Source organism: Heterodontus francisci, unplaced genomic scaffold, assembly GCF_036365525.1.
Source record: "Heterodontus francisci isolate sHetFra1 unplaced genomic scaffold, sHetFra1.hap1 HAP1_SCAFFOLD_515, whole genome shotgun sequence".
Classification (NCBI taxonomy): domain Eukaryota; kingdom Metazoa; phylum Chordata; class Chondrichthyes; order Heterodontiformes; family Heterodontidae; genus Heterodontus; species Heterodontus francisci.
The window spans coordinates 491,148-563,236 of NW_027140266.1; the positions used below are offsets into that span (position 1 = coordinate 491,148).

Sequence of the window (72,089 nt, forward strand, 5' to 3'; positions counted from 1 at the left end):
TCATTCATTAAACAAACAGAAAATCCAAAGTTTCCAGCAAAACCCACTGAGTTTTAACCTGAGAATTAAAACGTGTTACAGCCAGCAGATCAGTATACAGATTGGACAGATCTTAACCAGGTTCCAGTCTGTCTGTCCCAACTCCCACTTTTTATATCTTTTCCTTCACCCTCTACATCACAATTTGTCTCTGTAACCTCCTCCAGCCCCTACAACCCTCCCTATCTCTGTAACCTCCTCCGTCCCCTCCAACCCTCCCTATCTCTGTAACCTCCTCCGTCCCCGACAACCCTCCCGATCTCTGTAACCTCCTCCGTCCCCGAAAACCCTCCCTATCTCTGTAACCTCCTCCGTCCCCGACAACCCTCCCTATCTCTGTAACCTCCTCCGTCCCCGACAACCCTCCCTATCTCTGTAACCTCCTCCGTCCCCGAGAACCCTCCCTATCTCTGTAACCTCCTCCGTCCCCGACAACCCTCCCTATCTCTGTAACCTCCTCCGTCCCCTGGAACCATCCCTATCTCTGTAACTTCCTCCGTCCCCGAGAACCCTCCCTATCTCTGTAACCTCCTCCGTCCCCTACAACCCTCCCTATCTCTGTAACCTCCTCCGTCCCCGAGAAGCCTCCCTATCTCTGTAACCTCCTCCAGCCCCTACAACCCTCCCTATCTCTGCAACCTCCTCCGTCCCCTACAACCCTCCCTATCTCTGTAACCTCCTCCGTCCCGTAGAACCCTCCCTATCTCTGTAACCTCCTCCAGCCCCTTGAACCCTCCCTATCTCTGTAACCTCCTCCGTCCCCTACAACTCTGCCCATCTCTGTAACCTCCTCCAACCCCTTCAACCCTCCCTATCTCTGTAACCTCCTCCAGCCCCAACAACCCTCCCTATCTCTGTAACCTCCTCCGTCCCCTTCAACCCTCACTATCTCTGTAACCTCCTCCGTCCCCTACAACCCTCCCTATCTCTGTAACCTCCTCCAGCCCCAACAACCCTCCCTATCTCTGTAACCTCCTCCGTCCCCTTCAACCCTCACTATCTCTGTAACCTCCTCCGTCCCCGACAACCCTCTCTATCTCTGTAACCTCCCCCGTCCCCTACAACTCTCCCTATCTCTGTAACCTCCTCCGTCCCCGACAACCCTCCCTATCTCTGTAACCTCCCCCGTCCCCGACAACCCTCCCGAACTCTGTAACCTCCTCCGTCCCCTAGAACCCTCCCTGTCTCTGTAACCTCCTCCAGCCCCTTCAACCCTCCATATCTCTGTAACCTCCTCCATCCACTGCAATCCTCCCTATCTCTGGAACCTCCTCCGTCCCCTACGACCCTCCCTACCTCAGTAACCCCCTCCGGCCTTACAACCCTCCAATAACTGTACTCCTTCAATTTGAAAAAAAGCTCTGTTTAAACCGCTATTTAAATCCCCCTTTACAACCCCTTACAAATAAAATCTGAGCAGTAAATCAATACACCCTGTTAAAACAGTTACTAAACACCTTCGAAATCTTTTAATAAACCGACTTTTATACACCTTTAAAACCGGTTATCAGTCCTTCCAAAACTCTTAAAAATCCCTAAACAAAGCACTTTAAACTATTTCAAAACAACATCATAAACCATTTAAACAGCTTTAAGAGAAGAAAATAAACCATTTTAAACCTCTTCGGAACTCGATTACAAACCTTTTCTAATCAGCTGTGAAACCCCTTTATAAACTCATTTAAAAATATCTTTAAAAGCACGATAGAAACTACTTTTAAACACCTTTAATATCCCTTTGGAAACCCATTTCAATAATTTTTGAAGCCCGTTATAAATGTCTTTAAAAACATCTTACAAAACTCATTTTGAACACACACACAAACACAGACAAACACACAGACAAACACAGACACAAACAGATAAACACACACGAACACACACACAAACACACAGACACAAACACACAGAAACACATCAGCCCAGATCGGGTTGTAATCCACCCGCTGACAATCCCGGATCGTCCGGCTCATTTCCTTTTCTTCTTCCCAACGTTATCCGGCTCCCCACCTCCAGACGTCAGCCGCACTTTCTTGCACGGGAGATGGTCTCTTCGCATGTCCTCTACCTGGGAATGGATGGGAATCACCCGGTGAGGAGTCAGCTACGATAGAGAGGGATCGCAGTTATACCGCAACTCACCGCGGGATCTCAGGAAACATCAGCGAGACCCTAACACCAGGGGGGAATCTCCTTCACACCAGGGGGAGTCTCCTCCCCTTAACACCAGGTTACTGGCTGCTCATTGAACATCTGAGGAATCCCTTTCCCAGCAGTTCAATCAAACATTTTCCATCGATTGAGGAAGAGAATGCCCATCACTGACCACTTCTCAATGCCAACTGCCGATGGGCAGTTAATGCCAATCAAAATGGGTAAGCAATGGGAACTAGGAATCCTGACTGGGGATGATTTCTGAATGCTAACTAGCGATGGTTATTCAATGCTAACTAGGAGTGGTTAATCAGTATTAACCAGGGATGATCTATTAAGGCTGACCAGGCCTGGTTACTCAATGCCAGCCTTGCCCAGCGATCCCGGCGCTCGGAGAATGACTGGGGAATAAATCCCCCACCTGCCGGAAATAGGCTTCCTTTTCCTCGGGAGTCTCCGGTTTCCTTTCCCCGACGTACATCACCTGGAAATCGACACTGAGCTTCTCACAGTCCTCCTCCGACAAGTCCAGCATCACTGCAACATGGAGAGGGGCAAAGTTTTCAGATGCCAACCGAACCCAAACACACATTCACCCCCCCGCCCCGAGCAGAGTTAGAGGCCAGAATGCCAACCAGGTATGGTTTGGTGTGTTGGGAGAGGGGAGAGGAGGGGGCAAGCTCGGGGGTAGCAGAGCAATCGAGGGGCTCTTAGACACTGGGAGCTGCACAATCCGAGGCAGACAGCCCATGGCCAATCGCTGTAACTGAATGCCCTCCCCCAGCAATCCACCCCCACCCCCTCACCCCGCCTCTGAGGTTCCAGGTGGCTGCTCCACTCCTTCAGCCTCACAGGGCAATGGGGAGGGGGCAAGAAATGGGTCATACCCTATGGTGATGGCACTCAAACACTGAGAGCCAATAGAAAGGCAGTTTAAGGGGAGTGGGTTTCCCAGTTCATGTTGGGGAGAGATTTTCAGGATTATAAAGCAGGATATTTGGGAGGTTCCCAACAGGAAATGATCCCGGAATAAGTCAGGGACTGAGGGTTCCGGGGCTGGGGCCCGAGAAGATCCCGATTGGATGTTTCCTACCACCAGTTGATGGATACCTGGCCTGGAATGTCCCGCCTTTGAGGGTTTGCAGTCAGCGCCTGGTGCTGGTCCAGGACTTGTCCTCCTCCCGGGACCTGCAATGAAAAATCAGTCTCATGGGAACTGGAGGTTGGAGGAACAGCCCTGGGGAATGAGTGGCTCATCCTGCTCTGTCTGGGCTCCTCACAGCACCGGGTCGGGCATTTAACTGCTGGGCACAGATGCAAGAGACAATGCAGGAGTGAAGAAGTGAGAGAGAGAGAGTGAGAGAGAGTGAGAGAGAGAAAGGGGAGAGGGAGAGAGATAGATGGAAACACAGAGACGGAAAGACGCTGACAGTGTGAGAGATAGGGAATCAGAGAGAGAATCAGGGAGGAAACAGAGCGAGGAAGAGGGAGAGAGATAGATGGAAACACAGAGACGGAAAGACGCTAACAGTGTGAGAGATAGGGAATCAGAGAGAGAGAGAAACAGGGAGAGAGGAAGAGGGAGAGAGAGAAAACAGAGAAAAACATAGAGATAAATTTAAAGAGAAATGGAGATAGTTTGGGAGAGAAAGTGAGAGAGAGAGAGAGAGAGAGGGATAGAGAGAGAGAGTGAGACAGAGACAGATAGAACAAGAGAGAGACAGAGACAGCGTTCAGTACAATCCATGAATCTTGTGATCAAAGACAGTTTTCATCAGACTCACAGTCTGTCTGGAGTCAGTCATTGTGAAACTGTCCCGTCAGATCGTAAAAGCATCCCGAAATTTTGATGTAGGTTTCCTGGAACACAGCTTAATGTAAATATCTTTTGTGTAATTTAAGGTGCTGTAAATCTCATTCCAAACAGAGCAATGGTCTTCATTTCGAGTGGAATTGAATTCTAAGGCAGAGACATTACATTAAACATCACTAGAATCTCGGTTCGAGCACACTGCACACAGTTCCAGTCTCCATATCCCTCAGTTAGACCACACTCGGAGCATTGCACACAGTTCCGGTCTCCATATCCCTCAGTTAGACCACACTGGGAGCACTGTACACAGTTCCAGTCTCCACATCCCTCAGTTAGACCACACTCGGAGCACTGTGCACAGTTCCAGTCTCCATATCCCTCAGTTAGACCACACTCGGAGCATTGCACACAGTTCCGGTCTCCATATCCCTCAGTTAGACCACACTGGGAGCACTGTACACAGTTCCAGTCTCCATATCCCTCAGTTAGACCACACTGGGAGCACTGTACACAGTTCCAGTCTCCATATCCCTCAGTTAGACCACACTCGGAGCACTGTGCACAGTTCCAGTCTCCATATCCCTCAGTTAGACCACACTCGGAGCACTGTACACAGTTCCAGTCTCCATATCCCTCAGTTAGACCACACTCGGAGCACTGTGCACAGTTCCAGTCTCCATATCCCTCAGTTAGACCACACTCGGAGCACTGTATACAGTTCCAGTCTCCATATCCCTCAGTTAGACCACACTCGGAGCACTGTACTCAGTTCCAGTCTCCATATCCCTCAGTTAGACAACACACGGAGCACTGTACACAGTTCCAGTCTCCATATCCCTCAGTTAGACCACACTGGGAGCACTGTACACAGTTCCGCTCTCCATATCCCTCAGTTAGACCACACTCGGAGCACTGTACTCAGTTCCGGTCTCCATATCCCTCAGTTAGACCACACTGGGAGCACTGTACTCAGTTCCAGTCTCCACATCCCTCAGTTAGACCACACTCGGAGCACTGTGCACAGTTCCAGTCTCCATATCCCTCAGTTAGACCACACTGGGAGCACTGTGCACAGTTCCAGTCTCCACATCCCTCAGTTAGACCACACTCGGAGCACTGCACACAGTTCCAGTCTCCATATCCCTCAGTTAGACCACACTGGGAGCACTGCACACAGTTCCAGTCTCCATATCCCTCAGTTAGACCACACTCGGAGCACTGCACACAGTTCCAGTCTCCACATCCCTCAGTTAGACCACACTGGGAGCACTGCACACAGTTCCAGTCTCCATATCCCTCAGTTAGACCACACTCGGAGCACTGTGCACAGTTCCAGTCTCCATATCCCTCAGTTAGACCACACTCGGAGCACTGTGCACCGTTCCAGTCTCCACATTCCTCAGTTAGACCACACTGGGAGCACTGCACACAGTTCCAGTCTCCATATCCCTCAGTTAGACCACACTCGGAGCCCTGCACACAGTTCCAGTCTCCATATCCCTCAGTTAGACCACACTCGGAGCACTGTGCACAGTTCCAGTCTCCACATTCCTCAGTTAGACCACACTCGGAGCACTGTGCACAGTTCCAGTCTCCACATCCCTCAGTTAGACCACACTCCGAGCACTGTGCACAGTTCCAGTCTCCATATCCCTCAGTTAGACCACACTGGGAGCACTGCACACAGTTCCAGTCTCCATATCCCTCAGTTAGACCACACTCGGAGCACTGTGCACAGTTCCAGTCTCCACATTCCTCAGTTAGACCACGCTCGGAGCACTGCACACAGTTCCAGTCTCCATATCCCTCAGTTAGACCACACTCGGAGCACTGAACACAGTTCCAGTCCCCATATCCCTCAGTTAGACCACACTCGGAGCACTGCAGACAGTTCCAGTCTCCATATCCCTCAGTTAGACCATGCTCGGAGCACTGCACACAGTTCCACTCTCCATATCCCTCAGTTAGACCACACTCGGAGCACTGAACACAGTTCCGCTCTCCATATCCCTCAGTTAGAACACACTGGGAGCATTGCACACAGTTCCGCTCTCCATATCCCTCAGTTAGACCACACTTGGGGAGGTGAATCAGGGTATCCCACTCCCTCAGTCTCTGTATCACATTCCCCTCAGTCACTGTCTCCCACTGACCTCAGTCACTGTATCACACTCCCCTCAGTCACTGTATCACACTCCACTCAGTCAATGTATCACACTCCCCTCAGTCACTACATCCCACTCCCTCAATAAGAGACTGGATGATCTCTCGGAATGATCTTTTATGGTATCACATTGTGTCGAGTATCTGTTTCGAATGGACCCCACAAGGGTGATACCTGATGTTCCAGACACCACTGGGGTAGACGATGATCCGCCGGTGGATTCTCGAGTTGATTCTTCCTCGGGTTCCTCAGTTACAGCTGTCTCTGGATCTGCAATAAAGGAAGAGGGCAGAGTGGAGAAAACCCGAAGAGATCGTACGTTTTGTACTGGAGTCCAGACAGTGTCAGACTCTCATCTTTATCAAACCCTCGACCATCCAATCCTACTCCCCGTGACACAGAACATCCCAGAATCACCCTCCTGGGTCATAGAGAAACAGCAATGTACCTGTATAATACGCAGTGTAACAGTGTAACGACTTCAACTCATAAACAAAGTAACTGTTGCAGTTTTTGATCTTTATCTCATGGACCCACCGACAGGGATTTCCAGCCCAGTGTAAACAAACTGTCCTGGTTACTTCCCCCTGTCCCACGGTGGGATGGGAACCTGAAATGAGAGTTTATAAATATTGAAGACTGTAACCCATGTGAACAGTGCTGGACAGTGAATGTAAATCTGATATTATAAAGGCTGAAATTACCCTGTAACCAGCCTGTGGCACGTGTGGAGCAGTGATACGGTGGGATAGCAGTCTCCGGAATCTTCCATCCACCAGAACTGAAACAACAATCACAGAGTCAGCCCCTGAACTGCAACCGTCCATACCAGCACTTCCGATATGTCTTCCTTTTCCCTCAAGCGAGTTTTGCCTTACCTCACACCCCACTCACAGTGTTGACAGGGCCTTCGTACCCTGCCAGTTTCATTTGCCCTACGTCTAGTCTCGCCCCCACCCCTCCCTCTCAGAAGCTCCGTTCTGATCCCCCTTGTCCGATTTTGGATCTAGTATTATTCAATGAGAAGGGGCCAACTAGTAATCTGGTTGAAAAAGAGCCTTTAGGGAAGAGTGATCATCATATGGACATTTAAATTATGCTTGAAAGTGATGTCGATCAGTCCAAAACCCGGAACTTAAATCTAAACAAAGGAAATTACAAAGGTATGCGGGGCAAATTGGCTGTGCTGGATTGGTAAATGACATCAAAATGTAAGAGGGTAGACAGACAATTGATAGCATTTAATGAATTAATAGGTTATTCACAACAAATTTACATTCTCACAAAACACAGCAGGAAAGGTGATCCAACCATGGCTAAGAAAAGTTAAAGATTGCATTAATCATAAAATCACAGAATTGTTACAGCACAGAAGGAGGCCATTCGGCCCATCATGTCCGCATCAGCTCTCTGAAAGAGTAATTCCCTCAGTTCCATTGTCCTGCCTTCTCCCCATATCCCTGATCATGCTTCCTTTTAAATAACTGTCTAATTCCCTTGTGAACGCTTCAATTGAACCTGCCTCCACCACGTTCTCAGGCAGCACATTCCAGACCTGAACCTCTCGCTTTGTTCAACAGTTTTTCCTCATGTCACTTTCGCTTCTCTTACCAAACACTTTAAATCTGTGCCCTCTCCTTCTCCATCCTTTCCCGAGTGAGAACAGTTTCTCTCGATCTACTCTGTCCAGACCCCTCATGATTTCAAACAGCTCGATCAAATCACCTCTCAGCCTTCTCATCTCCAAGGAAAACATTCCTAACATCTCCAATCTACCTCCAGAACTAAAATTCCTCATCACTGGAACCAGTCTTGTGAATATTTTCTGTGCTCTCTGCAATGCCCTCACAACTTTCCTCAAGTGCGGCTCTCAGAATTGGGCGCCATACTCCAGCTGAGGTCAAACTAATGTCTCCTTTAAGTTCAGGTTCAACTTGATCAAAGGAAGAGGCGTATAAAGTTGCCAAAAGAAGTAGCAAGCCTGAGGATTGGAAGCATTTTAGAATTCAGCAAAGGAGGATCAAGAAACTGATAAAGAAATGGAAAATCGAATATGAATATAAACTAGTGAGTAACATTAAAACAGTCTGTAAAAGCTTCTATAGGTATGTAAAAAGGAAAAGATTAGTAAAAACAAATATGGGCCCATTACAGGCAGAGACAGAAGAATTTAGAATGGGGAATAAGGAAATGGCAGAGAAATTAACAAATTCTTTGTGTCCATCTTCACAGACAAAGATACAAAGAACCTCCCAGGAACGCTAGAGAACCAAGGGACAAGCGAGAATGAAGAACTGGAAGAAATTGGTATTATAAAGAAAAGTAGTGCTGGAGAAAGTAATGGGACTGAAAGTTGGTAAATCCCCTGGACCTGATGATCTACATCCCAGAGTGTTGAAAGAGGTGGCTGTCGAGATAGTTGATGGATTGCTGATCAACTTCCAACATTCTTTCGATTCTGGAATGCTTCCTGCAGTTTGGAAGGTCGGAAATATAATCACACTAACTAAGGAAGGAGGGAGAAAGAAAACAGGGAACTTCAGACCCGTTCGCCTGACATCAGTACCAGGGAAAATGCTGGAATCTATTATAAAGAATGTGATAAGTGGGCACTTAGAAAATAATGATAGGTTTGGGAAGATTCAACATGGATTTATGAAAGGGAAATCATGTTTGACAAAACTGTGGACTGACACAGACACAATGGGCCGAAGGGCCTGTTTCTGTGCTGTGTCACTCTATGATTCTATGTAGAGATTCTTTGAGGATGTAACTAGCAGAATGGATAACGGGGAAGTGGTGGATGTGGTAGATTTATATTTACAGAAGGCTTTCGATAATTTCCCACACAGGAGGTTAGTTACCAAAATTAGGGCACATGGGATTGGGGTAATGTACTGGCATGGATTGAGAATTGGTTAACGGACAGAAAGCAGGGAGTCACTTAAAATAAACAGGTCATTTATATGTTGGCTGGCTGTGACTAGTGGGGTACCATAAGGATCCGTGCTTAGCCCCAGCTGGTCATAGTGTATATCAAAGATTCATATTCACCTCTAACGCTGGTATCTCCCTTTACACTCTGTCCCTATTCTATATTCCCCTCTGTCCCATGAAACTCCCTTTACTCTTTGTCCCTATTCTACATTCCCCTCTAAACCTGCTCAATCTCTTTACTCTCAATCCCTGTTCTCTATTCTCTGCCATACTATGTCCTTTGCTCCCTGTTTCTCTCTGCAGAGTCTAGTTCTTCTCCGTTCTCAGTCTCCCTGCAGTTCCTGTACCTACACTCACAATTTCTTTGCATTTGTTGCACTGACACCTCCCTCACTGAGTAGTTGAACTGAAATTGACCCTTTACATTACCTTTTAAATCTGTACCATCCATGCTGAAGATTCTCATCACACTTCACCTGACTGGAGCACTCAGTCCCAGTACAATCGATGCTCCTCCAGGGCTGGTCCAGGACTGTGTGTTTTACACACGGGTCAGTCAGTGCTGAGTCTGTGACTGAGTGCCAGAAAGATGTTTTATGTTAATATAAATTACAGTTAATGTTACACAGCGACTAGTACCCTCCCGAAATACCAATAATCTCAGTTTCACTCTCCGCCCTGGAAGAAAATCCCCCGGATTAAATCTGGAAAATTTCCTCCTTCTCTAAACCAGGTTTCCATCTGTCTCCCAGCTCAGCCTCCCCTTCTAACACACTGTTCACAGACAGTCCTCCCTATTCTAGATTAACCATCAGCTCTCAGGTAACAGAAAGCAGTAAATATCTCAACTTCACTTCATCCCAATAGAAAAGCTGCACATGTTCAGTGAGAGATATCATGGGGTATCTCAGGCCCCAGGTGAACACTGAATAAAGACCATCTTCCAGTCTCCATAAACATGGCCTCATTAAAATCTCTGCTGCTCCCCCCGTGTCCTAACTCGCACCGAGTCCCGTTCACTCATCACCCCTCCCAATGATCGCTGTCCTACACTGGCTCCAGGTCGAGCAATGCCTCAGTTCGAACATGCTCATCCCCCAGGTTCAAACCATTGATGGCCATGCCCCTCCATCACACTGTGACATCCTACAACCCTCAAAGGTCCCTTTGCCTCTTCAATTCCACACAGTTGCACATCCCTGAATTCCTTCAACCCAACATTGACGGACGGTGTTGCAGCTGCCTTGGCCTTAAGCTCAGGAATTCCATCCTTATGCCTCGAATCCTCTCTACCATTCCCTCCTCCTTTAAGACAGCCTTTGAAACCTACATCCTGGAGCAAGAGGTTTTCCACCTGTCCTACCATCACCTAATGTGATCCTGTATCAAATTATCTGTCTGTTAACACTACGGTGAAGTGCTTGTGATATTATAGGAGGTTAAAAGCACTATATCAATGCACGTTGTGGTTATTGTTGCCTCTGCATCCCAGTCCCCTCAGTCACTCTGTCCCACAACACATACTGGCCCCTGGAGAGAGAGTGTGTTGTGCCCAGGTCTACACTTGGGGTCTATCACCATCCATGGGCACTGCCAGGAAGGGAGTGACCGGTCAACACGGACAGCAGAGTCTGGTTCAGTTCCCTGGAGTTTCAGTGACGTTCACTTTGTGTTTCACATCCTTTATTCACTGTGTCCCTGACAATAAGGAGGGGAGCGAGGAAACTGTTGGGTGACACGGGACATCCCAGAATCACCCATCTGCACCATATACAAACAGCAATCTACCTGTACAATAAGTAGCGTTACAGACAGGTGGAGGCTTCAACTCATAAACAAAATAACTGCTGCAGTTTTTGATCTTTATTTCCTGGGTCCAGTGGCAGGGATTTCCAATCCAGTTAAAACAAACTGTCCTCGTTACTTCCCCCTGTCCCACACTGGGATGGGAACCTGAAATGAGAGTTTATAAATATTGAAGAATGTAACTGATGTGAACAGTGCTGGACAGTGAATGTAAATCTGATATTGTAAAGGCTGAAATTACCATTTAACCAGCCTGTGACATTTGCAGAGCAGTGATACGGTGGGACAGCAGTCTCCGGAATCTTCCATCCACCAGAACTGAAACAACAATCACAGAGTCAGACCCTGAACTGATGGTAATTATTAACAGTTAGAGAGACTGGGAACAGCAGAGAGTACCAGAAACTGGGGAAATCCCTAACTCACTCTGTCCCCATTCTATATTCCCCTCTTTTCCAAGGTATCTCCCTTTACTCTCTGTCCCCACTCTATATTCCCCTCTATCCCGGGTATCTCCCTTTACTCTCTGTCTCCATTCTATATTCCCCTCTATCCTGGGTATCTCCCTTTACTCTCTGTCTCCATTCTATATTCCCCTCTATCCCGGATATCTCCTTTTACTCTCTGTCTCCATTCTATATTCCCTTCTGTCCTGGGTATCCCCCTTTACTCTCTGTCCCCTATTCTATATTCCCCTCTATCCCAGGTATCTCCCCTTACTCTCTGTCCCCATTCAATATTCCCCTCTACCCCGGTTACCTCCCTTTATTCTCCCTTTACCTCTCTGTAGATGCCTGTTCTTGCCCTTTCCCTGCATCCACTCTCTGTCCCATTGTACTGACTGACAGTCCCAGTCTCCCAAAACTTCCTCTTCCTCCTGCTGTGACGGAGGTGGGAGGAGTGCACTGTTCATTCAGTCCCACTTCTCCAGAGGTTACAACATATATTTAAACTTTCCACAATCTCCAGATGAAGCCTTGACTAGAATTGATGTAAGATCTGTCAGTTTTAAAAATATAGATTCTCAAGTTATAACAAGCAATGGAAACCCAGGTAATACTACTCACACTTTGTTCTGTTTTGTACATCCACTCCTCCCTCATTTATTCGTTTATCTGAAATTGCCCCTTTACATTACCTGTTAAATCTGTACCAGCCTTGAGCAAGATTCCTATCACACATCCACTGACCGGAGCACACAGTCTCATTACAATCGATGCTCCTCCAGGGCTGTTCCAGGACTGTGTGATTCACACACGGGTCAGTGAGTGCAGAGACTGTGACTGAGTGACAGAAAGATGTTTAATGTTAATATAAAATACGGTTAATGTTACACAGCGGCTTGCAGCCTCCTGAAATACCAATGATCTCACTTTCACTCTCCGCCCTGGAAGAAAATCCCCTGGATTAAAGCTGGAAGTTTTCCTCCTTCTCTAAAGCAGGTTTCCATTAGTCTCCCAGCTCATCCTCTCCCTCTAACCCACGGCTCACAGACAGTCCTCCCTATTCTTGCTTAACCACCAGCTCTCAGGTAACAGAACGCAGTAAATATCTCAGCTTCACATTGTCCCAATAGAAAAGCTGCAAATGTTCAGTGAGAGATATCACGGGGTTTCTCAGTCCCCGGGTGAACACTGAGTACAGACAGTGAGAGACACTCGATGGTCAGTGTGAGATATCATGGGGTATCTCAGTCCCCGGGTGAACACTGAGCACAGACATTGAGAGACACTCGATGGTGAGTGTGAGATATCATGGGGTATCTCAGTTCCCAGGTGAACACTGAGTACAGACATTGAGAGACACTCGATGTTCAGTGTGAGATATCATGGGGTATCTCAGTCCCCGGGTGAACACTGAGTACAGACAGTGAGAGACACTCGATGGTCAGTGTGAGATATCATGGGGTATCTCAGTCCCCGGGTGAACACTGAGTACAGACAGTGAGAGACACTCGATGGTCAGTGTGAGATATCATGGGGTATCTCAGTCCCCGGGTGAACACTGAGTACAGATAGTGAGAGACACTCGATGGTCAGTGTGAGATATCAGGGGTATCTCAGTCCCCTGGTGAACACTGAGTACAGACAGTGAGAGACACTCGATGGTCAGTGTGAGATATCAGGGGTTATCACAGTCACTGGTGAAATTCGATTTGGAATAACATTCTGTTCTTGCACATTCATTGACAGAACAATAAATTAAATATTAAATGTAATAAATTGGATGCTTAATAAAGAAACTCATTTTAAGAATGCATCATGTAAATTGAGTGATAAATTCACCAATGTATTCGTTGTGTATACGGTTGGAAATATTACACTGCAGATATTATACAGGAACTGAATGGAAACTTAGTTTACTGGCAATGGGAAATATAAACTAACACATGACTATAAATTGTAATTTAACTGTACAAATCTCTAAATATCGGGATCACATTATAAACTTAAATATAGCTCGATAATGGAGGCAAACTTTAAATGGACCATTATTTTCAGAACCAGTGAATTTGTATAAATAAACGCAATGATTTTACAGTATCTGGGAGAGAGATCAGTAATATTAATCAATAATACAAGTAGTTAATACATGTAGGATTCACAGCAGAGAAACAGGCCATTCGGCCCCTCTGCTCCCTGCCTCCTCCCACCCTATCAGCAATACCTCGATCAGATTTCCACCCTCAGTCTGAACTTTCATGGAGAAATGAGCCCCAACTTGTTCAATATTTTCAGCTAAGTTAAAACCACTGAGATCTTCAATCTTGCTTGTGATACCTTCTGCACAGTCTCCAGTGTCTCTGTATCTTTTTTGTAATATAGAGACCAGAACTCTGCTCAGTATTTACACAATAACCATCACAGACACATACATTGTTCACTCTGATTAGTAATGATCAGTCTAAATAATAGGAAAGTAATTATTTAAATATAAACTCCATGTGTGAACCTCTCCAACCGGTTTTCAACCCTGAAACCGCCCTGATCGAAGTCACAAATAACAAGAAAATGTGGGAGGTTTTTGTCCCCAAAGACTTTAGGTAAACACGGTGGAGTTTGTCTGGAATGTAAATGACTCACTCAGGGAACACAGGATCAGCAGGAGAGTCCTCATCTCACAGGGTGATATTCTGGAAAGGGAAATGCAGAGTTAGTGTTAGAGAGAGTTAATGGAATGGGGAATCAGAGGGAAATTTAAATAGTGAGTGGGGGAGAGGGATCAGAGGGTTTATCTGTTTATACTCAGTCAACTCTCCCTCTCTCCCTCATTGAGACTGTTACAGACAGAGGTGAGCTCTCCCTCTCTCCCTCACTAGTCAGCTACACACAGAGGTGAGCTCTCTCTCTCTCTCCTTGCATGTCCTTTATAAACACCAATTTCTTGACTCCAATCCTTCCCTGTTTCTCTGTTCCATTTCCAACGCCTCCCACTCCAGTGATTAAACCGTGTTTGTTCCTGACCTGCCATCTCTCTCCTCCAGGTCCCTCTCCAGTCTCCATGTACAGACACCCTTCTAATGTTCCAACACAAGTCCATTACTGAGCCCTGTATGGGGACTGGACAAGCAGAACCCACACCCTGAGTCAACACCTAGCAAGTGACAATCTCCTGAGTTAATTCTAACAGTCTGCCCGTACCCAACTGCTTACCAGAGTATCCAAAGGAGGTGTCACTGGGTGGGAGATGCAGTGGGTTCAGTTCCAGTTGCTTCCTCCTCAGTCTCGGCTCCAATCTGCTGTGAACCGTGTCAGTTTCAGTGACAGCTCCAACTCCGACATCCACCACAGCGGATTGACCTATGTCCAACCGCAGTGCTGGTTGGCTGAAACACTTATCATTTCATCAATGATTTGCTATCTGGCATAATCCATGCAAATGAAAGGCGTTCAGTGACAGGACGAGTGAGGAACAAACAAGGAAACATCTCTCCTGGGTGCTTGGTAACCAGCTGGGTGTTGGTGCTGTAACATGACCTGTATTCAGCTGCCCAGTATGAAGGGTGTAGGGGAGATTGGAACTGGGGGAGGGTCTGAGCATGTTCTGGACAGTATTGGACAATGGGTTGTAATATGTGTGAAATTGCTCAGTGTTGATTCTCAGAGAGGTTCGGGTGCTCCTTGTACACAGAAAGCCAGCACACAGGTACAGTGGGTAATTAGGAAGGCCAATGGCCTGTTGGTCTTTATTGCAATGGGGCTGAAGTTCAAGAGACAGAAGCCTTGGAACAATTGCACAGGACTTTGGTGAGACCGCACCTTGCCCAGTTTCAGTCTCCTTATTGAATGGCACATATGGTTGACTTGGGGGATTGGTGCAGCCAAGATTCCCAACATTGGTTCCGGGGGATGAGAGGGGCATCTGGGGTAAGAGATTGAGTGGATCGGGCCTGTACTCTGTGGAGGTTGGAAGAGTGGGAGATGATCTCAGTAAAAGCTGTCAGATTCGAAGGGGGTTGTACAGGGTCAAAGATGTTTTTCCTGGCTGAAACATCTGGAACACAGCAGGGAAATATTCTCCCGATATTCCCCGAAAATTACAGGCCGAGTTGAGGAGCAGTTTCTTCACTCAGAGGGCTGTGAGTCTTTAGAATTCTCTAGCCCAGAGGGCTGTGGATGCCCAATCGCTGAGTATACTCAAGGCTGAGACCGATAGATCTTTGTTGAGTCCATAGCGTGGGAGAGTGGAACTGAAGCCAAAGACCAGCCATGATCTTGTTGAATGTCGGGGCAGGCTTGAGGGGCCCTCTGGCCTACTCCTGATTGCATTTCACTCTCAAATTGCCGATTCTAACACTGGGATACAAGGAAGTTCTTCCAACCCACTGTTCATCCATTGGCCATTCTGAGGCTGCCTGATGTGGGCGTGTCCCTGTGACCAACAGATTTGAAAGTTGCACACTGTGCATCAGAGGTGAGACAATGAGAGCCTTGACAAAGTCTGAGGTTGTCGTGTTTTGCAGTGACTGAGGACATTGCACTGCCCATATCGGAGGCACAGATCTCCCAATGACCATAAACTGAGCAATTTATGCAAACAAGACCTAGGAGACAGAGAGTTTGTGTAACATAGGGGCAGGAGCAGGAAATTCAGTCCCTCAAACCTGCTCCACCATTCAGCTCCACCCTGGCTCATCTGTACCTGAACTCCATTGAGCTGCCTTTGTATTGTAACACGCTTGTACATTTCAATCATACACAGTTAAACTGGTAGCTTTAGTCCCAGCCTGATGTATAATCACCCTCTTTATTTCCCATCCTCACAGTTAACTTAGTGACCATTGTGATCCTGTCTCGGGGAAAGTGCGGTCTCTCCAAATGTGTCACTGACTACCTGGTGACCATGGCAGCGGTGGATCTACTGGTCATTGTCATCGATCTGATACTGAGGCACATTCCGATTCACTATATAATGGAGTTTCTTACCTTGCTTTTGATCCCCGTGTGTAATATTCACACCGTCCTGCTTTACGCAGCCACAGGCTGTTCTGTCTGGTTCACCGTCACTTTCACCTTCGATCGATTTGCGGCCATTTGTTGCCAGAAATTGAAAATAAAATATCACACTGACAAAACGGCGGCTGTGGTTCTCAGAACAGTGACTGTGCTGAGTTTTCTAAAGAACATTTTCTGGTATTTTATATACACGGGTCATTATTGGGTTCAGAATTTCCCCTGGTTTTGTCTTGTAACAGTCGATGCTCAGAAGTCACCGCTGTGGGTGACAATCGAATTCCTTCATTATATTCTAACCCCAGGGGTCACATTTGTTCTGTGGTTACAAGGGCAGGTGAGAGGCTGGGAATCCTGAGGCGAGTAACTCACCTCCTGACTCCACAAAGGCTGTCCACCATCTCCAAGGCACAAGTCAGGAGTGTGATGGAATAATCTCCACTTGCCTGGATGGGTGCAGCTCCAACAACACTCAAGAAGCTTGACACCATCCAGGACAAAGCAGCCTGCTTGATTGGCACCCCATCCACAAACATTCACTCCCTCCACCACCGACACACAGTGGCAGCAGTGTGTACCATCTACAAGATGCACTGCAGCAACGCACCAAGGCTCCTTTGACAGCATCTTCCAAACCCGTGATCTCTACCACCTGGAAGGTCAAGGGCAGCAGACACAATGGGAACACCACCTGCAAATTCCCCTTCAGAATTTAAGATTGCATAGAGAGATGTGGGGTCAGGTGTACAGCCAGGTCGAGTAGTGAGGGACTGGATTCAGGTGTACACCCAGGTCGAGTAGTGAGGGACTGGATTCAGGTGTACACCCAGGTCGAGTAGTGAGGGACTGGATTCAGGTGTACACCCAGAGCGAGTAATGAGTGTGAGAATAAGAAATACTGAAATGTTGTTTCTACAGCTTGTGGAAAATTACCAAGAAGTCATTTTTACACAACAGAATGAAATCACTGAAAAAGAGAACTGATAAGGGTATGTAAGTAAAGACCTTGAGACAGTACAGCAGTTAAAAATTGTGCTTAGGCAGAGAAAAGAGAAACAGCAAGAGTTAGAACAAAGGATGTAGTGAATAAGAAACTGCCCCACTAAGATAAAGGCTGACAGCTGCAAGTTAAAACACACAATGGAGAGCCAAATAAGGTAAAACAACAACAAGAGTTAGGGGCTAGAAAGTTAGAGTAGGGGGAGAAGTAAACAGAGGAGGAGACTGTAGCAACCATAGGATAGGTTAGTGTCATAATATGTCATAACCAATAATGTAAAATTAAGGCGTGGAAAAATGGATTTGTATTGTATAAACATGAACTGAATATGTTGATGTGTGTGCCTGCTTGTAGGACACCCGATCTTGCAAGACCGTTAAATAAACTTACTTCTTCAGAGTTTGACTTGGTGTAAATTATTATTAAGTGGGCTACGTTTCTCATAATTGGGGGCTTGTCCGGGATCTCTTCATCATTGCCGGGACCGCGGCCGACGACAGACGAGAAGACGCGTCCCGTTAATTTGAAAACGGTCTCGTTTCTCTCATTGGCAGCGGACCCGAGTAATCGACTGAAAACGATCCTAGGGAAGTCACTCTGAACGAGTATTTAGTGCGGCAGGTACACACGTGAAGTCAGGCAACTCCGTGCAGGGACCAAGGTAAGAAAAACGACTTTTAAGTATTATCTTGGTGACTTATGGTTAACTGTAGGATAAGACCTTCTAAGTACTAAAAGTCCTTGAGGAGTGAATTTTACAGTCCTGCAGTATAAGACCCTTCAGTTAGGAGGTGAGTACTGTATGGTATAAGACCCTTCAGTTAGGAGGTGAATACCGTAAGGCATAAGACCCTTCAGCTAGGAGGTGAATACCGTAGGGTACAAGACCATTCAGTTAGGAGGTGAATACTGTGGGGCAGTATAAGACCCTTCAGCTAGGAGGTGAGTACTGTATGGTATAAGACCCTTCAGTTAGGAGGTGAATACCGTAAGGTATAAGACCCTTCAGCTGGGAGGTGAATACCGTAGGGTACAAGACCCTTCAGCTAGGAGGTGAGTACTGTATGGTATAAGACCCTTCAGTTAGGAGGTGAGTACTGTATGGTATAAGACCCTTCAGTTAGGAGGTGAGTACCGTAAGGTATAAGACCCTTCAGCTAGGAGGTGAGTACTGTATGGTATAAGACCCTTCAGTTAGGAGGTGAGTACCGTAAGGTATAAGACCCTTCAGCTAGGAGGTGAATACCGTAGGGTACAAGACCCTTCAGTTAGGAGGTGAGTACTGTGTGGTATAAGACCCTTCAGTTAGGAGGTGAATACGGTAAGGTATAAGACCCTTCAGCTAGGAGGTGAATACCGTAGGGTACAAGACCCTTCAGCTAGGAGGTGAATACTGTGGGGCAGTATAAGACCCTTCAGCTAGGAGGTGAGTACTGTATGGTATAAGACCCTTCAGTTAGGAGGTGAATGCTGTGGGGCAGTAGAAGACCCTTCAGCTAGGAGGTGAGTACTGTATGTTATAAGACCCTTCAGTTAGGAGGTGAGTACTGTATGGTACAAGACCCTTCAGTTAGGAGGTGAATGCTGTGGGGCAGTATAAGACCCTTCAGTTAGGAGGTGAATACCGTAAGGTATAAGACCCTTCAGCTAGGAGGTGAATACCGTAGGGTACAAGACCCTTCAGCTAGGAGGTGAGTACTGTATGGTATAAGACCCTTCAGTTAGGAGGTGAGTACCGTAAGGTATAAGACCCTTCAGCTAGGAGGTGAATACCGTAGGGTACAAGACCCTTCAGTTAGGAGGTGAGTACTGTGTGGTATAAGACCCTTCAGTTAGGAGGTGAATACGGTAAGGTATAAGACCCTTCAGCTAGGAGGTGAATACCGTAGGGTACAAGACCCTTCAGCTAGGAGGTGAATACTGTGGGGCAGTATAAGACCCTTCAGCTAGGAGGTGAGTACTGTATGGTATAAGACCCTTCAGTTAGGAGGTGAATGCTGTGGGGCAGTAGAAGACCCTTCAGCTAGGAGGTGAGTACTGTATGTTATAAGACCCTTCAGTTAGGAGGTGAGTACTGTATGGTACAAGACCCTTCAGTTAGGAGGTGAATGCTGTGGGGCAGTATAAGACCCTTCAGTTAGGAGGTGAATACCGTAAGGTATAAGACCCTTCAGCTAGGAGGTGAATACCGTAGGGTACAAGACCCTTCAGCTAGGAGGTGAGTACTGTATGGTATAAGACCCTTCAGTTAGGAGGTGAGTACCGTAAGGTATAAGACCCTTCAGCTAGGAGGTGAATACCGTAGGGTACAAGACCCTTCAGTTAGGAGGTGAGTACTGTGTGGTATAAGACCCTTCAGTTAGGAGGTGAATACGGTAAGGTATAAGACCCTTCAGCTAGGAGGTGAATACCGTAGGGTACAAGACCCTTCAGCTAGGAGGTGAATACTGTGGGGCAGTATAAGACCCTTCAGCTAGGAGGTGAGTACTGTATGGTATAAGACCCTTCAGTTAGGAGGTGAATGCTGTGGGGCAGTAGAAGACCCTTCAGCTAGGAGGTGAGTACTGTATGTTATAAGACCCTTCAGTTAGGAGGTGAGTACTGTATGGTACAAGACCCTTCAGTTAGGAGGTGAATGCTGTGGGGCAGTATAAGACCCTTCAGTTAGGAGGTGAATACCGTAAGGTATAAGACCCTTCAGCTAGGAGGTGAATACCGTAGGGTACAAGACCCTTCAGTTAGGAGGTGAATACTGTGGGGCAGTATAAGACCCTTCAGCTAGGAGGTGAGTACTGTATGGTATAAGACCCTTCAGTTCGGAGGTGAGTACCGTAAGGTTTTAGACCCTTCAGCTAGGAGGTGAATACCGTAGGGTACAAGACCCTTCAGTTAGGAGGTGCATGCTGTGGGGCAGTATAAGACCCTTCAGCTAGGAGGTGAGTACTGTGGGGCAGTATAAGACCCTTCAGTTAGGAGGTGAATACCGTAGGGTACAAGACCCTTCAGTTAGGAGGTGAATCCTGTGGGGCAGTATAAGACCCTTCAGCTAGGAGGTGAATACCGTAGGGTACAAGACCCTTCAGTTAGGAGGTGAATGCTGTGGGGCAGTATAAGACCCTTCAGCTAGGAGGTGAGTACTGTATGGTATAAGACCCTTCAGTTAGGAGGTGAATACTGTAAGGTATAAGACCCTTCAGCTAGGAGGTGAATACCGTAGGGTACAAGACCCTTCAGTTAGGAGGTGAATACTGTGGGGCAGTATCAGACCCTTCAGCTAGGAGGTGAGTACTGTATGGTATAAGACCCTTCAGTTAGGAGGTGAGTACTGTATGGTATAAGACCCTTCAGTTAGGAGGTAAATACCGTAGGGTACAAGACCCTTCAGTTAGGAGGTGAATGCTGTGGGGCAGTTTAAGACCCTTCAGCTAGGAGGTGAGTACTGTGTGGTGTAAGACCCTTCAGCTAGGAGGTGAATACCGTAGGGTACAAGACCCTTCAGCTAGGAGGTGAATACCGTAAGGTATAAGACCCTTCAGTTAGGAGGTGAAACAATTTAATCTACCAGGTGTGTCAGCTTTTGACAGCAAAGGCCCTCAAGGGACCTTTTGTGTCAAAATCATTGGGGGGGTGTACAAGGGAAGGAGCCAACAATCAAACCAGCATTCAAAATTTATCAAACCGACAACAAGCTCCAATCACCCCGATTACCCCCACATTTTAATTACTAATGAGTAAGGTTACGACCCAACAGCCACAAGTGACTGGTCTCCCTTGCCCAGCCTTGACTACAGAATGGACCTGCGATAATAAAAACTAATAAAATTGTATATGATAACATAAAACTTGTGTTGGTACCGGTAATATTGAATATCTCAGATATCCAGCTACCTGGCTGGTGCCCTAAGACCCGAGAGTTGTACAAGGTATTACTGTAACAATTGCTGAGACATAAACATAGCTTAGTGAATAACGCAGCCACAGTCCTTAATACGGGAACTTCAATTGTCAATACTATAGATTGGGAAAATGTGGACCAGAATGTTAGAACACTTAGTCAGCTAGTAAAGGATATTTTGAAAAAGGAACAAAAAGGACAGAGTGGTGTAGCTAAAGTAGGAAAGACTTGATGAATACGGTGACAGGAAGGGTGATGAGACTGCCAAGGTATGACGTAGCAGGTAGTGAGGAAATAGGACCCGCAAGAGAAAGAGTTAAAGATTTGTGAAGGAGCTGTGCAGACAACTGCATAAGGTGAGGCAGGAGGTTCTATAGAAACATGATAGAGGAACAGACAATGGTGCCTGTTGTGGGAGACAAAGTAATGGTAAAGGGAAGGGCCGATAGAAATCCATGGTCCCAACTGAAAAAATATAATCAAGGGAATAATGGTAGTATTGATCGGCATTTGGATTATTATTAGATGGGTTACTAACTGGGCAAGGATTGTGGGGAACAAAACCCGAGTACAACTGGACCATATAGATAATTTCAAAAGAGTAGAGATGATAAGAATATAAATTAACTCCTGGATTCCCCAGGACATGTTCGGTCCCCACAGGTAGACATGTATCCCTCATCGGGGGATACTCACAACATGGACAAGTACTAACACCTGGTGACCACCAGGGCAGTGTGTTTAAATTACAGATATAACCACTAGTGGCGAATGGGAAAGAACTGGACTGCAGTGGCTGTGGGGCCTGATGCTAATATCCGGAGAGGAAGAACAAAGACCCGGTAATGGATGCACGACGGATTAATGAAAGGAGTATTAATATGGACTATATAAACTACGGAGCATTGCACAACATGTTGGATGGGAAGTGTGTACGGTGTTCCACAGATGACCGTGCTAACTGCGTGACCAGACAGAAAGGGGAAGGGGTAACTGAGAGCTGTGTCTTTGGAGTTGTTTGTGCCCCTCCCATTGGGCAACAGATAATAAGGAAAGTTGAAAGGAACATGGATGTGTGTGGGTACATCGAGCCCAGGGGAAGCGTTGTCTGATAATGTTAAACATGAGATTGTGCCTGTCCTGGTCAATATCTCAGGGATGCAAATGCCAGGATATTGTGCAGAACAGGCAAGAAATATGTATAGTGTATTAAGTAAGATTGTAATGCAGCAGGCTGCCGATGCCATGGGTGCCACTAGATTTAGAGGCCAGGTTCAGCTTTATAGAACAAAGAGGGGGATAGTTAAAGACGTTGCTACCAGATTCAATACCGGTGCCTCCATAATAAACTCATTAGATATACAAGGTCTGAATGAAAAGATGGAACACCTTAAAGGAGTAATGAAGGGACTCTTAAAGAGAGCAGAGAAAAATCAGGAGGATCAGACCAATCTGGGAGAAGAGGGCACGGAGATACAATTGGACGGAATTACGATATTAGTGGCACATGTCAGAACCGTCAACCACCTCATCGATAGAGAAAAGGAAGATGCCGCAAAGCTAAGGCAGGGACAACTCGGTCACGCTTATGGCTTGTGGATGGTGGGACAGACACGACACAACCTCGATCAGATCCGAAGGGGGGAGGTGCCCGATTGGATAGATAGCCCACATCTGGCTCGGCTAGCCGAGAGAAAAGGGACACTGGACAATTGTACTCCGAAAGGACCCACCAGAGTATACCCAGTGACCCCAGATTGTGAAATGGGCAAAGCTTACCAGTTGGAAAATATTGGGGTTCTACGGGGTTCTCCGCTACTATTTAACTGAAACCTCTGCCATCCCTCATGGGATGCAAGCAGAGGGGAGACATTATCGAACCGACGGTTGTGACATAGAGATCATACCTGCCCCAAAGCATTTTGCAAGAACAGGCTACGGAGGTAAAGGGAAATACTGCGTTTCCACCACAGGAAGTTCCTCCCGCTACAATAATCTACAATACCCCATCCCATTTTCTAATTTTTGCTTTACACCTTTATGACCAGTCACTATAGGGCAAGCCCGAATTATCCAGGTTCGGTGTAGAGGTACCAAGATCATTAACGTCACTGATCATCTCCATGGCCACCTACAGGATTACAAGGAACCAGAACCAGTCCCCATCCCACACCTGGTCGAAGTGCTAAGGGAATTAAGGCTCAGGGTGAGCCAATCCGTAAAACTCAACCACCAACTGCAGACAAAAATCAACAAGCTAGAGAAAGATACGGACACAGAATTGCAGGACCGGAGTTGGTAGGAGAAGATTTGGGATTGGGGGATGAATGTGAATATCCACCCCTAGATTCGGATAGTTTCTCATGTGCTAGTCGGAGTACAGTTGATACTGGCCATAACATGGGGCATACTGGCCTGCCAATCATACAGGCGATATGTGCAGCGAAGGAGGGTGAAAACTAGAGCAAAAGCAAGACAGACAATTTGTCTATCCAGGGGAATAAGTCACATTAATTGGATTAATTTACCTGCAGTAAATATCATATTGTTTAAATATTATTTGAATAACCAGTAACATATAATATTAGTGAACAGTGACATTTCAAATAATGAGAGTGTTTGTAGTACATACAGTTTGTGAATGTTAGAACAAATTCGAGAAAATGCGAGGCAAATTGATGCAAGACAGGTGCCAGTTTGGATCAATGACACCCAGTTGGAATACTTAACTAGTCACACAAATGATAAAATTACCAGGTGCCAAATCAGAAAATTTAAAGTATGGAAAGATCAGGAATGTGTAAATACAGGATCTATGAGTATTGGAGTAGTGTTGGGAATACCTGTAATTCTGAGAGATAAGTTAGGGATGCAATTATACAAAGTAGAAAATACAGGAGTGATAAGGGGAAAAGATTACATAAAATACAATGATATTTTACCCTATGTCATGGAAATTGGAAAAGAGGTAATTGGAACAATATTGTCCATTGTCTGAGTGTAGTCTGGAAAACCAGGTGATCATACGTCCTCATCCTAAATATAAAACGGCAGAATCAAAATGTGGGTTTAATGCCACTGTAAATTACACCATGGAGACTAGGAAAGCATTGTCAGAGCTAACCCATGTGGCCTATATGGGAAAGGGGAGATATCGCTTAACCACCACAGCGAAGGAGTACCAGTATGGACATAAACGGACTTGTCCGGTGAGCAACAGTACATTTTGGTTCAAGCCACAAACACCAACCCGAGTAGGGAAGATGGAGTTGGTACAGATACATAAGCAAAAGACAGAAACAATAACTGTGACAGAAAGTATTAAGGAGGATTTGACTATTCAGCCATTGCCCACACGCTTGGGTAAAGAGAGACAGCAGCTAGAAGTCATTGCTGTAGTGTACTACAATTTGGAACAATAGTCGAAGATGCAACAAGATGAGATTGACGAGATAAATGATTCTACCTGGCAGGATGGCAGGAGGACTTATGGAACTGGGGGTCAAACGTGCAGATACACCCCTGGTTTAGAATTATCTCCCATGTCCTGATAATGGTTTTGGGTATCATGGTGTTAGATGTGACATACTTAATTTGGCAACTTTAGAAATTAATTAGGCAATGCAAGAGGATGTATGAACACAGGTTGGACAGCTACCCGAAAAGCAATTGTTCGAACTTGCTCTGTCAAAGGAGGGACAATTAGTTCTGCCATAAAAGGGTAATTGTATAACCTATTCATATATTGTTAAAATGAATTAGTGAATGATCAGTATACTCTAAGAATGAAATTGCGACTGTATTATGTTCGCACAATTGATTGATTATGTAATAGTGATGTTTAAATTGTGCTTTCTTCAATATTACACTGCTTATGCTTTTGCTTTGCAAATGAAATTGTAATTGTACAAGTGTACCACCTTTTATTTTGTAAGCAGATAGTTGAAGCCCCTGCAAAACTTATGCCTTTACAGAATTCCCGCAGGCCCCTATTATGGCACAAGCAGGCAACATATTGAGTGCGACCCCTCTGGGTGTTGAAGGCTGTTTCTAGACAAATAGAGACCATTAAAGGCACCTAGGTGGGATCAAGGGATTGACTTTTAAAAATGTTTTGAAAAATCGAAGGGGGGACTGTAAGAACAGAATTTAGATTTTAGAATTTTTAAGAACAGAATTACATGGGAACATTTAAGATGAAACAATTAATCAGTCATGTACTGCTAACAAGCTAGCTGACTTCATAACTTCAGGGCTGCAGAGGCAACTTGGCCTTGCAGCTGGTACAGCGAGAGAGCGAGACATTGTACTTCAACAGCACTCTTTTTATCACCCAGACATGACAATCCTAGGGGAAAGTTAGAATGAAAAACATACCGACCAGGCTAATACACGCCCCCTTGTTAGAGGGTGGCTCAGCCTACCGTTCTGATTCAGCAGTTGCTGAGTTTTTTATATTTGCTTTTATATTATACTGTTTAAATGTTATTTGAGTAAATAGATCCACATAATCCTAGTGAATATCAGTAGAGAGAAGGTTATCATAGAATGATAAAAGGGGGGAATGTGGAAGTGAGCAGAAAGGCATGGCACTGGTACTTGAAACAAGGTTACCCTGGACCAAATGTTTACCTATAGCGATACTCAGAATTCGGACAGCCCCTAGAAAAGATGTGGGACTGTCCCCCTATGAAATGCTATTCGGATTACCCTATATGGGAACCAGGGGCGAGATGCCAACCTTAGAAACTAAAGATTCGTTTCTAAAGAACTATATACTGGCGTTGTCTTCCTCATTGTCATTCCTCAGGAAGCAAGGCCTGTTAGCACAGGCTCCTCCTCTCGAATTTGCAGTGCACAAGATCCAACCAGGAGATTGGGTTCTGGTGAAATCGTGGAAAGAGACTAAACTACAACCGAACTGGGAAGGACCATACCAGACTCTCCTAACCACTGAAACAGCCATAAGAACGGCAGAAAGAGGTTGGACCCACTACACAAGAATCAAGGGGCCGGAACAACCCCCGGCCGAGGAAGGAACTTGGACAACCGAATTAACAGAAGAACCATTGAAAATAAAGCTAAAAAGACTTTGATTAACGAACTTTTTTTTTATATAGCGGCGCGAGCGCGGAAATACTGCCTGTAATATTGTGTGCCTTCTTTCTTTCTCTCTTTCTTTTCAAAAGTCGCCAGGAAATAAAATGGGTTGGATGTTTTTGTATTACCCACTTCCAATTAGACAACAAGGTGTTTGGAGTAACAGTTAGAGAAGGGAAAAAGAAAGGTGAATTAAAATGTTGTTTTCAGGTAACAATAGATAAGACTGGTAAACCATCTAACAAACTAAAAGGGACCTCTCATAACGATCCTAACAGAGTAAAAATAATAGAGGTAAAAGACTTGAGAAAGACAATTGAGATAGAAACCGGTTACGGGGACACAAATGCCTGGGTAGAATGGATAAAATTACCTGTAAAAAGTTTGAACAAAAACAATTGCTATGATTGTGCATCTGGTAGACCGATAGCTCAAGTAGTACCTTTCCCGCTGGGGTGGGAGCGTGACCGAAAGGGCATGGAATGCATGTTAGCCCGATATCAGGATAAGACGGCTTGGGGTATTCAAAACTTGCATATCCTTGTCAATAATGTTCCCTCCCCTAGAGAAAAAAGATTCAAGGACTCCCCCTTCATTTTTAGCCACCGGTGTGAATCACACATCATGCGTAAGTCGACACGGTGCGGAGCTAACCAGAAATATGGGAGAGTTGAAGTCATGCATAGAGACTGAGGACGTAACTGGAAGAGTCAGGGGAGGGAACTAATCATCACTGAATGTCCCCAGAGCGGATTTATGGTGGTATTGCGGAGGAAAAATCCTGAGACAGACCCTACCCTCCCAGTGGAAGGGGACGTGCGCAATTGTTCAATTGGCAATACCATTCACCTTGGCATTTGAGAAACAAAAGATAATAACGAGGGAAAGGGGTAAAAGGGAAGCGATAGCGAACTCATTTGGCGACCAGGTGTACTTGGATTCCATAGGGGTCCCAAGAAGGGTACCTGATGAATTCAAGGCCCGAAACCAAATGACAGAATGGATCGTATCAACGGGAGTACAGACATTGAGAAGGCGGCTGAAATACTGCTCAGAGTATTTGAGAGGACATATGAGACCCCTCCTCACCATGTAGAAAACAACAAGGATTAAGTAAAAGAAAAGGGGGAATTGTGAGAATAAGAAATACTGAAATGTTGTTTCTACAGCTTGTGGAAAATTACCGAGAAGTCATTTCTACACAACATAATGAAATCACTGAAAAAGAGAACTGATAAGGGTATGTAAGTAAAGACCTTGAGACAGTACAGCAGTTAAAAATTGTGCTTAGGCAGAGAAAAGAGAAACAGCAAGAGTTAGAACAAAGGAGGTAGTGAATAAGAACCCGCCCCACTAAGATAAAGGCTGACAGCTGCAAGTTAAAACACACAATGGAGAGCCAAATAAGGTAAAACAACAACAAGAGTTAGGGGCTAGAAAGTTAGAGTAGGGGGAGATGTAAACAGAGGAGGAGACTGTAGCAACCATAGGATAGGTTAGTGTCATAATATGTTATAACCAATAATGTAAACTAAAGGCGTGGAAAAATGGATTTGTATTGTATAAACATGAACTGAATATGTTGATGTGTGTGCCTGCTTGTAGGGCACCCGATCTTGCAAGAACGTTAAATAAACTTACTTCTTCAGAGTTTGATTTGGTGTAAATTATTATTAAGTGGGCTATGTTTCTCACACTCACTACTCGACCAGGGTGTGCACCTGACTCCAGTCCCTCACTACTCGAACTGGGTGTACACCTGACTCCAGTCCCTCTCTACTCGACCTGGGTTTACACCTGACTCCAGTCCCTCCATACTCGAACGGGATGTACACCTGACTCCTGTCCCTCACTACTCGAACTGGGTGTACACCTGACTCCAGTCCCTCACTACTCGAACTGGATGTACACCTGACTCCAGTCCCTCACTACTCGACCTGGGTTTACATCTGAATCCAGTCCCTCACTACTCGAACTGGATGTTCACCTGACTCCAGTCCCTCACTACTCGAACTGGGTGTACACCTGACTCCAGTCCCTCACTACTCGAACTGGGTATACAACTGACACCAGACCCTCACTACTCGAACTGGGTGTACACCTGAATCCAGTCCCTGACTACTCGAACTGGATGTACACCTGACTGCAGTCCCTCACTACTCGAACTGGGTGTACACCTGACTCCAGTCCCTCACTACTCGAACTGGGTGTACGCCTGACTTCAGTCCCTCACTACTCGAGCAGGGTGTACACCTGATTCCACTCCCTCTCTACTCGCACTGGGTGTACACCTGACTCCAGTCCCTCACTACTCGACCTGGGTGTACACCTGACTCCAGTCCCTCACTACTCGGCCTGGGTGTACACCTGACTCCAAGCCCTCACCACTCGACCTGGGTGTCCACCTGACTCCAGTCCCTCACTACTCGACCTGGGTGTACACCTGACTCCAGTCCTTCAGTGCTCGACCTGGGTGTACATCTGACTCCAGTCCCTCACTACTCGGCCTGGGTGTACACCTGACTCCAGGCCCTCACCACTCGACCTGGGTGTCCACCTGACTCCAGTCCCTCACTACTCGACCTGGGAGTACACTTGAATCCAGACCCTCACTACTCGAACTGGATGTACACCTGACTCCAGTCCCTCACTACTCGGCCTGGGTGTGCACCTGAATCCAGTCCCTCACTACTCGATTTGGGTGTACACCTGACTCCAGTCCCTCACCACTCGACCTGGGTGTACACCTGACTCCAGTCCTTCAGTGCTCGACCTGGGTGTACACCTGACTCCGGTCCCTCACTATTCGACCTGGGTGTACACCTGACTACAGTCCCTCACTACTCGACCTGGGTATACACCTGACTCCGGTCCCTCACTACTCGACCTGGGTGTACACCTGACTCCAGTCCCTCACTACTCGACCTGGGTGTAAACCTGACTCCAGTCCCTCACTACTCAGCCTGGGTGTACACCTGACTCCAGTCCCTCACTACTCGAACTGGGTGTACACCTGACACCAGTCCCTCTCTACTCGACCTGGGTGTGCACCTGACTCCAGTCCCTCACTACTCGCTCTGGGTGCACACCTGACTCCAGTCCCACAATACTCGGCCTGGGTGTACACCTGACTCCATTCCCTCACTACTCGACCTGGGTGTGCACCTGAATCCAGTCCCTCACACTCCTGACTTGTGCCTTGCAGATGGTGGACAGCCTTTGTGGAGTCAGGAGGTGAGTTACTCACCTCAGGATTCCCAGCCTCTCACCTGCCCTTGTAACCACAGAACAAATGGGACCCCTGGGGTTAGAATATAATGAAGGAATTCGATTGTCACCCATAGCGGTGACTTCTGAGCATCGACTGTTACGAGACAAAACCAGGGGAAATTCTGAACCCAATAATGACCCGTGTATATAAAATACCAGAAAATGTTCTTTAGAAAACTCAGCACAGTCACTGTTCTGAGAACCACAGCCGCCGTTTTGTCAGTGTGATATTTTATTTTCAACTTCTGGCAACAAATGGCCACAAATCGATCGAAGGTGAAAGTGACGGTGAACCAGACAGAACAGCCTGTGTCTGCGTAAAGCAGGACGGTGTGAATATTACACACGGGGATCAAAAGTAAGGTAAGAAACTCCATCATATAGTGAATCGGAATGTGCCTCAGTATCAGATCAATGACAATGACCAGTAGATCCACCGCTGCCATGGTCACCAGGTAGTCAGTGACACATTTGGAGAGACCGCACTTTCCCCGAGACAGGATCACAACTTTCAAATCTGTTGGTCACAGGGACCGCGCCCACATCAGGCAGCCTCAGAATGGACGATGGATGCACAGTGGGTTGGGAGAACCTCCTTGTATCCCAATGTTAGAATCGGCAACTTGAGAGCGAAATGCAATCAGGAGTAGGCCAGAGGGCCCCTCAAGCCTGCTCCGCCATTCAACAAGATCATGGCTGGTCTTTGGCTTCAGTTCCACTCTCCCACACTATGGACTCAGCAAAGATCTATCGGTCTCAGCCTTGAGTATACTCAGCGATTGGGCATCCACAGCCCTCTGGGCTAGAGAATTCGAAAGACTCACAGCACTCTGAGTGAAGAAACTGCTCCTCAACTCGGCCTTAAATTTTCGGGGATTATTGGGAGAATATTTCCCTGCTGTGTTCCAGATGTTTCAGCCAGGAAAAACAGCTTTGACCCTGTACAACCCCCTTCGAATCTGACAGCTTTTGCTGAGATCATCTCCCACTCTTCCAACCTCCACAGAGTACAGGCCCGATTCACTCAATCTCTTATCCCAGATGCCCCTCTCATCCCCCGGAACCAATGTTGGGAATCTTGGCTGCACCAATCCCCCAAGTCAACCATATGTGCCATTCAATAAGGAGACTGAAACTGGGCAAGGTGCGGTCTCACCAAAGTCCTGTGCAATTGTTCCAAGGCTTCTGTCTCTTGAACTTCAGCCCCATTGCAATAAAGACCAACAGGCCATTGGCCTTCCTAATTACCCACTGTACCTGTGTGCTGGCTTTCTGTGTACAAGGAGCAGGCGAACCTCTCTGAGCATCAACACAGAGCAATTTCACACATATTACAACCCATTGTCCAATACTGACCAGAACATGCTCAGACCCTCCCCCAGTTCCAGTCTCCCCTCCACCCTTCATACTGGGCAGCTGAATACAGGTCATGTTACAGCACCAACACCCAGCTGGTTACCAAGCACCCAGGAGAGATGTTTCCTTGTTTGTTCCTCACTCGTCCTGTCACTGAACGCCTTTCATTTGCATGGATTATGCCAGATTGCAAATCATTGATGAAATGATAAGTGTTTCAGCCAACCAGCACTGCGGTCGGACATAGGTCAATCCGCTGTGGTGGATGTAGGAGTTGGAGCTGTCACTGAGACTGACACTGTTCACAGCAGATTGGAGCCGAGACTGAGGAGGAAGCAACTGGAACTGAACACACTGCATCTCCCACCCAGTGACACCTCCTTTGGATACTCTGGTAAGCAGTTGGGTACGGGCAGACTGTTAGAATTAACTCAGGAGATTGTCACTTGCTCGGTGTTGACTTAGGGTGTGGGTTCTGCTTGTCCAGTCCCCATACAGGGCTCAGTAATGGACTTGTGTTGGAACATCAGAAGGGTGTCTGTACAGGGAGACTGGAGAGGGACCTGGAGGAGAGAGATGGCAGGTCAGGAACAAACACGGTTTAATCACTGGAGTTGGGGGCGTTGGAAATGGAACAGAGAAACAGGGAAGGATTGGAGTCAAGGAATTGGTGTTTATCAAGGACATGCAAGGAGAGAGAGAGCTGAGCTCACCACTGTCTGTAGCTGACTCTGTGAGGCAGAGAGGGAAAGCTCACCATTAACTCTCTCCAACACTAACTCTGCATTTCCCTTTCCAGAATATCACCCAGTGAGATGAGGGCTCTGCTGCTGATCCTGTGTTCCCTGAGTGAGTCATTTACATTCTCGACAAACTCCACCGCGTTTACCTAAAGTCTTTGGGGACAAAAACCTCCCACAGTTTCTTGTTATTTCTAATTTCGCTCAGGGCGGCTTCAGGGCTGAAACCCGGTTGGAGAGGTTCAAACATGGAGTTTCTATTTAAATAATTACTTTCCTATTATTTATACTGATCATGACTAATCAGAGTGAACAATGTATGTGTCTGTGATGGTTATTGAAGATTTCAGTGGTTTTAACTTAGCTGAAAATATTGAACAAGTTGGGGCTCATTTCTCCATGAAAGTTCAGACTGAGGGTGGAAATCTGATCGAGGTATTGCTGATAGGGTGGGAGGAGGCAGGGAGCAGAGGGGCCGAATGGCCTGTTTCTCTGCTGTGAATCCTACATGTATTAACTACTTGTATTATTGATTAATATTACTGATCTCTCTCCCAGATACTGTAAAATCATTGCGTTTATTTATACAAATTCACTGGTTCTGTAAATATTGGTACATTTAAATTTGCCTCCATTATGGAGCTATATTTAAGTTTCTAATGTGATCCCGATATTTAGAGATTTGTACAGTTAAATTATGATTTATTGTCATGTGTTAGTTTATATTTCCCATTGCCAGTAAACTAAGTTTCCATTCAGTTCCTGTATAATATCTCCAGTGTAATATTTCCAACCGTTTCCACAACGAATACATTGGTGAATTTATCACTCAATTTACATAATGCATTCTTAAAATGAGTTTCTTTATTAAGCATCCAATTTATTACATTTAATATTTAATTTATTGTTCTGTCAATGAATGTGCAAGAACAGAATGTTATTCCGAATCGAATTTCACCAGTGACTGTGATAACCCCTGATATCTGACACTGACCATCGAGTGTCTCTCACTATCTGTACTCAGTGTTCACCTGGGGACTGAGATACCCCATGATATCTCACACTGACCATCGAGTGTCTCTCACTGTCTGTACTCAGTGTTCACCTGGGGACTGAGATACCCCATGATATCTCACACTGACCATCGAGTGTCTCTCACTGTCTGTACTCAGTGCTCACCCGGGGACTGAGATACCCCATGATATCTCACACTGACCATCGAGTGTCTCTCACTGTCTCTACTCAGTGTTCACCCGGGGACTGAGATACCCCATGATATCTCACACTGACCATCGAGTGTCTCTCACTGTCTGCACTCAGTGTTCACCCGGGGACTGAGATACCCCATGATATCTCACACTGACCATCGAGTGTCTCTCACTGTCTGTACTCAGTGTTCACCTGGGGACTGAGATACCCCATGATATCTCACACTGAACATCGAGTGTCTCTCAATGTCTGTACTCAATGTTCACCAGGGGACTGAGATACCCCATGATATCTCACACTGACCATCGAGTGTCTCTCACTGTCGGTACTCAGTGTTCACCTGGGGACTGAGATACCCCATGATATCTCACACTGACCATCGAGTGTCTCTCAATGTCTGTACTCAGTGTTCACCAGGGGACTGAGATACCCCATGATATCTCACACTGACCATCAAGTGTCTCTCAATGTCTGTACTCAGTGTTCACCAGGGGACTGAGATACCCCATGATATCTCTCAGTGACCATCGAGTGTCTCTCACTGTCTGTACTCAGTGTTCACCCGGGGACTGAGAAACCCCATGATATCTCACACTGAACATTTGCAGCTTTTCTATGGGGACAAAGTGAAGCTGAGATATTTACTGCGTTCTGTTACCTGAGAGCTGATGGTTAATCAAGAATAGGGAGGACTGTCTGTGAGCCGTGGGTTAGAGGGGGAGGATGAGCTGGGAGACTAATGGAAACCTGCTTCAGAGAAGGAGGAAAATTTCCAGCTTTAATCCAGGGGCTTTTCTTCCAGGGCGGAGAGTGAAACTGAGATCATTGGTATTTCAGGAGGCTGCAAGCCGCTGTGTAACATTAACCGTATTTTATATTAACATTAAACATCTTTCTGTCACTAAGTCACAGACTCTGCACTCACTGACCCGTGTGTAACTCACACAGTCCTGGAACAGCCCTGGAGGAGCATCGATTGTACTGAGACTGAGTGCTCCGGTCAGTGGATGTGTGATAGGAATCTTGTTCGAGGATGGTACAGATTTAACAGGTAATGTAAAGGGGCAATTTCTGACAGGACTTCCATGAATTCTAGTCAAGGCTTCCTCTGGAGATTGCGGAAAGTTTAAATATATGTTGTAACCTCTGGAGAAGTGGGACTGAATGAACAGTGCACTCCTTCCACCTCCGTCACAGCAGTAGGAAGAGGAAGTTTTGGGAGACTGGGACTATCAGTCAGAACAATGGGACAGAGAGTGGATGCAGGGATAGGGCAAGAACAGGCATCGACAGAGAGGTAAAGGGAGAATAAAGGGAGATAACCGGGGTAGAGGGGAATATAGAATGGGGACAGAGAGTAAGGGGAGATACCTGGGATAGAGGGGAATATAGAATGGGGACAGAGAGTAAGGGGAGATACCTGGGATAGAGGGGAATATGGAATAGGGGACAGAGAGTAAAGGGAGATACCCAGGATAGAAGCGAATATAGAATGGAGACAGAGAGTAAAAGGAGATATCCGGGATGGAGGGGAATATAGAATGGGGTCAGAGAGTAAAGGGAGATACCCGGGATAGAGGGGAATATAGAATGGGGACAGAGAGTAAAGGGAGATACCTGGGAAAAGAGGGGAATATAGAATGGGGACAGAGTGAGTTAGGGATTTCCCCAGTTTCTGGTACTCTCTGCTGTTACCAGTCTCTCTAACTGTTAATAATTACCATCAGTTCAGGGTCTGACTCTGTGATTGTTGTTTCAGTTCTGGTGGATGGAAGATTCCGGAGACTGCTGTCCCACCGTATCACTGCTCTGCAAATGTCACAGGCTGGTTAAACGGTAATTTCAGCCTTTATAATATCAGATTTACACTCACTGTCCAGCACTGTTCACATCAGTTACATTCTTCAATATTTATAAACTCTCATTTCAGGTTCCCATCCCAGCGTGGGACAGGGGGAAGTAACGAGGACAGTTTGTTTTAACTGGATTGGAAATCGCTGCAAGTAGACCCAGGAAATAAAGATCAAAAACTGCAGCAGTTATTTTGTTTATGAGTTGAAGCCTCCACCTGTCTGTAACGCTACTTATTGTACAGGTAGATTGCTGTTTGTATATGGTGCAGATGGGTGATTCTGGGATGTCCCGAGTCACCCACAGAAATGAGACAGTTTACTCGCTCCCCTCCTTATTGTCAGGGACACAGTGAATAAAGGATGTGAAACACAAAGTGAACGTCACTGAAACTCCAGGGAACTGAACCAGACTCTGCTGTCCGTGTTGACAGCTCACACCCTTCCTGGCAGTGCCCATGGATGGTGATAGACCCCAAGTGCAGACCTGGGCACAACACGCTCTCTCTCCAGGGGCCAGTATGTGTTGTGGGACAGAGTGACTGAGGGGACTGGGATGCAGAGGCAACAATAACCACAACGTGCATTGATATAGTGCTTTTAACCTCCTATAATATCACAAGCACTTCACCGTAGTGTTAACAGACAGATAATTTGATGCAGGATCACATTAGGTGATGGTAGGACAGGTGGAAAACCTCTTGCTCCAGGATGTAGATTTCAAAGGATGTCTTAAAGGAGGAGGGAATGGTAGAGAGGAGGAGAGGCATAAGGATGGAATTCCTGAGCTTAAGGCCAAGGCAGCTGAAACACCGCCCGTCAATGTTGGGTTGAAGGAATTCAGGGATGTGCAAGTGTGTGGAATTGGAGAGGCGAAGGGACCTTTTAGGGTTGTAGGATGTCACAGTGTGAGGGAGGGGCATGGCCATCAATGGTTTGAAACTGGGGGATGAGCATGTTCGAACTGAGGCATTGCTCAACCTGGAGCCAATGTAAGACAGCGATCATTGGGAGGGGCGATGAGTGAACGGGACTCGGTGCGAGTTGGGACACGGGGGGAGCAGCAGAGATTTTAATGAGGCCATGTTTATGGAGACTGGAAGATGGTCTTTATTCAGTGTTCACCTGGGGCCTGAGATACCCCATGATATCTCTCACTGAACATGTGCAGCTTTTCTATTGGGATGAAGTGAAGTTGAGATATTTACTGCTTTCCTGAGAGCTGATGGTTAATCTAGAATAGGGAGGACTGTCTGTGAACAGTGAGTTAGAAGGGGAGGCTGAGCTGGGAGACAGATGGAAACCTGGTTTAGAGAAGGAGGAAATTTTCCAGATTTAATCCGGGGGATTTTCTTCCAGGGCGGAGAGTGAAACTGAGATTATTGGTATTTCGGGAGGGTACGAGTCGCTGTGTAACATTAACTGTAATTTATATTAACATTAAACATCTTTCTGGCACTCAGTCACAGACTCAGCACTGACTGACCCGTGTGTAAATCACACAGTCCTGGACCAGCCCTGGAGGAGCATCAATTGTACTGGGACTGAGTGCTCCAGTCAGGTGAAGTGTGATGAGAATCTTCAGTATGGATGGTACAGATTTAACAGGTAATGTAAAGGGTCAATTTCAGTTCAACTACTCAGTGAGGGAGGTGTCAGTGCAACAAAGGCAAAGAAATTGTGAGTGTAGGTACAGGAACTGCAGGGAGACTGAGAACGGAGAAGAACTAGACTCTACAGAGAGAAACAGGGAGCAAAGGACATAGTATGGCAGAGAATAGAGAACAGGGATAGAGAGTAAAGAGATTGAGCAGGTTTAGAGGGGAATATAGAATAGGGATAAAGAGTAAAGGGAGATTCATGGGACAGAGGGGAATATAGAATAGGGACAGAGTGTAAAGGGAGATTCATGGGACAGAGGGGAATATAGAATAGGGACAGAGTGTAAAGGGAGATACCAGCGTTAGAGGTGAATATGAATCTTTGATATACACTATGACCAGCTGGGGCTAAGCACGGATCCTTATGGTACCCCACTAGTCACAGCCAGCCAACATATAAATGACCTGTTTATTTTAAGTGACTCCCTGCTTTCTGTCCGTTAACCAATTCTCAATCCATGCCAGTACATTACCCCAATCCCATGTGCCCTAATTTTGGTAACTAACCTCCTGTGTGGGAAATTATCGAAAGCCTTCTGTAAATATAAATCTACCACATCCACCACTTCCCCGTTATCCATTCTGCTAGTTACATCCTCAAAAAATCTCTACATAGAGTCATAGAGATATACAACACAGAAACAGGCCCTTCGGCCCATTGTGTCTGTGACAGTCCACAGTTTTGTCAAACATGATTTCCCTTTCATAAATCCATGTTGAATCTTCCCAAACCTATCATTATTTTCTAAGTGCCCACTTATCACATTCTTTATAATAGATTCCAGCATTTTCCCTGGTACTGATGTCAGGCGAACGGGTCTGAAGTTCCCTGTTTTCTTTCTCCCTCCTTCCTTAATTAGTGTGATTACATTTCCGACCTTCCAAACTGCAGGAAGCATTCCAGAATCGAAAGAATGTTGGAAGTTGATCCGCAATCCATCAACTATCTCGACAGCCACCTCTTTCAACACTCTGGGATGTAGATCATCAGGTCCAGGGGATTTACCAACTTTCAGTCCCATTACTTTCTCCAGCACTACTTTTCTTTATAATACCATTTTCTTCCAGTTCTTCATTCTCGCTTGTCCCTTGGTTCTCTAGCGTTCCTGGGAGGTTCTTTGTATCTTTGTCTGTGAAGATGGACACAAAGAATTTGTTAATTTCTCTGCCATTTCCTTATTCCCCATTCTAAATTCTTCTGTCTCTGCCTGTAATGGGCCCATATTTGTTTTTACTAATCTTTTCCTTTTTACATACCTATAGAAGCTTTTACAGACTGTTTTAATGTTACTCACTAGTTTACATTCATATTCGATTTTCCCTTTCTTTATCAGTTTCTTGATCCTCCTTTGCTGAATTCTAAAATGCTTCCAATCCTCAGGCTTGCTACTTCTTTTGGCAACTTTATACGCCTCTTCCTTTGATCAAGTTGAACCTGAACTTCAAGGAGACATTAGTTTGGCCTCAGCTGGAGTATTGCGCCCAGTTCTGGGAGCCGCACTTGAGGAAAGTTGTGAGGGCATTGCAGAGAGCACAGAAAATATTCACGAGACTTGTTCCAGTGATGAGGAATTTTAGTTCTGGAGGTAGATTGGAGATGTTAGGAATGTTTTCCTTGGAGATGAGAAGGCTGAGAGGTGATTTGATCGAGCTGTTTGAAATCATGAGGGGTCTGGACAGAGTAGATCGAGAGAAACTGTTCTCACTTGGGAACGGATCGAGAAGGAGAGGGCACAGATTTAAAGTGTTTGGTAAGAGAAGCAAAAGTGGACATGAGGAAAAACTGTTACACGAAGCAAGAGGTTCAAGTCTGGAATGTGCTGCCTGAGAACGTGGTGGAGGCAGGTTCAATTGAAGCGTTCACAAGGGAATTAGACAGTTATTTAAAAGGAATAATGATCAGGGATATGGGGAGAAGGCAGGACAATGGAACTGAGGGAATTACTCTTTCAGAGAGCTGGTGCGGACATGATGGGCCGAATGGCCTCCTTCTGTGCTGTAATAATTCTGTGATTTTATGATTAATGCAATCTTTAACTTCTCCTCTTAGCCATGATTGGATCAGCTTTCCTGCTGTGTTTTGTGAGCCTCAGACGCATGCAGATTTGTTGTAAACGAGATGTTAATTCTTTAAATGCTATCCATTGCCTGTCTACCATCATGACTTTTAATTAGGTTTCCCAATCTACCACAGCCAATTTGCCCCACATGCTTTTATAGTTTCCTTTGTTTATATGCAAGACCCTGGTCTCGGATTGACGGACATCACTTACAAGCATAATGTAAAATTCCCATTTATTATGATCACTCTTCCCTGGAGGGGCCTTTATAACGTGACAATTAATTAGCCCTTTCTCACTGAATAATACTCGATCCAAAATAGGACAAGGGGTATCTGAGTGGGAGGGGAGAGTGTGGAGGCTGAAGTAGGGGAAATGAAACAGGCAGGGTCGAGGGCCCTATCAACACTGTGAGCGATGTGGGGGGTAGGGAAAAAGTAGATTAAGGGAAAAGGAAGACATATTGGAAGTGCTGGTACGGATGGTTGCAATTCAGGGGCTGACTCTGTGTTTGTTGTTTCAGTTCTGGTGGATGGAAGATTCCGGAGAATGCTGTCCCACCGTATCACTGCTCCACACGTGCCACAGGCTGGTTACAGGGTAATTTCAGCCTTGATAATATCAGATTTACATTCACTGTCCAGCACTGTTCACATGGGTTACAGTCTTCAATATTTATAAACTCTCATTTCAGGTTCCCATCCCACCGTGGGACAGGGGGAAGTAACCAGGACAGTTTGTTTGCACTGGGAAGGAAAACCCTGTCACTGGGTCCATGAGATAAAGATCAAAAACTGCAGCAGTTACTTTGTTTATGAGTTGAAACCATTACACTATTGTGCTGCGTATTGTACAGGTACATTGCTGTTTCTCTATGATGCAGGAGGGTGATTCTGGGATGTTCTGTGTCACGGGGAGTAGGATTGGGTGCTCGAGGGTTTGATAAAGATGAGAGTCTGACACTGTCTGGACTCCAGGACAAAACATACGATCTCTTCGGGTTTTCTCCACTCTGCCTTCTTCCTTTATTGCAGATCCAGAGACAGCTGTAACTGAGGAACCCGAGGAAGAATCAACTCGAGAATCCACCGGCGGATCATCGTCTACCCCAGTGGTGTCTGGAACATCAGGTATCACCCTAGTGGGGTCCATTCGAAACAGATACTCGACACAATGTGATACCATAAAAGATCAGTCCGAGAGATCATCCAGTCTCTTACTAAGGGAGTGGGATGTAGTGACTCAGGAGAGTGGGATACAGTGACTGAGGGCAGTGGGATACAGCGACTGAGGGGAGTGTGATGCAGTGACTGAGGAGAGTGGGATACAGTGACTGTGGGGAGTGGGATACAGTGACTGAGGGCAGTGTGATACAGTGACTCAGGAGAGTGGGATACAGTGACTGAGGCGAGTGGGATACAGTGACTGAGGCGAGTGGGATACAGTGACTGAGGGGAGTGTGATTCAGCGACTGAGGGGAGTGGGATACAGTGACTCAGGAGAGTGGGATACAGTGACTGAGGAGAGTGGGATACAGTGAATGAGGGCAGTGTGATACAGTGACTCAGGAGAGTGTGATAAAGTGACTGAGGGGAGTGGGAAACAGTGACTCAGGAGAGTGGGACACAGTGACTGAGGAGAGTGGGATACAGTGACTGAGGAGAGTGTGATACAGTCACTCAGGAGAGTAGGATACAGCAACTGAGGGGAGTGTGATACAGCGACTGAGGGGAGTGTGATACAGTGACTCAGGAGAGTGGGATACAGTGACTGAGGGGAGTGGGATACAGTGACTCAGGAGAGTGGGATACAGTGACTGAGGGGAGTGTGATACAGTGACTCAGGAGAGTGGGATACAGTGACTGAGGGGAGTGGGATACAGTGACTCAGGAGAGTGGGATACAGTGACTGAGGGGTGTGGGATACAGTGACTGAGGGGAGCGGGATGTACTGATTGAGGGGAATGGGATGCAGTGCCTGGAGGTGGGGGGAGCAGGGGATGCAGTGACTGAGGGGAGTGGGATATAGTGACTGAGGAGAGTGGGATGCAGTGCCTGGAGGTGGGGGGAGCAGGGGATACAGTGACTGAGGGGAGTGGGATGTACTGATTGAGGGGAGTGGGATGCAGTGCCTGGAAGTGGGGGGACCAGGAGATACAGTGACTGAGGGGAGTGGGATAAAGTGACTGAGGAGAGTGGGTACAGTGACTGAGGGGCGTGAAAAACAGTGACGGAGGTGAATGGGATACAGTGACGTAGGGGAGTGTGATACAGTGACTGAGGGGAGTGCGATACAGTGACTGAGGATAGTGGGATACAGAGGAGAGTGGGATACAGTGACTGAGGGGAGTGGGATGCAGAGACTGAGGGCAGTGTGATACAGTGACTGAGGGGAGTGGATACAGTGAGTGAGGGGAGTGTAATACAGTGACTGAGGGGAGTGGGATACAGTGACTGAGGGGAGTGTGAGACAGTGACTGAGGGCAGTGTGATACAGTGACTGAGGGGAGTGTGATACAGTGACTGAGGGGAGTGCGATACAGTGACTGAGGATAGTGGGATACAGAGGAGAGTGGGATACAGAGACTGAGGGCAGTGTGATACAGTAACTGAGGGCAGTATGATACAGTGTCTGAGGGGAGTGTGATTCAGTGACTGAGGGGAGTGTGATACAGTGACTGAGGGGAGTATGATACAGTGACTGAGGAGAGTGTGATACAGTGACTGAGGGGAGTGTAATGCAGTGACTGAGGGTCGTGGGATACAGAGGAGAGTGGGATACAGTGACTGGGGGGAGTGGGATCCAGTGAGTGAGGGGAGTGTGATACAGTGACTGAGGGGAGTGCGATACAGTGTCTGAGGATGGTGGGATACAGAGGAGAGTGGGATACAGTGACTGTGGGGAGTGGGATACAGTGACTTAGGGGAGTGGGATACAGAGACTGAGGGCAGTGTGATACAGTGACTGAGGGCAGTATGTTACAGTGTCTGAGGGGAGTTTGACACAGTGACTGAGGGGAGTGGGATATAGTGACTGAGGAGAGTGTGATACAGTGACTGAGGGGAGTCTAATGCAGTGACTGAGGGTAGTGGGATACAGAGGAGAGTGGGATACAGTGACTGGGGGGAGTGGGATACAGTGACTGAGGGCAGTGTGATACAGTGACTGAGGGGAGTGTGATACAGTGAGTGAGGGGAGTGTGATACAGTGACTGAGGAGAGTGTGATACAGTGACTGAGGGGAGTGTAACGCAGTGACTGAGGGTAGTGGGATACAGAGGAGAGTGGGATACAGTGACTGGGGGGAGTAGGATACAGTGACTGGGGGCAGTGTGATACAGTGACTGAGGGGAGTGTGATACAGTGACTGAGGGGAGTGTGATACAGTGACTGAGGGCAGTGTGATGCAGTGACAGAGGGGAGTATGATACAGTGACTGAGGGGAGTGTGATACAGTGACTGAGGGGAGTGTGCTATAGTGACTGAGGGGAGTGTGATACACTGACTGAGGGGAGCGTGATACAGTAATGTAGTGAACAGGATGGAAGATTATGGTTTTATAAAGACTGCTGTCTAACATTCTCCTGACACTAGTACCATCCTGTTGACCTGTTGTGTTTTTCTCCCTGTCTCACTCTGCAATGTCTCCCTCCCTTTATTACAGAACCCGAGACTTCCCAAACTCAGGAATCCGAGGAACAATCGACTGGAAAATCCACTGAGGGTTCGTCCTCTATCCCAGCGGGCTCTGGAAGCTCAGGTATCTGCCTTGTGGTGTTGTCTTTGCATAATCGACTCATAGACTGGTTACAGCACAGAAGGGGGCCATTCAGCCCATTGTACCTGTGCTGGCTGCCGAGAAGAGCCACTCACCTACTCCCACTCCACAGCCATTTCCCAGTTACTCTGCAGATGTTTTCTGTCAGTATAATTTCCCAATTCCCTTTTGAAAGCCTCAATTGAACCTGCCTCCAGTACACTCTCAGACTGTGCATTCCAGATCCTAACCACTCACTGTGTAAAAAGGTTTTCCTGTCTCTGTTGCAAATTTTACCGAAAACCGGTGTCCTCTGCTTCTGGATCCTCCCACCAATGGGAACAGTTTCTCCCTGTCTACTCTGTCCAGATCCCTCGTGATTTTGAACACCTCGATCAAATCTCCTCTTAATCTTCTCCTCTAAGAGGATAACAACCCCAGCTTCTCCAAACTATCCTTGTAACTGAAGTTCCTCATCCCGGGAAACATTCTCAGAAAACCTTCCTGCATTTTCTCGAATACCTTAACATCCTTTCCTCTGGTGAGGTGCCTGGAACTTGACACAATACTCTAGTTGACGCTGAACTGGTGTTTTACACAGTTTAACATATCTTCCTTGATTCTTGTCCCCTGTGCCCCTGTTTATAATTCCCAGGATCCTGAATGTTATCATAACCATTTTCACACCTTGCCAGCAACTGTCAGTGATTTGTGCACATATACCCTCAGATCCAACTGCTCCTGCACCCACTTTATAATTGTACCCTTTACTTTCTATTACCTCTCCTCTTTCTTCCTGTCAAAATGAGTCACTTCACACTTTTCTGCATTAAATTTCATCTTCCACCTGTCTGCCCATTCAACCAGCCTGTCTATGTTCTCCTCACGTCCAGCACTATCCTCCTCACAGTCCACAATACTTCCAGCTTTTGTGTTATCTGCAAATTTTGAAATTGTCCCCTGTGCACCCAAGGCTATGTCCTTAATATACATCAGGAAAAACAGGAGTCCGAGCAATATTACAGAGTCAAACATAAATGTAAAGACTATTCAGAGGGACAGATAACACTGGAGTAGAAAAGAGTAACGTATTAGATGGTGTCAGTGTAAGAGGGAAGGTGATAAGCTGTAAATTCAGTTTAATGTGTGTATATATGAATGCACGGAGAGTGGTAAATGAGGTTGTTGAGCTGCAGGCGCAGATAACCATGTGGAAATATGATGTTGTGGCAATAACAGAATCCTGGCTCTAAGAGGGGCAGGACTGGGTAGTGAATATTCCTGGTTACAAGGTGTTCAGGAAAGAGAGGGGAGGAAGGAAACGAGGAGGGGTATCAGTATTGATTAAGGAGAACATTACATTGCTGGAAAGGAGAGGAGCCAAGGATAGAATCCATCAGATTAGAGCCAAACAACTCCAAACAACAAGACAAAGAAATACCATGACATTGCTGGGTGTATTCTATCGGCCAACTAGTGGGAAAGATATAGAGGAACAGATTTGCAAGGAACTAACCGAGTAGGCCAAGAGTTAAAGAGTAGTTATAATGTTGGGCTTCAATTATCCGAATATAGACTGGGATAGTAACAGTGTAAAGGGCAGAGAGGGACAAGAGTTTCTCGAGTGTGTTCAGGAGAATTTCCTACGTCAGTTTGTTTCCAGTCCAACGAGCAAGGAGGCATTGCTGGATCTGGTTCTGGGGAATGAGGTGGGACAAGTGAATTAAGGGCCAGTCGGGGAACATTTAGGGGACAGTGTCCATCGTATCATAAGGTTTAGGTTGGCAATGGAAAAGGACAAGGAGAAATCCAGAGGAAAGAAACTTAATTGAGGGAGAACCAATCACAATAGAGTGAGAACAGATCTGACCCAAATAAACTGGAATCATATTATCTACACTCCCACTGTAGCACCTGAAGTGCTCAGTCCCAGAGACCCATCCAGTCTCTTACTGATGGAGTGTGGGGCAATGACACTGTCCCCTAAATGTACCCCGACTGACCCTTAATTCACTTGTCCCACCTCATTCTGCAGAACCAGATCCAGCAATGCCTCCTTCTTCGTTGGACTGGAAACATACCGACGTAGGAAATTACGATAATTAAATCCCAACGTTCTATCTACTCTTTAACTCTTGCACCTCTCGGTTCGCTCCTTGCAGATCTGTTCCTCTATATCTTTCCCACTAGTTGTTGGCCTAAAGAATACACCCAGCAATGTCATGGTATTTCTTGCGTTGTTTGGCTCTAATCTGATGGATTCTATCCTTGGCTCCATTCCGAAATCATCACTTCCCAGCACAGTGGGACATATTGACTGAGGGGAGTGGGATGTAGTTACTGAGTGGAGTGGGATGCAGTGTCTGAGGGAGTTGGGATGTAGTGATTGAGGGGAGTGGGATGCAGTATCTGAGGGTCTTGGAATGTCTTGACTGAGGCGATTGGATACAGGGACTGAGTGGACTGGGATGTAGTGAACTAGGGGAGTGGGATGCAGCGACTGAGGGGAGTGGGATACAGCGACTGAGGGGAGTGGGATACAGCGACTGAGGGGAGTGTGATACAGTGACTGAGGGGAGTGTGATACAGTGAGGGGAGTGTGATACAGTAATGTACTGAACAGGATGGAAGATTATGGTTTTATAAAGACTGCTATCTGACATTCTCCTGACACTAGTACCATCCTGTTGACCTGTTGTGTTTTTCTCCATGTCTCAGTCTGCGGTGTCTGCCTCCCTTTATTACAGAACCTGTGACTTCCCAAATTCAGGAATCCGAGGATCAATCGTCTGAAGAATCCAATGAGGGTCCATCCTCTTTCCCAGCAGGCTCTGGAAGCTCAGGTATCTGCCTTGTGGGGTTTTCAGCGCAGAATCATAGACTGTTGTTTTATTTATTTAGAGAAACAGCACTGAAACAGGCCCTTGGGGTCTGTGCTGACCATCAACCGCCCATTTATACTAATCCGACATTAATCCCATATTCGCGACCATATCCCCACCATTCTCCTACCACCTACCGACACCAGGGGCAATTTACAATGGCCAGTTTACCCACCGACCTGCAAGTCTTTGGCTCTGGGAGGAAACCAGTGCACCCAGCGGAAACCCACGCGGTCACAGGGAGAACTTGCAAACACCGCACAGGCAGGACCCAGAACTGAACCCGGGACACTGGAGCTGTGAGGTTGTGGTGCTAACCACTGCGGCACTGTTTCGCCCTACTGCGCTGCTGTGCCATTACTGCACAGAAGGAGGCCATTCAGCCCATCATCTCCGTGCTGGTTCTCTGCAGGAGCCACTCACCTACTCCCACTCCAGTCTTTTCCCCGTCGACCTGCAGATATTTTCTGTCAGTATAATTTCCCAATTCCCTTTTGAAAGCCTCAATTGAACCTGCCTCCAGCACACTCTCAGACAGTGCATTCCAGATCCTAACCACTCGCTGTGTGAAAAGGTTTTCCCTCGTGTCTCCGTTACCTCTGTTCCCCACCACCTTAAATCAGTGTCCTCTGATTCTGGATCCTCCCACCAATGGGAACAGTTTCTCCCTGTCTACTCTGCCCAGATCCCTCGTGATTTTGAACACCTCGATCAAATCTCCTCTTAATCTTCTCTTCTCCAGGGAGAACAGCCCCAGCTTCTCCGATCTATCCATGTAACTGAAGTTCCTCATCCCGGGAAACATCTCAGAAATCCTTTCTGCATTTTCTCGAATACCTTAACATCCTTCCAACTGTGAGGTTCCTGGAACTTGACACAATACTCTAGTTGAGGCTGATCTAGTGTTTTATACAGTTTAACATATCTTCCTTGATTCTTGTCCCCTGTGCCCCTATTTATAATTCCCATGTTACTGTATTTTATGTCAATCACTTTCTCACCTTCCTGGCATCTGTCAGTGATTTGTGCACATCTGCCCTCAGCTCCCTCTGCTCCTGCACCCACTTTATAATTGTACCCTTTAATCTATATTACCTCTCCTCTTTCTTCCTGTCAACATGAGTCACTTCACACTTTTCTGCATTAAATTTCATCTTCCACCTGTCAGCCCATTCCACCAGTCTGTCTATGTCCTCCTGACGTCTGTCACTAACCTCCTCACAGTTCACAATAGGTCCAGGATTTGTGTCATCTGCAAATTTTGAAATTCCGCCCTGTATATCCAAGTGAATGTCATAAATATACATCAAGAAATACAGGGGTCCGAGCAATATTACAGAGTGAAACATAACTGTACAGAGAATTAGGAGGGACAGATAGCACTGGAGTAGAAAAGAGTAACGTATTAGATTGGTTCATTGTAAGAGGGAAGGTGATAAGCTCTAAATTCAATTTAGTGTGTGTTTATAAGCCAGGTTATAAATAAGGTTGTTGAGCTGCAGGCACAGATAACCATGTGGAAATATGATGTTGTGGCAATAACAGAGACCTGGCTCTAACAGGGGCAGGACTGGGTAGTGAATATTCCTGGTTACAAGGTGTTCAGGAAAGAGAGGGAAGGAAGGAAAGGAGGAGGGGTATCAGTATTGATTAAGCAGAACATTACATTGCTGGAAAGGGATGATGTCGGAGAGGAGCCAAGGATAGAATCCATCAGATTAGAGTGAAACAACTAAAGAAATCACATGACATTGCTGGGTGTGTTCTATAGGCCAACAACTAGTGGGAAAGATAGAGAGGGACAGATTTGAAAGGAGCTGACCGAGAGGTGCAAGAGGTAATGAGTAGATATAACGTTGGGATTTAATTATCGTAATTTTGTACGTTGGGATGTTTCCAGTCCAACGAGGAAGGAAGCATTGCTGGATGTGGTTCTGCAGAATGAGGTGGGACAAGTGAATTAAGGGTCAGTTAGGGAACATTTAGGGGACAGTGTCACTGCCCACATTCTCTCAGTAAGAGACTGGATGGGTCTCTAGGATTAAGCACTTCAGCTGCTACAATGGGAGTGTTTAGATTTTGAGTGGAGTTTATTTGGGTAATTGTCAGAATATTGACTGGGATAGTAACAGTGTAAAGGGCAGAGAGGGACAAGAATTTCCAGAGTGTGTTCAGGAGAATTTCCTACGTCAGTTTGTTTCCAGTCCAACGAGGAAGGAGGCATTGCTGGATCTGGTTCTGGGGAATGCGGTTGGACAAGTGAATTAAGAGTCAGTCGGGGAACATTTAGGGGACAGTGAACATCGTATCATAAGGTTGAGGTTGGTAATGGAAAAGGAGAAAGAGAAATCCGGAGGAAAGATAATTCATTGAGGGAGAACCAATCTCAATAGAGTGAGACTGATCTGACCCAAATAAACTGAACTCAAGGTCTAAACACTCCCATTGTAGCACCTGAAGCATTCAGTCCCAGAGACCCATCCAGTCTCTTACTGATGGAGTGTGGGAGATGACTGAGGGCAGTGGGATGCAGCATCTGAGGGAGGTGGGTTGCAGTGATGGAGGGGAGTGAGATACAGCGACTGAGAGGAGTGTGATACAGCGACTGAGGGGAGTGTGACGCAGTGACTGAGGGGATTGTGATACAGTGACTGAGGGGAGTGTGACGCAGTGACTGAGGGGAGTGTGATACAGTGACTGAGGGGAGTGTGACGCAGTGACTGAGGGGAGTGTGATACAGTGACTGAGGGGAGTGTGACGCAGTGACTGAGGGGAGTGTGATACAGTGACTGAGGGGAGTGTGACGCAGTGACTGAGGGGAGTGTGATACAGTGACTGAGGGGAGTGTGATGCAGTGACTGAGGGGAGTGTGAAGCAGTGACTGAGGGGAGTGTGATGCAGTGACTGAGGGGAGTGTGATGCAGAGACTGAGGGGAGTGTGATGCAGTGACTGAGGGGAGTGTGATACAGTGACTGAGGGGAGCGTGATACAGTGACTGAGGGGAGTGTGATGCAGAGACTGAGGGGAGTGTGATACAGTGACTGAGGGGAGTGTGATGCAGTGACTGAGGGGAGTGTGATACAGTGACTGAGGGGAGTGTGATACAGTGACTGAGGGGAGTGTGATACAGTGATTGAGGGGAGTGTGATACAGTGACTGAGGGGAGTGTGATGCAGTGACTGAGGGGAGTGTGATGCAGAGACTGAGGGGAGCGTGATACAGTAATGTAGTGAACAGGATGGAAGATTATGGTTTTATAAAGACTGCTATGTAACATTATCCTGACACTAGTACCATCCTGTTGACCTGTTGTGTTTTTCTCCATGTCTCACTCTGCAATGTCTCCCTCCCTTTACTACAGAACCCGAGACTTCCCAAAGTCAGAAATCCGTGGAACAATCGACTGGAGAATCCACTGAGGGTTCATCCTCTATCCCAGCGGGCTCTGGAAGCTCAGGTATCTGCCTTGTGGGGTTATCATTGCAGAATCATAGAATCAGAGACTGGTTACAGCACAGAAGGAGGCCCTTCAGCCCTTTGTACCTGCACTGTATGACCAGTTGGAATTTTCTCTCACTCCTGCACTCACCCATGTTTCTTCTCCTTTCTTCGCGATCTAGAGATTTCCACAACTCAGGGAACCGAGAAACAATCATTTGCAGAATCAACGGGGAAATCACCCTCTACCCCAGGAGTATCGTCCTCCTCAGGTATCCGTCTTGTGGGGTTCGATCTTAGAATTATAGGACGGTTAGAGCACAGACGGAGACCATTCGGCCCATCGAGTTAATACCAGCGCTCTGAAAGACCAATGTCAGTAGTTGCACTTCCCCGCCCATTCCCTGTAGTCCTGCAAACGTGTTTACCCTCCAGAAATTCATCGAATTTCATTCTGAATCCTCGATTGAATCTGCCTCCACCACAATACTCCAGCTGGAGCTGAACCAGTGTCAATCAGACCTTTCACCCAATGTGACTCCTGAAACACACTCACTCCCTGAGACTCACTCAGTCTCAACTGTGATCTTCCTCCGAGGACAGGCTGCCTCCGACCCTCTCCAATCTTCCTCTGATTTACCAGTTCAGAACAGCCTGGGCAGTCAGGGCTTGTGATAGAGCTGTCAGCAGTGGGGAACTCTGTGTCCTTCTAGTAAGGGGGCATAACACAGGCGGGGTGTTGGAGGGGGAGAGAGTCTGTGATACCAGGAGGGTTTGAGCCTAACACTGTGGAGCTGAATTGTGGATGTGGAATTTACAGAACAGGAGCAGGAGAATCAGCCCAACTTGTCCACACTGGTGTTTATATTCCACACAATCATCCTCCTACCCTGATTCACCTCCCCAAGTGTGGTATAACTGAGGGATATGGAGAGTGGAACTGTGTACAGTGCTCCCAATGTGGTCTAACTGAGGGATATGGAGAGCGGAACTGTGTACAGTGCTCCGAATGTGGTCTAACTGAGGGATATGGAGAGCGGAACTGTGTACAGTGCTCCGAATGTGGTCTAACTGAGGGATATGGAGAGCGGAATTCTGTACCATTCTCCGAGTGTGGTTTAACCAAGGGATATGGAGAACAGAACTGTACACAGTGCTCCGAGTGTGCTCTAACTGAGGGATATGGAGAGCGGAACTGTGTACAGTGCTCCGAATGTGGTCTAACTGAGGGATATGGAGAACAGAACTGGACACAGTGCTCCGAGTGTGGTCTAACTGAGGGATATGGAGAGCGGAACTGTGCACAGTGCTCCGAGTGTGGTCCAACTGAGGGATATGGAGAGCGGAACTGTGCACAGTGCTCCGAGTGTGGTCTAACTGAGGGATATGGAGAGCGGAACTGTGCGCTGGGCTCCGAGTGTGCTCGAACCGAGATTCTGGTGATATTTAATCTAATGCCTCTGCCTTAGAAGTCAATTCCACTAGAAATGAAGCCCATTGCTCTGTTTGAAATGAGATTTACAGCACCTGAAATTACAGGAAAGATATTTACATTGAGCTAAGTTCCAGTAAACCTACATCAAAATTTCGGGATGTTCTTACTATCTGAAGGACAGTTTCACAATGACTGACTCCAGACAGAGTGTGAGCCTGGAATTCTGATGGAAACTGTCTTTGATATCAATATTGAGAAATTGAACTGAACTCTGTCTCGGTTTATTTCTCTCTGCCTCTCTCTCTCCATCGCTCTCTCTCTCTATCATTTTCTCTCCCTATCTCTCTCCATGTCTCTGTCAATTTATCTCCTTGTGCTTCTCTCTGTTTTCTCTCACTCCCTCTCTCCTTGTTTCTCTCTCTCTCTCTCACACTCTCTGTTTTTCCATTTATCTCTCTCCTTCACCTCTTTCTCGCCTTCTCTCTCTTTCTCTCTCTCACTTCTTCACTCCTGCATTGTCTCTTGCATCTGTGCCCAGCAGTTAAATGTCCGACCCTGTGCTGTGAGGAGCCCAGACAGAGCAGGAGGAGTCACTCATTCCCCAGGGCTGTTCCTCCAACCTCCAGTTCCCATGAGGCTGATTTTTCATTGCAGGTCCCGGGAGGAGGACAAGTCCTGGACCAGCACCAGGCGCTGACTGCAAACCCTCAGAGGCGGGACATTCCAGGCCAGGTATCCATCAGCTGGTGGTAGGAAAGATCCAATCAGAATCATCCAGGGTCCGAGCCCCGGAACCCTCAGTCCCTGACTTATTCCGGGATCATTTGCTGTTGGGAACCTCCCAAATATCCTGCTTTATAATCCTGCAAATCTCTCGCCAACATGAACTGGGAAACCCAGTCCCCTTACACTATCTTTCTATTGGCTCTCGGTGTTTGAGTGCCATCACCATAGGGTATGACACCATTTATTGCCCCCTCACCATTGCCCTGTGAGGCTGGAGGTGTGGGGCAGCCTCCTCGACACTCAGCGGGGAGCTGCGGGAGGGCATTCAGTGACAGCGATTGGCCATGGGCTGTCTGCCTTGGATTGTGCAGCTCCCAGTGTCGAAGAGCCCCTCGATTGCTCTGCCACCCCCGAGCTTGCCCCCTCCTCTCACCTCTCCCTACCTCACCCGCCATACCCGGTTAGCATTCTGGCCTCTAACTCTACTCGGGGCGGGGGGGTGGTGATGGTGTGTTTGGGGTCGGCTGGCGTCTGATAACTTTGCCCCTCTCCATGTTGCAGTGATGCTGGACTTGTCGGAGGAGGACTGTGAGAAGGTCAGTGTCGATTTCCAGGTGATGTACGTCGGGGAAAGGAAACCGGAGACTCGCGAGGAAAAGGAAGCCTATTTCCGCCAGGTGAGGGATTTATTCCCCAGTCATTCTCCGAGCGCCGGCATTGCTGGGCAAGGCTGGCATTGAGTAACCAGGCCTGGTCAGCCTTAATAGATCATCCCTGGTTAACACTGATTAACCACTCCTAGTTAGCATTGAATAACCATCGCTAGTTAGCATTCAGAAATCATTCCCAGTCAGGATTCCTAATTCCCAGTGCTTACCCATTTCTGGTTGGCATTAACTGCCCATCGGCAGTTGGCATTGAGAAGTGGTCAGTGATGGGCATTCCCTTCCTCAATCGATGGAAAATGTTTGATTGAACTGCTGGGAAAGGGATTCCTCAGATGTTCAATGAGCAGCCAGTAACCTGGTGTTAAGGGGAGGAGACTCCCCTTGGTGTGAAGGAGATTCCCCCCTGGTGTTAGGGTCTCGCTGATGTTTCCTGAGAGCCCGCGGTGAGTTGCGGTATAACTGCGATCCCTCCCTATCGTAGCTGACTCCTCACCGGGTGATTCCCATCCGTTCCCAGGTACAGGACATGTTAAGAGAACATCTTCCGTGCAAGAAAGTGCGGCTGACGTCTGGAGGTGGGGAGCCGGATAACGTTGGGAAGAAGAAAAGGAAATGAGCCGGACGATCCGGGATTGTCAGCGGGTGGATTACAACCCGATCTGGGCTGATGTGTCTCTGTCTGTTTGTGTTTGTGTGTTTGTGTGTGTGTGTGTGTGTGTCTGTGTTTGTCTGTGTGTGTTCGTGTGTGTTTATCTGTATGTGTCTTTGTGTGTGTGTGTTCAAAATGTGTTTTGTAAGATGTTTTAAAAGGGATTTATAAAGGGCTTCAAAAGTTATTGAAATGGGTTTCTAAAGGGATATTAAAGGTGTTTAAAAGTAGTTTCTATCGTGCTTTTAAAGATATTTTTAAATGGGTTTATAAAGGGTTTCACAGCTGTTCAGAAAAGGTTTGTAATCGAGTTCCGAAGAAGTTTAAAATCGTTTATTTTATTGTCTTAAAGCTGTTTAAATGGTTTATGATGTTGTTTTGAAATAGATTAAAGTCGCTTTATTTAGGGATTCTAAAGGGTTTTCGAAGGACATATAACCGGGTTTTAAATGTGTTTAAAAGGGTTTAAAAGTCAGTTTATTGAAAGCTTTCTGAGGTGTTTAGTATCTGTTTTAACAGGGTGCATTGATTTACTGATGAGATTATATTTGTAAGGGGCTGTAATGCGGGATTTAAACAGGGTTTAACAAGATTTTTTATTTAAATTGGAGGAGTACAGAGTTATTGGAGGGTTGTAAGGCTGGAGGAGGTTACATACATAGCGGGGGGTGGGGGTTGTAGGGGCCGGAGGAGGTTGCAGAGATATGGAGGGTTGTAGGGAATGGAGGAGGTTACAGAGATAGGGAGTGTTGTAGGGCTGGAGGAGGTTGCAGAGATAGGGAGGGTTGTAGGGAATGGAGGAGGTTACAGAGATAGGGAGTGTTGTAGGGCTGGAGGAGGTTACAGAGATAGGGAGGGTTGTAGGGGCTGGAGGAGGTTGCAGAGACAGGGAGGGTTGTAGGGAATGGAGGAGGTTACAGAGATAGGGAGGGTTGTAGGGGCTGGAGGAGGTTGCAGAGATAGGGAGGGTTGTAGGGAATGGAGGAGGTTACAGAGATAGGGAGGGTTGTCGGGGACGGAGGAGGTTACAGAGATAGGGAGGGTTTTCGGGGACGGAGGAGGTTACAGAGATAGGGAGGGTTGTAGGGGCTGGAGGAGGTTACAGAGATAGGGAGGGTTGTCGGGGACGGAGGAGGTTACAGAGATAGGGAGGGTTTTCGGGGACGGAGGAGGTTACAGAGATCGGGAGGGTTGTCGGGGACGGAGGAGGTTAAAGAGATAGGGTGGGTTGTCGGGGACCGACGAGGTTACAGAGATCGGGAGGGTTGTAGGGGATGGAGGAGGTTACAGAGATAGGGAGAGTTGTCGGGGACGGAGGAGGTTACAGAGATAGGGAGGGTTTTCGGGGACGGAGGAGGTTACAGAGATCGGGAGGGTTGTCGGGGACGGAGGAGGTTACAGAGATAGGGAGGGTTGTTGGGGACGGAGGAGGTTACAGAGATCGGGAGGGTTGTCGGGGACGGAGGAGGTTACAGAGATAGGGAGGGTTTTCGGGGACGGAGGAGGTTACAGAGATAGGGAGGATTGTCGGGGACGGAGGAGGTTACAGAGATAGGGAGGGTTGTAGGGGACGGAGGAGGTTACAGAAATAGGGAGGGTTGTTGGGGACGGAGGAGGTTACAGAGACAAATTGTGATGTAGAGGGTGAAGGAAAAGATATAAAAAGTGGGAGTTGGGACAGACAGACTGGAACCTGGTTACGATCTGTCCAATCTGTATACTGATCTGCTGGCTGTAACACATTTTAATTCTCAGGTTAAAATTCAGTGGGTTTTGCTGGAAACTTTGGGTTTTCTGTTTGTTTAATGAATGATTGTTTAATAAATGTCTGACATCTGACATTCAGTGTTGTGACTCCCATTGATTTGAGGAATAAATTACCGGTGAGAATACAAAATATTTACACATCCTTGAGCACGGTCCGACATCTGAATCCAGTCCCTCACTACTCGAACTGGGTGTACACCTGACTCCAGTCCCTCAACACTCGAACTGGGTGTACACCTGACTCCAGTCACTCACTACTCGATCTGGGTGGACATCTGACTCCAGTCCCTCACTACTCTACCTGGGTGCACACCTGACTCCAGTCCCTCACTCCTCGAACTGGATGTACACCTGACTCCAGTCCCTCGCTACTCGAACTGGTTGTTCAGCTGACTCCAGTCCCTCTCTACTCGACCTGGGTGCACACCTGAATCCACTCCCTCACTACTCAGCCTGAGTGTACACCTGACTCCAGTCCCTCACTACTCGAACTGGATGTACACCTGAATCCAGTCCCTCGCTACGCGAACTGGATGCACACCTGAATCCAGTCCCTCACTACTCGACCTGGGTGTACACCTGACTCTAGTCCCTCACTACTCGACCTGGGTGTACACCTGACTCCAGTCCCACACTACTCGACCTGGGTGAACACCTGACTCCAGTCCCACACTACTCGACCTGGGTGTACACCTGACTCCAGTCCCTCACTACTCGCTCTGGGTGTACACCTGACTCCAGTCCCTCACTACTCGCTCTGGGTGTACACCTAACTCCAGTCCCTCACTATGCGCCCTGGGTGTACACCTGACTCCACTCCCTCACTACTCGACCTGGGTGTACACCTGACTCCAGTCCCTCACTACTCGACCTGGGTATACACCTGACTCCAGTCCCTCACTACTCGACCTGGGTGTACACCTGACTCCAGTGCCTCACTATTCGCCCTGGGTTTGCACCAGACTCCAGTCCCTCACTACTCACTCTGGGTGTACACCTGACCCCACATCTCACTATGCAATGTGAAAATATGCAGGGGAATTTGCAGGTGGTGGTGTTCCCATTGTGTCTGCTGACCTTGACCTTCTAGGTGGTAGAGGTCACGGATTTGGAAGGTGCTGTCTGAGGAGACTTGGTGTGTTGCTGCAGTGCATCTTGTAGTTGGGACACACTGCTGCCACTGTGTGTCGGTGGTGGAGGGAGTGAATGTTTGTAGATGGGGTGCCAATCAAGCGGGCTGCTTTGTCCTGGATGGTGTCAAGCTTCTTGAGGGTTGTTGGAGCTGCACCCATCCAGGCAAGTGGAGATTATTCCATCACACTCCTGACTTGTGCCTTGGAGATGGTGGACAGCCTTTGTGGAGTCAGGAGGTGAGTTACTCGCCTCAGGATTCCCAGCCTCTCACCTGCCCTTGTAACCACAGAACAAATGGGACCCCTGGGGTTAGAATATAATGAAGGAATTCGATTGTCACCCATAGCGGTGACTTCTGAGCATCGACTGTTACGAGACAAAACCAGGGGAAATTCTGAACCCAATAATGATCCGTGTACATAAAATACCAGAAAATGTTCTTTAGAAAACTCAGCACAGTCACTGTTCTGAGAACCACAGCCACCGTTTTGTCAGTGTGATATTTTATTTTCAATTTCTGGCAACAAATGGCCACAAATCGATCGAGGGTGAAAGTGACGGTGAACCAGACAGAACAGTCTGTGTCTGCGTAAAGCAGGACGGTGTGAATATTACACACGGGGATCAAAAGCAAGGTAAGAAACTCCATCATATAGTGAATCAGAATGTGCCTCAGTATCAGATCAATGACAATGACCAGTAGATCCACCGCTGCCATGGTCACCAGGTAGTCAGTGACACATTTGGAGAGACCGCACTTTCCCCGAGACAGGATCACAATGGTCACTAAGTTAACTGTAAGGATGGGAAATAAAGAGGGTGATTATACATCAGGCTGGGACGAAAGCTACCAGTTTAACTGTGTATGATTGAAATTTACAAGCGTGTTACAATACAAAGGCAGCTCAATGGAGTTCAGGTACAGATGAGCCAGGGTGGAGCTGAATGGTGGAGCAGGTTTGAGGGACTGAATTTCCTGCTCCTGTCCCTATGTTATACAAACTCTCTCTCTCCTAGGTCTTGTTTGCATAATTAGCTCGGTTTGCAGTCTTTGGGAGATCTGTGCCTCCGATATGGGCAGTGCAATGTCCTCAGTCACTGCAAAACACGACAACCTCAGACTTTGTCAAGGCTCTCATTGTCTCGCCTCTGATGTACAGCGTGCAACTTTCAAATCTGTTGGGCACAGGGACCGCGCCCACATCAGGCAGCCTCAGAATGGACGATGGATACGCAGTGGGTTGGAAGAACTTCCTTATATCCCAGTGTTAGAATCGGCAATTTGAGAGCGAAATGCAAGCAGGAGTAGGCCAGAGGGCCCCTCAAGCCTGCTCCGCCATTCAACAAGATCATGGCTGGTCTTTGGCTTCAGTTCCACTCTCCCACACTATGGACTCACCAAAGATCTATCGGTCTCAGCCTTGAGTATACTCAGCGATTGGGCATCCACAGCCCTCTGGGCTAGAGAATTCCAAAGACTCACTGCCCTCTGAGTGAAGAAACAGCTCCTCAATTCAGCCTCAAATTATTGGGGATTATCCAGAGAATATCCACCCCTCCCACTTTCCTGGTTCTAGATGTTTCAGCCAGGACAAACAGCTTTGACCCTGTCCAACCCCCATTGAATCTGAGAGCTTTTACTGAGATCATCTCTCACTCTTCCAACCTCCACAGAGTACAGGCCCGATCCATTCAATCTCTTATCCGAGATGCCTCTCTCATCCCCCGGAACCAATGTTGGCAATCTCGGCTGCACCAATCCCCAATACAACCATATCCGCCCTTCCATAAGGAGACTGAAACTGGGCAAGGAGCGGTCTCACCAAAGTCCTGTGCAATTGTTCCAAGGCTTCTATCTCTTGAACTTCAGCCCCATTGCAATAAAGGCCAACAGGCCATTGGCCTTGCTAATTGCCCACTGTACCTGTGTGCTGGCTTTCTGTGCACAAGGAGCACCCGAACCTCTCTGAGCATCAACACCGAGCAATTTCACACATATTACAACCCATTGTCCAATACTGTCCAGAACATGCTCAGACCCTCCCCCAGTTCCAGTCTCCCCTTCACCCTTCATATTGGGCAGCTGAATACAGGTCATGTTACAGCACCAACACCCAGCTGGTTACCAAGCACCCAGGAGAGATGTTTCCTTGTTTGATCCTCACTAGTCCTGTCATTGAACACCTTTCATTTGCATGGCTTACACCACATTGCACATCATTGATGAAATGATAAGTGTTACAGCCAACCAGCACTGCCGTCGGTCACACGTCAATCCGCTGTGGTGGATGTAGGAGTTGGAGCTGTCACTGAGACTGACACTGTTCACAGCAGATTGGAGCCGAGACTGAGGAGGAAGCAACTGGAACTGAACCTACTGCATCTCCCACCCAGTGACACCTCCTTTGGAGACTCTGGTAAGCAGTTGGGTACGGGCGGACTGTTTAAACAAAGCTCTGGAGTATGTCACTAGCTAGGTGTTGACTCAGGGGGTGTGGGTCCTGCCTGTCCTGACCGCATACAGGGCTCAGTAATGGACCTGATTATTAGAAGGGTGTCTATACAGGGAGACTGGAGAGGGACGTGGAGGAGAGAGATGGCAGGTCTGTAAAACACACACGGTTTAATCACTGGGGGGATTGGGACAGAGAAACAGGGAAGGACTGCAGTCAAGGAATTGGTTTCTCTCAAGGACATGTAAGGAGGGAGAGCTCACCTCTGTCTGTAGGTGTCTCTGAGGGAGAGAGGAAGAGCTCACCTCCGTCTGTAGTATCCCAGTGAGGGAGGGAGGGAGAGCTCACCTCTCTCTGTAGGGGTCTCTGAGGGAGAGAGGTCGAGCTCACCTCTGTCTGTAGAATCCCAGTGAGGGAGGGAGGGAGAGCTCACCTCTCTCTGTAGGGGTCTCTGAGGGAGAGAGGTCGAGCTCACCTCTGTCTGTAGAATCCCAGTGAGGGAGGGAGGGAGAGCTCACCTCTCTCTGTCGGAGTCTCTGAGGGAGAGAGGTCGAGCTCACCTCTGTCTGTAAAATCCCAGTGAGGGAGGGAGGGAGAGCTCATCTCTCTCTGTCGTATCCCAGTGAGGGAGGGAGGGAGAGCTCACCTCTCTCTGTAGTATCCCAGTGAGGGAGGGAGGGAGAGCTCAACTCTGTCTGTCGGGGTCTCTGAGGGAGAGAGGTCGAGCTCACCTCTGTCTGTAGTATCCCAGTGATGGAGGGAGGGAGAGCTCACCTCTCTCTGTAGGAGACTCTGAGGCAGAGAGGTCGAGCTCACCTCTGTCTGTAGAATCGCAGGGAGGGAGGGAGAGCTCACCTCTCTCTGTCGGGTTCTCTGAGGGAGAGAGGTCGAGCTCACCTCTGTCTGTAGAATCCCAGTGAGGGAGGGAGGTCGAGCTCACCTCTGTCTGTAATATCCCAGTGAGGGAGAGAGGGAAAGCTCACCTCTGTCTGTAAGAGTCTGTGTGTGGGGGAGAGAGGGAGAGTTGACTGAGTATAAACAGATAAACCCTCTGATCCCTCTCCCCCACTCACTATTTAAATTTCCCTCTGATTCCCCATTCCATTAACTCTCTCTAACACTAACTCTGCATTTCCCTTTCCAGAATATCACCCAGTGAGATGAGGACTCTGCTGCTGATCCTGTGTTCCCTGAGTGAGTCATTTACATTCTGGACAAACTTCACCGCGTTTACCTAAAGTCTTTGGGGACAAAAACCTCCCACAGTTTCTTGTTATTTGTGACTTCGATCAGGGCGGTTTCAGGGCTGAAACCCGGTTTGAGAGGTTCAAACATGGAGTTTATATTTAAATAATTACTTTCCTATTATTTAAACTGATCATTACTAATCAGAGTGAACAATGTATGTGTCTGTGATGGTTATTGTGTGAATACTGAGCAGAGTTCTGGTCTCTATATTACAAAAAAGATACAGAGACACTGGAGACTGTGCAGAAGGTATCACAAGCAAGATTGAAGATCTCAGTGGTTTTAACTTAGCTGAAAATATTGAACAAGTTGGGGCCCATTTCTCCATGAAAGTTCATAATGAGGGGGGGAAATCTGATCAAGGTTTTGCTGATAGGGTGGGAGGAGGCAGGGAGCAGAGGGGCTGAATGGCCTATTTCTCTGCTTTGAATCCGACCTGTTTTAACTACTTGTATTATTGATTAATATTACTGATCTCTCTCCCAGACACTGTGAAATCATTGCGTTTATTTATACAAATTGACTGGTTCTGTAAATACTGGTCCATTTAACGTTGGCCTCCATTATAGAGCTATATTTAAGTTTCTAATGTGATCCCGATATTTAGAGAATTGTATCGTTAAATTATCATTTATAGTCATGTGTTAGTTTATATTTCCCACTGCCAGAAAACCAAGGTTCCGTTCAGTTCCTGTACAATATCTCCAGTGTAATATTTCCAACCGTATACATTGGTGAATGTATCACTCAATTTGCATAATGTATTATTAAAATGAGTTTCTTTATTAAGCATCCAATTTATTATATTCAATATTTAAGTTATTCTCCTTTCAATGACTGTGCAGCAGCAGAATGTTATTCCGAATCGAATTTCACCAGTGACTGAGATACCCCATGATATCTCTCACTGACCATCGAGTGTCTCTCACTATCTGTACTCAGTGTTCACCTGGGGACTGAGATACCCCATGATATCTCTCACTGACCATCGATTGTCTCTCACTGTCTGTACTCAGTAATCACCTGGGGACTGAGATACCCCATGATATCTCACACTGACCATCGAGTGTCTCTCACTGTCTGTACTCAGTGTTCACCTGGGGACTGAGATACCCCATGATATCTCTCACTGACCATCGATTGTCTCTCACTGTCTGTACTCAGTAATCACCCGGGGACTGAGATACCCCATGATATCTCACACTGACCATCGAGTGTCTCTCACTGTCTGTACTCAGTGTTCACCTGGGGACTGAGATACCCCGTGATATCTCACACTGACCATCGAGTGTCTCTCACTGTCTGTACTCAGTGTTGACCCGTGGACTGAGAAACCCCATGATATCTCACACTGACCATCGAGTGTCTCTCACTGTCTGTGCTCAGTGTTCACCTGGGGACTGAGATACCACGTGATATCTCACACTGACCATCGAGTGTCTCTCACTGTCTGTACTCAGTGTTCACCTGGGGACTGAGATACCCCATGATATCTCACACTGACCATCGAGTGTCTCTCACTGTCTGTACTCAGTGTTCACCCGGGGACTGAGATACCCCATGATATCTCACACTGACCATCGAGTGTCTCTCACTGTCTGTACTCAGTGTTCACCTGGGGACTGAGATACCCCATGATATCTCACACTGACCATCGAGTGTCTCTCACTGTCTGTACTCAGTGTTCACCTGGGGACTGAGATACCCCATGATATCTCTCACTGACCATCGATTGTCTCTCACTGTCTGTACTCAGTAATCACCCGGGGACTGAGATACCCCATGATATCTCACACTGACCATCGAGTGTCTCTCACTGTCTGTACTCAGTGTTCACCAGGGGACTGAGATACCCCATGATATCTCTCACTGACCATCGATTGTCTCTCACTGTCTGTACTCAGTAATCACCCGGGGACTGAGATACCCCATGATATCTCACACTGACCATCGAGTGTCTCTCACTGTCTGTACTCAGTGTTCACCCGGGGACTGAGATACCCCATGATATCTCACACTGACCATCGAGTGTCTCTCACTGTCTGTACTCAGTGTTCACCTGGGGACTGAGATACCCCGTGATATCTCACACTGACCATCGAGTGTCTCTCACTGTCTGTACTCAGTGTTCACCTGGGGACTGAGATACCCCATGATATCTCACACTGACCATCGAGTGTCTCTCACTGTCTGTGCTCAGTGTTCACCTGGGGACTGAGATACCCCATGATATCTCACACTGACCATCGAGTGTCTCTCACTGTCTGTACTCAGTGTTCACCAGGGGACTGAGATACCCCATGATATCTCACACTGACCATCGAGTGTCTCTCACTGTCTGTACTCAGTGTTCACCTGGGGACTGAGATACCTCATGATATCTCTCAGTGACCATCGAGTGTCTCTCACTGTCTGTACTCAGTGTTCACTCGTGGACTGAGAAACCCCATGATATCTCTCACTGACCATCGAGTGTCTCTCACTGTCTGTACTCAGTGTTCACCCGGGGACTGAGAAACCCCGTGATATCTCTCACTGAACATTTGCAGCTTTTCTATTGGGACAAAGTGAAGCTGAGATATTTACTGCGTTCTGTTACCTGAGAGCTGATGGTTAATCAAGAATAGGGAGGACTGTCTGTGAGCAGTGGGTTAGAGGGGGAGGATGAGCTGGGAGACTAATGGAAACCTGCTTTGGAGAAGGAGGAAAATTTCCAGCTTTAATCCAGGGGATTTTCTTCCAGGGCGGAGAGTGAAACTGAGATCATTGGTATTTCAGGAGGCTGCAAGCCGCTGTGTAACATTAACCGTATTTTATCTTAACATTAAACATCTTTCTGTCACTCAGTCACAGACTCTGCACTCACTGACCCGTGTGTAACTCACACAGTCCTGGACCAGCCCTGGAGGAGCATCGATTGTACTGAGATTGAGTGCTCCGGTCAGGTGAAGTGCGATAGGAATCTTGTTCAAGGATGGTACAGATTTAAAAGGTAATGTAAATGGGCAATTTCAGATAAACAAATAAATGAGGGAGGAGTGGATGTACAAAACAGAACAAAGTGTGAGTGTAGTATTACCTGGGTTTCCATTGCTTGTTATAACTTGAGAATCTATATTTTAAAAACTGACAGATCTTACATCAATTCTAGTCAAGGCTTCATCTGGAGATTGCGGAAAGTTTAAATATATGTTGGAACCTCTGGAGAAGTGGGACTGAATGAACAGTGCACTTTTCCCACCTCCGTCACAGCAGTAGGAAGAGGAAGTTTTGGGAGACTGGGACTATCAGTCAGAACAATGGGACAGAGAGTGGATGCAGGGAAAGGGCAAGAACAGGCATCTACAGAGAGGTAAAGGGAGAATAAAGGGAGATAACCGGGGTAGAGGGGAATATAGAATGGGGACAGAGAGTAAAGGGGGATACCCGGGATAGAGGGAGAATAGAATGGGGACAGAGAGAAAAGGGAGATATCCAGGATAGAGGGGAATATAGAATGGGACAGAGAGTAAAGGGAGATAACCAGGAGACAGGGGAATATAGAATGGAGACCAGGTGAGTGAGGGATTTCCCTAGTTTCTGGTACTTCCTGCTGGTACCAGTCTGTCTAACAGTTAATAGATACCATCAGTTCAAGGACTGACTCTGTGATTGTTGTTTCAGTTCTGGTGGATGGAAGATTCCGGAGACTGCTGTCCCACCGTATCACTGCTCCACACAGTTTCCAGGCTGGTTACAGGGTAATTTCAGCCTTTATAATATCAGATTTACATTCACTGTCCAGCACTGTTCACATGGGTTACAGTCTTCAATATTTATAAACTCTCATTTCAGGTTCCCATCCCAGTGTGGGACAGGGGGAAGTAACGAGTACAGTTTGTTTTAACTGGAGAGGAAATCGCTGCCGCTGGACCCAGGAAATAAAGATCAAAAACTGCAGCAGTTATTTTGTTTATGAGTTGAAGCCTCCACCTGTCTGTAAAGCTACTTATTGTACAGGTAGATTGCTGTTTGTATATGGTGCAGATGGGTGATTCTGGGATGTCCCGTGGTCACCCACAGAAATGAGACAGTTTACTCGCTCCCCTCCTTATTGTCAGGGACACAGTGAATAAAGGATGTGAAACACAAAGTGAAAGTCACTGAAACTGAGGTTATTGTTATGTGGGGTGGGTACAAGCTGCAGTGGAACATTAACTGTACTTTATATTAACATTAAACATCTTTCTGTCACTCAGTCACAGACTCTGCACTCACTGACCCGTGTGTAAATCACACTGTCCTGGACCAGCCCTGGAGGAACATCGATTGTACTGGGACTAAGTTCTCCATCCAGGTGAACTGTGATGACCATCTTCACTATGGATGGTACAGATTTAAAAGGTAATGTAAAGGGAAAATTTCAGGCCAGCTACACAGTGAGGGAGGAATAAATGTACAAAAGGGGACAAAGTGTGAGTGTAGGAACAGGAACAACAGGGAGACTGGGAGCATCTGTCCAAGCAACGGGACAGGGAGTGGAGACAGGGAAAGGGGACAAACTGGAATCTGCAGAGCGATATCGGGAGAATAAAGGGAGATTTATGGGTTAGAGGGGAATATAGAACAGGGACAGAGAGTAAAGGGAGATACCCGGGACAGAGTGGAATATTGAAAGAGGACAGAGAGTAAAGGGAGACTCCCGGGATAGAGGGGAATATAGAACAAGGACAGAGAGTGAACGGAGATACCCGGGATAGAGTGGAATATTGAAAGAGGACAGAGAGTAAAGGGAGACTCCCGGGATAGAGTGGAATCTAGAACAGGGACAGAGAGTAAAAGGAGACACCCGGGATAGAGTGGAATATTGAAAGAGGACAGAGAGTAAAGGGAGACACCCGGGATAGAGGGGAATATAGAACAAGGACAAAGAGTAAAGGGAGATACATGGGATAGAGTGGAATATTGAACAGGGGCAGAGAGTAAAGGGAGATACCCGGGATTGAGGGGAATATAGAACAGGGACAGAGAGTAAAGGGAGATACATGGGATAGAGTGGAATCTAGAACAGGGGCAGAGAGTAAAGGGAGACACCCAGGATAGAGGGGAATATTGAAAGAGGACAGAGAGTAAAGGGAGACTCCCGGGATAGAGGGGAATATAGAACAAGGACAAAGAGTAAAGGGAGATACATGGGATAGAGTGGAATCTCGAACAGGGGCAGAGAGTAAAGGGAGACACCCGGGATAGAGGGGAATATAGAACAAGGACAGAGAGTAAAGGGATTTACACGGGATAGTGGGGAATGTCGATTCTGCCAGTTGTATCCTCAAAAATCTCGAATCGGTTTGTCAAACATGATTTCCCTTTCCTCAATCCATGTTGTCTCTTCTCAAACCTCCCCTTATTTTCTAAGTGTCCACTTATCACATCCTTTATAATAGATTCCAGCATTTTCCCTGGTATTGATGTCAGGTTAACAGGTCTGAAGTTTCCTGTTTTCTTTCTCCCTCCTTCCTTAAATAGTGGGATTACATTTGCTACCTTCCAATCTGCAGGAAGCATTCCAGAATCTATGGAACGTTGGAAGTTGATCAGCAATCCATCAACTATCTCTACAGCCACCTCTTTCAACACTCTGGGATGTAGATCATCAGGTGCAGGAAATCTACCAACTTTCAGTCCCATTACTTTCTCCAGCAGTACTTTTCTTTATAATATCAATTTCTTCCAGTTCTTCATTCTCGCTTGTCCCTTGGTTCTCTCGCGTTCCTTGGAGGTTCTTTGTATCTTCGTCCGTGAAGATCGACACAGATTATTTGATTATTATCTCTGCCACTTCCTTATTCCCCATTCTAAATTCTCCTGTCTCTGCCTGTAATGGACCCACATTTGTCTTTGCTAATCTTTTCCTTTTTACATACCTCTAGAAGGCTTTACAGTCTGATTTTATGTTCCTCAGCAGTTCACATTCAGATTAAATTTTCCCTTTCTTTATCAGTTTCTTGGTCCTCCTTTGCTGAATTCTAAAATGCTCCCAATCCTCAGGATTGTTCCTTCTTTTGGGCAACTTTATACGCATCTTCCTTTGATCAAGTTGAACTTAAAGGAGACATTAGTTCGGCCTCAGCTGGAGTATTGCGTCCAATTCTGGGAGCCCCACTTGAGGAAAGATGTGAGGACTTTGGAGAGAGTACAGAAAATATTCACGAGGCTGGTTCCAGTGATGAGGAATTTTAGTTCTGGAGGTAGATTGGAGAAGTTAGGAATGTTATCCTTGGAGAAGAGAAGGCTGGGAGGTGATTTGATCGAGGCGTTCAAAATCATGAGGGGTCTGGACAGAGTAGATAGGGAGAAACTGTTCCCACTCGGGAAAGGATGGAGAAGGAGAGGGCACAGATTTAAAGTGTTTGTTAAGAGAAGCAAAAGTGACATGAGGAAACATTTTTTCACGCAGCGAGAGGGTGAGGTCCGGAATGTGCTGCCCGAGAACGTGGTGGAGGCAGGTTCAATTGAAGCGTTCACAAGGGAATTAGACAGTTATATGAAAAGGAAGAATGTTCAGGGTTATGGGAAGAAGGCAGGACAATGGAACTGAGGGAATTACACTTTCGGAGAGCTGGTGGGGAAATGATGGGCCAAATGGCCTCCTTCTGTGCTGTAACAATTCTGTGATTTTATGATTAATGCAATCTTTAACTTCTCCTCTTAGCCATGATTGGATAAGCTTTCCTGCTGTGTTTTGTGAGCCTCAGACGCATGCAGATTTGTTGTAAACGAGATGTTAATTCTTCAAATGCTATCCATTGCCTGTCTACCATCATGAATTTTAATTAGGTTTCCCAATCTACCACAACCAATTTGCCCCACATGCCTTTATAGTTTCCTTTGTTTATATGTAAGACCCTGGTCTCGGATAGACGGACATCACTTTCAAGCATAATGTAAAGTTCCCATTTATTATGATCACTCTTCCCTGGAGGCGCCTTTATAATGTGACAATTAATTAGCCCTTTCTCACTGAATAATACTATATCCAAAATAAGACAAGCGGTATCTGAGTGGGAGGGGAGGGTGTGAAGGCTGAAGTAGGGGAAATGAAACAGGCAGGGTCGAGGGCCCTATCAGCACTGAGCGGGGTGGGGGGTAGTAGAAAAGTCGATTAGGGGAAAAGGAAGACAGATTGGAAGTGCCGGTACGGATGGTTGCAATTCAGGGGATGACTCTGTGATTGTTGTTTCAGTTCTGGTGGATGGAAGATTCCAGAGACTGATATCGGAGATTATCACTGCTCCACACGTGCCACAGGCTGGTTACAGGGTAATTTCAGCCTTTATAATATCAGATTTACATTCACTGTCCAGCACTGTTCACATGGGTTACAATCTTCAATATTTATAAACTCTCATTTCAGGTTCCCATCCCAGCGTGGGATGGGGGGAAGTAACGAGGACAGTTTGTTTACACTGGGGTAGAAATCCCTGTCACTGGGTCCATGAGATAAAGATCAAAAACTGCAACAGTTACTTTGTTTATGAGTTGAAACGATTACACTATTGTGCTGCGTATTGTACAGGTACATTGCTGTTTCTCTATGACCCAGGAGGGTGATTCTGGGATATTCTGTGTCACGGGGAGTAGGATTGGATGGTCGAGGGTTTGATAAAGATGAGAGTCTGACGCTGTCTGGACTCCAGTACAAAACGTACGATCTCTTCGGGTTTTCTCCACTCTGCCCTCTTCCTTTATTACAGATCCAGAGACAGCTGTAACTGAGGAACCCGAGGAAGAATCAACTCGAGAATCCACCGGCGGATCATCGTCTACCCCAGTGGTGTCTGGAACATCAGGTGTCACCCTTGTGGGGTCCATTATAAACAGATACTCGACACAATGTGATACCATAAAAGATCAGTCCGAGAGATCATCCAGTCTCTTACTGAGGGTGTGGGATGTAGTGACTGAGGAGAGTGGGGTGTTGTGACTGAGGGGACTGTGATACAGTGACTGAGGGGAGTGTGATGCAGTGACTGAGGGGAGTGGGATAAAGTGACTGAGGGGAGTGAGATACAGTGACTGAGGGGTGTGTGAGACAGCGACTGAGGTGAGTGTGATACAGTGACTGAGGATAGTGGGATACAGAGGAGTGTGGGATATAGTGACTGAGGGCAGTGTGATACAGTGATGGGGTCAGTGTGAGACAGCGTCTGAGGGGAGTGTGATACAGCGACTGAGGGGAGTGTGATACAGCGACTGAGGGGAGTGTGAGACAGCGACTGAGGGGAGTGTGATACAGTGACTGAGGGGTGTGTGATACAGTTACTGAGGGGAGTGTGATACAGTGACTGAGGGGAGTGTGATACAGAGACTGAGGGGAGTGTGATACAGTGACTGAGGGGAGTGTGATACAGTGACTGAGGGGAGTGTGATACAGAGACTGAGGGGAGTGTGAGACAGCGACTGAGGGGAGTGTGATACAGTGACTGAGGGGTGTGTGATACAGTTACTGAGGGGAGTGTGATACAGAGACTGAGGGGAGTGTGATACAGAGACTGAGGCGAGTGTGAGACAGCGACTGAGGGGAGTGTGATACAGTGACTGAGGGGTGTGTGATACAGTTACTGAGGGGAGTGTGATACAGAGACTGAGGGGAGTGTGATACAGAGACTGAGGGGTGTGTGATACAGTGACTGAGGGGTGTGTGATACAGTGGCTGAGGGGAGTGTGATACAGTGACTGAGGGGAGTGTGATACAGTGACTGAGGGGAGTGTGATACAGAGACTGAGGGGAGTGTGATACAGAGACTGAGGGGAGTGTGATACAGTGACTGAGGGGTGTGTGATACAGTGGCTGAGGTGAGTGTGATACACCGACTGAGGGGAGTGTGATACAGTGACTGAGGGGAGTGTAATACAGTAATGTAGTGAACAGGATGGAAGATTATGGTTTTATAAAGACTGCTATCTGACATTCTCCTGACTCTAGTACCATCCTGTTGACCTGTTGTGTTTTTCTCCATGTCTCACTCTGCATTGTCTCCCTCCCTTTATTACAGAACCCGAGACTTCCCAAACTCAGGAATCCGAGGAACCATCGACAGGAGAAACCACTGAGGTTTCATCCTCTATCCCAGCGGGCTCTGGAAGCTCAGGTATCTGCCTTGTGGGGTTATCATTGCATCATAGAATCAGAGACTGGTTACAGCACAGACGGAGGCCATTCAGCCCATTGTACCTGTACTGGCTACCGATAAGAGCTACTCACCTACTCCCACTCCTCAGCCATTTCCCCATCACCCTGCAGTTGCTTTCTTTCAGGATAATATTCCAATTCCCTTTTGAAAGCCTCAATTGAACCTGCCTCCTGCACACTCTCAGACAGTGCATTCCAGATCCTAACCACTCGCTGTGTGAAAAGGTTTTCCTCTCTCTTTTGCTACTTTTACCACTCACCTAAAACCGGTGTCCTCTGGTTCTGGATCCTCCCACCAATGGGAACAGTTTCTCCCTGTCTACTCTGTCCAGATCACTCGTGATTTTAAACACCTCTATCAAATCTCCTCTTAATCTTCTCTTCTCCAGGGAGAACAACCCCAGCTTCTCCAATCTATCCACGTAACTGAAATCCCTCATCCCGAGAATCATTCTCGGAAATCCTTTCTGTACTTTCTCGAATCCCTTAACATCCTTTCCTACCGTGAGGTGCCTGGAACTTGACACAATACTCGAGTTGACGCTGAACTGGTGTTTAATACAGTTTAACATATCTTCCTTGATTCTTGTCCCCTACGCTCCAATTTATAATTCATGAAATTCCCAATGTTATGTTTACCACTTACTCACATTCCTTTGGGTAGCGGGATGCAGCGACGGAGGGGAGTGTGACACAGTAATGCAGTGAACAGGATTGAAGATTATGGTTTTATAAAGACTGCTATCTGACATTCTCCTGACACTAGTACCATCCTGTTGACCTGTTGTGTTTTTCTCCATGTCTCACTCGGCAATGTCTCCCTCCCTTTATTACAGAACCCGTGACTTCCCAAACTCAGGAATCTGAGGAACAACCGACTGGAGAATCCACTGAGGTTTCATCCTCTATCCCAGCGGGCTCTGGAAGCTCAGGTATCTGCTTTGTGGGGTCATCATCACAGAATCATAGAATCAGAGAATGGTTACAGCACAGAATGATCCAGTTCTTTGTGGAAATCTTCAATTGAACCTGCCTCCAGCACACTCTCAGACAGTGCATTCCAGACACTAACCTCTCGCTGTGTGAATAGATTCTCCCTCGTGTCGCCGTTACCTCGATTCCCAACCACTTTAAATCAGTGTCCTCTGATTCCGGATCCTCCCACCAATGGGAACAGTTTCTTCCTGTCAAGTTGAGTCTCTCCTCACTTTTCTGCATTCGGATTCAGTTTCCACCTGTCGGAACATTTCCACCTGTCTGTCTACATCCTTTTCTCTACTCTCATAATTCACAAGTTTTGAGTCTGCTGCAAATTTTGAAAATGTGCCCTCCACATCCAAATCTATGTCAATGGTCCGAGCAATATTGAAGAGTCCTGGATACACTGACTGAGAGGAGTGTGATGCACTGACTGAGGGGAGTGTGATGCACTGACTGAGGGGAGTGTGGTGCACTGACTGAGGGGAGTGTGATGCACTGACTGAGGGGAGTGTGATGCACTGACTGTGCCCCAGTTTATAATTCCCAGGATCCCGTATGTTATATTAACCACTTTCTCACCTTCCCGGCAACTATCAGTGATTTGTGCACATCTACCCCCAGCTCCCTCTGCTCCTGCACCCACTTTATAATTGTACCCTTTAATTTATGTTACATCTCCTCGCTGTTTCTACCAAAATGAGTCACTTCACCCTTTTCAGCATTAAATTTCATCTTCCGCCTGTCCAACAATCCCACCAGCCTCTCTATGTCCTCCTGATGTCTATAACTAACCTCCTCACAGTTCACAATACTTCCAGGTTTTGTGTCATCTGCAAATTTTGAAATTCGGCCCTGTATATCCAATTGAAGATCATGAATATACATCAAGAAAAACAGGGGTCCGAGCAATATTGCAGAGTAAAACATAAATATACAGAGAATTACTAGGGACTGATAGCACCAGAGTCGAAAAGAGTAATGTATTAGATGGTGTCAGTGTAAGAGGGAAGGTGATAAGCTGTAAATTCAGTTTAATGTGTGAAGATATGAATGCACGGAGAGTGGTAAATAAGGTTGTTGAGCTGCAGGCGCAGATAGCCATGTGGAAATATGATGTTGTGTCAATAACAGAGTCCTGGCTCTAAGAGGGGCAGGACTGGGTTGTGAATATTCCTGACTACAAGGTGTTCAGGAAAGAGAGGGAAGGAAGGAAAGGAGGAGGGGTATCAGTATTGATTAAGGAGAACATTACATTGCTGGAAAGGGATGATGTCGGAGTGGAGCCAAGGATAGAATCCATCAGATTAGAGTGAAACAATTAAAGAAATACCATGACATTGCTGGGTGTGTTCTATAGGCCAACAACTAGTGGGAAAGACATAGAGGAACAGATGTGCAAGGAGCTGACCGAGAGGTGCAAGAGTTCGAGCAGATATAAGGATGGGATTTAATTATCCAGATATAGACTGGGATAGTAATAGTGTGAAGGGCAGAGAGGGACAAGAGTTTCTAGAGTGTGTTCAGGAGAATTTCCGACGTCGGTATGTTTCCAGTCCAACGAGGAAGGAGGCATTGCTGGATCTGGTTCTGGGGAATGAGGTGGGGCAAGTGAATTAAGGGTCATTCGGGGAACATTTAGGGGACAGTGTCCATCGTATCATAAGGTTTAGGTTGGTAATGGAAAAGGACAAGGAGAAATCCAGAGGAAAGATAATTCATTGAGGGTGAACCAATCTCAATAGAGTGAGAACAGATCTGACCCAAATAAACGGGAATCATATTATATACACACAGACTGTGATGCATGAAGTGCTCAGTCCCAGAGACCCATCAGTCTCTTACTGATGGAATGTGGGGCAATGATAGAGGGCAGTGGGGTAGAGTGACTGAGGGGAGTGGGATAGAGTGACTGAGGGCAGTGGGATAGAGTGACTGAGGGCAGTGGGATAGAGTGACTGAGGGCAGTGGGATAGAGTGACTGAGGACAGTGGGATACAGTGACTGAGGGCAGTGGGATACAGTGACAGAGGGCAGTGGGATGCAGTGACAGATGGCAGTGGGATACAGTGACTGAGGGCAGTGGGATACAGTGACTGAGGGCAGTGGGATACAGTGACTGAGGGCAGTGGGATACACTGACTGAGGGCAGTGGGATACACTGACTGAGGGCAGTGGGATAGAGTGACTGAGGGCATTGGATACAGTGACTGAGGGCATTGGATACAGTGACTGAGGGCATTGGATACAGTGACTGAGGGCAGTGGGATACAGTGACTGAGGGGAGTGTGATACAGTGACAGAGGGCAGTGGGATACAGTGACAGAGGGCAGTGGCATACAGTGACAGAGGGCAGTGGCATACAGTGACAGAGGGCAGTGGGATACAGTGACTGAGGGCAGTGGGATACAGTGACTGAGGGCAGTGGGATACAGTGTCAGAGGGCAGTGGGATACAGTGTCAGAGGGCAGTGGGATACAGTGACAGAGGGCAGTGGGATACAGTGACAGAGGGCGGTGGGATACAGTGACAGAGGGGAGTGGGGTACAGTGTCTGAGGTGAGTGTGATACATTGTCTGAGGTGAGTGTGATACAGTGTGTGAGGGGGGTGTGACACAGAGACCGAGGTGGAAGTGACGCAGAGACCGAGGGGGGTGTGACGCAGAGACCGAGGGGGGTGTGATGCAGTGGGGTACAGTGTCGGAGGGGAGTGGGGTACAGTGTCTGAGGTGAGTGTGATACAGTGTGTGAGGGGGGTGTGATACAGAGACTGAGGTGGAAGTGACGCAGAGACCGAGGGGGGTGTGATGCAGAGACCGAGGGCGCCGAGACGCAGAGACTGAGGGGGGTGGGATACTGTAATGTAGTGAACAGAATGGAAGATTATGGTTTTATAAAGACTGCTATCTAACATTCTCCTGACACTAGTACCATCCTGTCGACCTGTTGTGTTTTTCTCCCTGTCTCACTCTGCAATGTCTCCCTCCCTTTCCTACAGAACCCGTGACTTCCCAAACTCAGGAATCCGAGGAACAACCGACTGGAGAATCCACTGAGGGTCCATCCTCTATCCCAGCGGGCTCTGGAAGCACAGGTATCTGCCTTGTGGGGTTATCATCACAGAATCATAGAATCAGAGACTGGTTACAGCACAGAAGGAGGCCCTTCAGCCCTTTGTACCTGTACTGTATGACCAGTTGGAATTTGCTCTCACTCCTGCACTCACCCATGTTTCTTCTCCTTTCTTCGCGATCCAGAGATTTCCACAACTCAGG

The 72,089-nt window shown here is 47.0% G+C and overlaps 1 long non-coding RNA gene across 1 annotated transcript; it reads right to left on the reverse strand.

Annotated features, from left to right (window-relative positions):
* Nucleotides 1-11,165: 11,165 nt before the first annotated feature.
* LOC137359165 (uncharacterized) lies at nucleotides 11,166-14,641 on the reverse strand. The gene is made up of 4 exons (XR_010971470.1): nucleotides 14,567-14,641; nucleotides 13,997-14,046; nucleotides 12,052-12,196; nucleotides 11,166-11,231 (listed from the first exon to the last, which is right to left on the reverse strand). It is a non-coding gene; the product is annotated as an uncharacterized lncRNA (long non-coding RNA).
* Nucleotides 14,642-72,089: the final 57,448 nt, after the last annotated feature.